The sequence below is a fragment of the Pongo abelii genome, chromosome 21 (genome assembly GCF_028885655.2).
Source record: "Pongo abelii isolate AG06213 chromosome 21, NHGRI_mPonAbe1-v2.0_pri, whole genome shotgun sequence".
In the NCBI taxonomy this organism is placed as follows: domain Eukaryota; kingdom Metazoa; phylum Chordata; class Mammalia; order Primates; family Hominidae; genus Pongo; species Pongo abelii.
In genome coordinates, this window is record NC_072006.2 from 54,440,494 (window position 1) to 54,510,765 (window position 70,272).

The 70,272-nt window shown below is 50.8% G+C and overlaps 1 protein-coding gene and 2 long non-coding RNA genes across 3 annotated transcripts; 1 reads left to right on the forward strand and 2 right to left on the reverse strand.

Moving 5' to 3' along the window:
• Nucleotides 1–5,279: 5,279 nt before the first annotated feature.
• Nucleotides 5,280–35,332, reverse strand: PEDS1 (plasmanylethanolamine desaturase 1). Its single transcript, XM_024239056.3, has 6 exons — nt 34,991–35,332; nt 24,998–25,117; nt 12,330–12,421; nt 11,019–11,163; nt 9,444–9,656; nt 5,280–6,698 (listed from the first exon to the last, which is right to left on the reverse strand). Exons 1-6 carry the CDS (start codon nt 35,109–35,111, stop codon nt 6,577–6,579), a joined length of 813 nt encoding a protein of 270 aa, XP_024094824.1. The 5' UTR covers nt 35,112–35,332; the 3' UTR covers nt 5,280–6,576.
• Nucleotides 35,333–43,943: 8,611 nt separating this feature from the next.
• LOC129052246 (uncharacterized) lies at nt 43,944–48,010 on the reverse strand. The gene is made up of 2 exons (XR_008517197.1): nt 47,509–48,010; nt 43,944–44,275 (listed from the first exon to the last, which is right to left on the reverse strand). It is a non-coding gene; the product is annotated as an uncharacterized LOC129052246 (long non-coding RNA).
• Nucleotides 48,011–53,049: 5,039 nt separating this feature from the next.
• On the forward strand, nt 53,050–58,599 carry LOC103888821 (uncharacterized). Its single transcript, XR_008517196.2, has 3 exons — nt 53,050–53,465; nt 54,162–54,256; nt 57,502–58,599. It is a non-coding gene; the product is annotated as an uncharacterized LOC103888821 (long non-coding RNA).
• Nucleotides 58,600–70,272: the final 11,673 nt, after the last annotated feature.

Below are 70,272 nucleotides of genomic sequence, written 5' to 3' on the forward strand. Positions count from 1 at the left end.
TGTATTTCAGTGATTCGAAGCTAGACATTTTTACTTTTTTTTTTTTTTTTGAGACAGAGTCTCGCTGTGTCGCCCAGGCTGGAGTTCAGTGGCGCGATCTCAGTTCACTGCAACCTCCGCCTCCTGGGTTCAAGCAATTCTCCTGCCTCAGCCTCCCAAGTAGCTGGGACTACAGGCGCCCGCCACCACACCCAGCTAATTTTTTTTTTTTGTATTTTTGGTAGAGATGGGGTTTCACTATGTTGGCCAGGCTGGGCTTGAATTCCTGACCTCGTGATCCACCCAAAGTGCTGGGATTACAGGCGTGAGCCACCGCACCCAGCCACATTTTTACATGTGAACATCTGAAATCAGGATGCATCTTAGAATCAGTGACATCTTAGAATCAATGAAATACAGTAAGAGAAATGCAAATTAAAACCACCTATCAGATTGGCAAAGAACAAAACATTTGATAACACGCTGTGTTGGCAAGGGTGTGAGGAAACAGGGACTCTGAAAACTTGTGAACTTAAACCAGCATGGCCTCTGGAAGACAATTTGGTATGCACTATCAAAATTTAAAACACACTCATGGTTCAAGCCTGTAATCCCAGCACTTTGGGAGGCTGAGGCAGGAGGATTGCTTGAGCACAGGAGTTTGAGACCAGTCTGGGCAACAAAGCAAGACCCCCGTCTCTAAAAATAATTAAAAAAAAATTAGCTCAGCATGGTGGCATGCACCTGTAGTCCCAACTACTTGGGATGGGAGACTGAGGGAGGATAGCTTGAGCTCAGGAGGCAGAGGCTGCAGTGAGCAGGGATTGCACCACTGCACTCTAGCCCAGGTAATAGAGCAAGACTTTGTCTCAAAAAAAAGAAAAAAAAAATTCAAGTCCATTCCATCCTGAAGGTGGAACATTATGCAGCTGTAAAAAATAATAACGTTTTGTGAACATTAATGATAACATTATCTCCAAAATATATTAAGTGAAAAAAGGCAAGGTTTAGAACTGTGTGCATAATATCCTACATATTGTGTGAAAAGGAGTGGGGCGGACACACCCCTCTGCCTACATAAGGCATTGCAAGTATCTTGTCAAAATGATGGCCTCTAAGGAGGGGAACTGAGTACCTGAGGGAACATGAATGGGGAGCAATTTGCCCTTCATTCTAGGCTAGGGAGAGGTTGGTAACTTTTTTCTGTGAAGGGCCAGATCGTAAATATTTTAGGCTGTGTGGACCATGTGGTCTCCAATGCAACTATTCAACTCTGCTGCTGCAGTGCAAAAGCAGCCTCGGACAATATGTAAATGAGGGGCATGGCTGTGTGCCAATTCAGCTTTAAAAACTGGAATTTGAATTTTCTGTGTTAGGAAATATTGTTCCCCCTCCCCCAGCCATTTAAAAAATGCTCGTGGCTGACGTGGCTCACACCTGTAATCCCAGTGCTTCAGGAGGTTGAGATGGGAGGATTACTTGAGGCCAGGAGTTTGAGACCACCCTGGGCAACATAGCGAGACCCCATCTCTAAAACAAAAAAAAATTAGCTGGATGTGGTGGTGTCCATCTGTAGTCCTAGCTACTCAGGAGGCTGAAGTGGTAGGATCACTTGAGCCCACGAGTTTGAGGTTACAGTGAGCTGTGATTGTGCCACTGCACTCCAGCCTGGACAACAGAGCAAGACCCTGTCTCTAAAAAACCAACCAACCAACCAACCAACCAACCAAACAACCCACAAAAGCTTCTGAGCTATAGAAAAGCAAGTGGCTGGATTTGGCCCACTGTCCATGGTCAGCTTATCCATACTCTAGCCCCGTTTATATTATTTGATATGAGCCACTGCGCTCGGCATGATTCTTATCCTTTACCTATGCAAGCATTATCTATTGCTTATATAGCAATATATATATTGCTATATATATGTGTGTGTGTGTATATATATATATCTACATATATACCCATATATATATACCCATATATATATATACCCCCAAATACATATATATATATACACATACCCATATATATATATATGGGTAGCTTGAAAAATATTTTTGGTTTATCAAAAGAGGGTTGGCTGGGCACGGTGGTTCATGCCTGTAATCCCAGCACTTAGGAAGGCTGAGGTGGGCCAATCGCTTGAGCTCAAGAGTTCGATACCAGCCTGGGCAACATGGTGAAACCCTGTCTCTACAAAAAATGCAAAAAGAAACTAGCTGGGGGGGGTGGCACATGTCTGTCATTCCCGCTATTCAAGAGGCTGAAATGGGAGGATTGCTTGAGCCTGGGAGGTTGAGGCTGCAGTGAGCACAGATCATGCCACTGTGCTCCAGCCTGGGTGACAGAGCAAGACCCCGTCTCAAGGAAAAAAAAAAGGCGGGGCGATGGAGTTGCAGTTGGGGGCAGGCGCCCTAAGGTGTGTGCCCAGGCCCCTTCTAAAGAACAGTGAGCACAGAGGGATATGCAAGTTCACTACAGCTTCCCCGGTGGAGCTGGAAACCCATGTTTGCCCTGCACACCACTACCCTGTGCCACCACCAGATAGCAGCACATGCCCACCTAAAAGCAAGCCATCCCACAGCCGCTGGGAGGGAGGCTGCAGGCAGTTGGCTTATGCACTCATTTTGTTTTGCCCACAGTACGTTTTAAACACGGAGCCAGCATTTTTAAAGTTTAGATTTCTGGCTCCTGTTTAACCAGCTGCTGTGAGTAGCAGCTGCCCTTTAGGCCTGACGTCTTCAGGTCATCCCAGTCCCCAGCGTCAGCGGCCCTTTCTCAGGCATGCTGCAGTTGCCTCATAGTGGACACATTTCTTGCCTGCCACCTGTCTCACCTCCCTCTCCACAATGGGAGTGTTAAAGCACAGGGGCTTTGGGTCAGACGCTCGCTCAAATCCTGATTCTGCCACCTACCAGCTGTGTGACCTTGGGCATATTACATGACCTCTGTGCCTCAGTTTCCCCATATGCAAAAGGTGCAGAGTACTCACTTCTCAGAGCTGCGGGGACTGCTTGACAGGACCCATGCCAGAGCTCTCTGTACAGTCTGGCGCAAAGTTAAGTGCTCAGTAATATTAAGTAGCATTTTTCCCTGTCTGGCCCTCATAGGCACTTGTTTGCAAGTCCCTGATCTCACAAGTGGCCCCAACACTCTCAGACCCAATGCAGCACACCTTCTGGTTTTGAGAAGGATTTTTTTCCAGCCCCCAGAATTCAGAAGTGAAATGGTCTGAGTCTGAGGCCTGCTCTACCCTTACTACCTGTGGGACCTTGGGGGAGTCACTTTACCTCTCTGGACTCAGGCTGAGGGATTTTTTTTGTCGGTTCCAGGGGAACTGACACAGATTGGTGGGGCCTGGAAATCAACACCACAGTCGTGAGGCTACTCCTATGGCCTCTGAAGAATTTAGCTGCCTGTCCCATCCACCACTGACTTCTTTTTGTAGTAATGCCTTAGGAAGAGGTGATCACAACCCTGCAAATTCAGATGGACATTTTTCAGCCCTGGGCAACCAGAGCATTTCACCCCACTGGCCAATGTGATTGGTTCAGGGGTGGGCACATGACCCAGTCCAGACCAATGAGAACCTGCCCTGGGACTTCCACTGCAACTACTGGGAATGCACTTTCCACTGAGATTGCTGAGCTGGTCTAGTAAGTCTCAACTCAGAGAGAAAAACAGAGCTTAGAGAGACCACGTTTTGATGAATCATGTGAGCCCCTGGGTCCTGCCAAACCTTAATTCAGAACACCTGTAGACTTTTCCGTTTTATGAGCTAATACAATTATTTTAGCTGTTTGCTTTAAATTTCTGTCATTTATGAGTTGTCGAATTCTAATACCCTTCCTTGTGTGGTCCCCTCAGGCATAGTCACAAATCAAAAGTCTAGTGGGCAAAGGAAAATGGCATTATGGGTTACATTTTAAAAAATAAATGTCATGGCTGGGCACAGTGGCTCATGCCTGTAATCCCAACACTTTGGGAGGCCAAGGCGTGTGGATCACCTGAGGTCAGGAGTTTGAGACCAGCCTGGCCAACATGCTGGAACCCCATCTCTACTAAAAATACAAAAATTAGCCGGGCATGGTGGTGGACGCCTATAATCCCAGCTACTCAGAAATGTCATTATCTGTGACTGCTCTGAAGTCCTTTAGGCATTTCCCTGTCCCCAACAGGCTTTCTTTTTTCTGGCTAATATTGCAGATACTATCTAGCCTAGACTAGCTATTGACTATGTCTGTAGCGTTCACTACAGAATCACAGTACCTAGTTCATAGGAGATGCCTTATAATTACTTATTCAACGAATAAACAAGTTACTAATTTGTCTATAATGTCCTGACCCGGTGCAGTGGCTCATACCTAAAATTCCAGCACTTTGGAAGGCCAAGGCGGATCACTTGAGGCCAGGAGTTCAAGAACAACCTGGACAACACAGTGAGACCCCATTTCTTTAAAAAAAAAAAAAAAAATAGCCAAGCCAGGTGTGGTGGCATGTGCTAGTCCCAGCCACTCAGGAGGACCGTTTGTGTCCAGGAGTTCAAGGTTGCTGTGAGCTATTACACCTCTGCACTTTAGCCTGGGTGACAGAGCATGACCCCCCGTCTCTAAAAAAATAGTAATAAATACAAATAAATAAAATGACCAGCAGCTTCCCACTAACCTCAGCCTATGAGTCTCTGTATACCAAGTCCATGTTTTCCCAACCTTGTCTTCCATTTCTCCTTAGCTCACTCTAGTCCAGCCACAGTGGCTGCCTCACCATCTCTTAAAATCCCAAGCTTGTTCTTTTTTTTTTTTTTTTTTTTTTCTGAGCGAAGTCTCACTCTTATCCCCCAGGTTTGAGTGCAATGGCTCAATCTCGGCTCACTGCAACCTCCTCCTCCTGGGTTCAAATGATTCTCCTGCCTCTGCCTCCCAAGTAGCTGGGATAAAGTCGTCTGCCACCACGCCCGGCTAATTTTTGTATATTTTAGTAGAGGCAGGGTTTCACCATGTTGGCCAGGCTGGTCTAGAACTCCTGACCTCAGGTGATCTGTCCGCCTCAGCCTCCCCAAGTGCTGGGATTACAGGCGTGAGCCACTGCGCGTGGCCCCAAGCTTGTTCTTGCCTCAGGGCCTGTGTACTTGCTGTCCCATCAAGAGGCCTCTTCCCTCACTTCTTTCGTGTCTGACCTCCTCTCCTCCTCCAGGTCTCAGCTCAGAGGCCCTTCATGACCACCCTGCCAAAGCAGCACCCATCCTGCTTTTCCGCTGTGGTTCTGTTCTGTTTGATTTTCTTCACAAATCACCACCTGAATTTCCATGTGCATTTATTTGTTTATTGACTCTTTCCCCAGGAAGTCAGCTCCACCAGGACAGGTCTTTGTTGGTTCTTCCACCGCTGTACCTGTGTACAGGACAGAGCCTGGCACACACCAGGTGCCAGTGAATATTTGCTGAAGGAAGTCACAAATAGGGATCAGCCATCATTACTTTATCATCATGATCAACAGGAAAGACCACTGTCCTCACCCAATCCCCTCCAAAAGGCTTTGGGGCAGATGTCAACATTAATTCACTGTCTCAGGTGACAGTTCTCATCCTGAGGCCAGGGTTGGGGGGAGCTGGGAATGGGGCGAGAGTGGGGCCTCACATCCCAGGCTCCTTGATACCCCCCACCCCACCCAGCCAGGAAATACCACGAGGCAGCCAAGGTTAAGTAGACTCTTGCTGCTTTGTTATAAATATATTATGTACATCCAAAACATGACATTAAAATATTACTCCGTGTTACAGAAAAGATATTAAGGCTTTCTATTATTTACATTAAACAAGCAAGCACCTTTAAAAAAAAAAAACAAAACAAAAAAGCCCTACTCTTCCTTCTGACATACTCTGGCCAGAGGGGATACTGTGTCCTCTTCCAAATGACCAAGACCCTCTGCAGGGGCTGTGCCCTGTGAAGACATCCTGGTATTTGAAACATCAGCTCTGGCAGGGTGGGGGCAGCAGAGAAGTAGGGGTCTAGACTTGAGCAGGAGGTTCCAGCCTCCTCTGGCCGGCTACCCTCAGACCTCTGCTAAGCTTCACCATCCTTGGGGGACAGGCTAGGCTGAAGGTGGTGGCTGGGGCTGTCCACCTGCCCAGCCTCCCGGGGTCAGTATGCAGGGCTGTGGCAGAACAATGCTCTGCGACGCTTAGGTGTGCCTGGGGGCTCCCCAGACCACTGGGGCCAGAGAAAGAGGGAAAGAGGCAACTCAGTGGCCCCAACGCCAGCCACACTGAAGGGCTGCCCAGTGGGGCAGGGACGGCAGGCGTGCAGGGACTAGGTAAACCTCCTCTCTACCAGGGGAGGCTGGCAGAGTCAGGCTTGCAGACAGAGCAGCTCAGGTGGCTGAGGAGGGGCCGAGGAAAAAAAAAAAACAAAAAAAGGAAATGAAAAATCAGTGGCTCAAGTATTCTGTGTCATGAGGGGTGGGCTGGGGGTACCTGGGCCCAGCCCAGGATATGTCCTCTCCATCTGGAGGGGCCAGCTCAAAGAGGCTGGAATTTGGCAGATGGCTTCGGTTTGGGGGCTAGGGAAGGTTGGCAACCAGGTAGCAGGCTTGGAGAAGTTATTTGATCTTCTGGGCCCATTTCATGTCATCTGCCCGAGGCTTCTCGCCCGTCAGGCCCTGGATGAGGTCCTCCAGGCGTCGCCAGAAGCCTATCTTCTCCAGAGGGTAGTTGAGCCAGCCTGCAGCAGAAATGGCAGCGGGAGGTTGAATGGGAGACAGTAGTCAAGGGGACATTGGGAGAGAGCTGACCTTCACTGGGCTGGAGGGGCCCAATGAGGAGTGAGTCAGTACAGGATAGGACACAGGGACCAGCCAAGAAACTGGAAGTGGGGGCCTCCCACCAATAGGCCTGGGGCCACTCAGGCCTCCAACCCCCATATTCATCTACTTTCTTACTATATACCAGGCACTTACTTATATTTCAGCACTTACTATATACCAGGCACTGTGGTGGCCTTATCACTCAGCTCAAATGCTACCTCTGCCAGGAAGCCTTCCCTGATCATCCACTTAAGCAGCACCCCAGGTTTTTCACATTACCCTTTATCTATCTATCTATCTATCTATCTATCTATCTATCTATCTATCTATCTATCTATTTTGAGACAGAGTCTCACTCTGTGGCCAGGCTGGAGTGCAGTGGGGCAATCTCGGCTCACTGCAACCTCCACCTCCCGGGTTCAAGCGACTCTCCTGCCTCAGCCTCCGAGTAGCTAAGACTACAGGCGCACACCACCATGCCCAGCTAATTTTTGTATTTTTAGTAGAGACTGGGTTTCACCATGTTGGCCAGGATGGTCTTGATCTCTTGACCTCGTGATCTACCTGCCTCGGCCTCCCAAAGTGCTGGGATTACAGGCATGAGCCACTGCGCCTGGCTCTATTTACAATTTTTTTAATGCAGATGGGGTCTTGTCTTATATAGGCTGGTCTTGAACTCCTGGGCTCAAGCAATCCTCTCGCCTTGGCTTCCTAAAGTGCTGGGATTACAGGTGTGAACCACCATGACAGGACACCCTCTTTCATTTCTTTATAGCCTTTATGATAACCTGTAACCATCTTCGTTAATTCTCTATTTTCCTGTTCTGTGTTTGTTTACCCCCAATCCCCAACTGGAACATCATCCCCAAAATGCAAAACACCATGTTCTTTCACTGCTGCTCCTCAGTGCTTAGAATACAGCCAGGCGCAGAGTAGGTGCTGAATAAATATTGCTCACAATCTTACAGCCTTCCAGCTCACCATGAGGTAAATACTAATATCAGTCCCATTTTCCACATGAGCACACTGAGGCTTAGAGAAGAGTTTCCCAATTAGCAGGTGGCTAAACCAGGATTGGAACTCAGCCCTGCCTAAGTAGTTAACCCATCTCCTAAATAGCCTGAATTCTAATCCCTCCACCTGCCCTCCAAGGAGCACAAGTTGAGGACATGAAAAAGAATATTTTTTTGTGGTTCTCAGTTCTGTTTCCAGAAAGACTTAAAAAAAAAAATAGTAGCTGTAATTTATCAAGTACCTACTATACGCCAAACACTGCATTTGCCATTCCCACTATGGCCCTAAGAAGGTGATATATGAAGGAGGGGGCTGCAGCCCTATTTTGCGAGGAGAAAAGCGGTCCCCAGGGAGGTTTGTGAGTTTCCTAAAGGCACATGTGGAGAAGCTGAGAGTTAGGCCTGAGGTGGCCCGGCTTGACAGCACCTGATACACTTAACCTTGAAAGCAGCCCAGCTGGCTCCAGAGAAACTCCCAGTTCACCTCACCTCTTTCGCACTGGCTGCTGAGCATGGCACGTGGGCCTCCTTTCCCTTCCTCCACTGCACCGGGCACATTCCTGCCTCTGGCCTGCTGCTTCCTGTTACCTTTGCTCTAATCTGTGCTCATCTATTGTCAGGGCCCTCCCACGCTTCTCTCCTCCCTCTTCCATTGCTTTGCCCCCTTCTCTCCTCCCTCTTCCATTGCTCTGCCTCAACTCCAGTCAGGAGCCTCTTTGCCATTCCGGAAACACACCAAGCAAGCAAAGGCCGGCCTCAGGGCCTTCGCACCTACTGTTCCTGCTGCCTAGAGTGCCTCCCACAGAGGGTCTGTACGGCTTTGTCCCTCAGCTCCTCGGGGTCTTTGTTCAAGTGTCACCTTTCCTGACCACCCCATTTAAGAGGCAAAGCCCCCCACTTCCTTCTCCCACCCCTGCTTTATTTTCCTCCATAGCAGTTAGCACCATTAGCCACACTACACATTTTATTCATTTGTTCCAGCTCCCTCACTAGATGGTGAGTGCCACAAGGGCAAGGATCCGTGTTTTTTTTTTTTTTTTTTGAGCCAGTCTCTGTCACCTAGGCTGGAGGGCAGTGGTGCGATTTCATCTTACTGCAACCTCTGCCTCCCAGGTTCAAATAATTCTCTTGCCTCAGCCTCCCGAGTAGCTGGGATTACAGAGGCCCGCCACCATGCCCGACTAATTTTTTTTTGCATTTTTAGTAGAGATGGGGTTTCACCGTGTTGGCCAGGCTGGTCTCCAACTCCTGACCTCAAGTGATCCACCCGCCTCAGCCTCCCAAAGTGCTGGGATTCCAGGCGTGAGCCACTGCGCCCAGCTGATTCATGCTATTTAGTTTGCTGCAGGAGCCTACGCCCAAAGCACTGTGGCATGTGGTAGGTGCTCAATAAATACGGGATGATGGGTGGCTGGAATCACAATGCCATGAAGTTGGGGGAGAGGGCTTTGTCTGTCTCATTTGCTGTGTCCTCAGCACCTAGAATAGTGCCTGGCACACAGTAGGTGCTCAATAAATGCATGATCTGAGAGACTGTTCCCAGAGGGAAAGGACTGTGTGACCTCCCGCTGTGATCTCTGCCCTCCTGACTCGAAGATGGTGCAGTGGCTGGGGTGGGGAAAGCCCATTCCACACCACTGGTGGCCGCACCTGTGGTGATGCAGAAGTAGGTCTCGTGGGGTGAGACGTGGTGGATGCGATGGTGTTTACGTGGCAGGATGACATGCCAGTCCTGCAGGAGGGTGACCCAGCGTGGCAGCCCAAAGTACGTGTGCGACCACTTGTGGATCTGGTTGGTGAAGGTGCCAAAGATGATCAGGCAGAAGACGAAGCACTCCCAGGGGTATAGTTGCTCCAGGGCGTCTGCAGGTTGGGGAGAGGGGGGACTGGCACAGCTGTCACTTGGGACGGGGAACCCACCCCAACTGGCCCTCACCACCTGCCCCTGGGCGGCTCCTGTGCTGGGCAAGCACCCAGGATTCTCTTCCACCCCCTGCAGGGCCGCAGGCAAGCTCAGGTGCTGCCCTGGGCTTCAGGCTTTCCTCCTGCTCAGGAAGCAGGTGTAATGGCGTAATAGGATAATGGCATAAGCATGGCAACAGCTGGGAATGTAGACCGGAGTCAACTGGAGCTGGGTTCCGATCTCTGCTGACATTTCTTGGCGGTATGAGCTGGGTGGGTGACTCTGCCTCTTAGAGGCTTAATTTCCCCATCAGGAAAATGGGAATGATGCCTTCACCCAGGTTCCCTAGAAGCGGAGCCTGAAACAGGTTCTCGTGTATGTGATTTATCAAGGGAGACTCTTCAGGAAAAAACCTCGAAGGGAGGGAGAGAGGGAAGCAAGACATGGCAGGGGAAGAGCAGAGCAAAGATGGGGTGGGTGGCGTCCTGTCTCAGTCTGCTCCTGCAAGGAGCTCTGAGGTGTTAACGGCTCTTTAGAATTAGACCTACTCAGAGGCAAAGGGACTAGCCTTGGAGGCATTTCAGTCACTGGCTCCAGCCTTATCCCAAGGGGAGAGGTGGGACCTCCCCTCCATCCCTGGAGAAGCTGGGAGCTGTCAGCAGCCACCACTCACAGAAGCAGGGAATGGGTGCACCCCCAGGGAAGGGGATGGGCAGGGTGCCATAGCACCCACTACACTACACATCCTCAGCACCTCTACCCACGGGAGGCTGCCTGAAGAACCAATGGGTGTTAAGGTGCTGGAACAGGACCGGGCCCCACCCTACCTCCACCTGACAGATAAGGCAACTGAGGCTCAGAGTGGTGAAATCACTTACTTTGGGACCAGTCCCTCTAAAAATAGGCAGGCCCTGTTTTCACAGCCTAGACGTTTTCCTCTAGGCCACGGTAGCAAAACCCCAGAAGCCCTGCCAGGCGGGTAACACAAATGAACAAGGTGGGTTGGGTGCAGGGAAGCAAGGAGTAGTGGGGACGGTGGTAAAGTGGAAAGATGCGTCCTGTCAAAGGCAGTGGCTGCAGCTCAGCTCCCACCCAGTGAGGCCAGGTGGGAACATGGACCCAGGGGGGCCAGAGCAGATTGTGCAAGAGAAGCTGGAAACCTCCATCTTTATGTCAGGTTTCCTGATTTTACATGAAGACAATGAATGAAAACTCTTTTAAAACACTATAAGGAGCCAAACACATAAGCCCCAGAAGGCTCCTGGGGGTCGGCCTCTGCCCCTAAGGCCCCCTCCCAGCCCACCACTAGCTGGGTGTCTCACCAGGGCTGTGGGTGCGGAACTTGTAGGCCATGTTTAGCAGCGGCAGCAGTGTCACCAGGCAGTTGTCCCCGTTGGTCTCGATGAAGTCGTGCCGTGTGATAGCTGTCGGGTCAATGTGGTGCTCCCGGAAGGGTCGGATGAAAGCCTGGAGTTGAGGGGGACACAACCCCAGCAGTCAGCCTAAGGTGGTCAGCTGCTCTCCACGGCCCCCAAACACATTCACCCTGGGCTCACCTCCCGCCTTTGCTCCTAAGTTCCCTCCACCTGGGATGCCTGAACATTCCCACCTGGCCCACTGCCAGACACAGACCCCATCCAGCCTTTGGGGAGATGAGCCGAAATGACCCTGGAGGGGCTTTGGGTTGGCACTGTCTGCCTCTGGGCCTCAGTCTCCCTACCTGTGCTGTGAGGGTGCTTGGAGACAACCTCTGCCCTTCCTCCCCACCCCAAGGCAGTTGACGAGGTCCCTCTAAGTAAAAGGTGGGACCCTCTGGACCCCCTGCACCTCCTGGGGTAACAGCCTCCCCTCCTTACTCCAGGCTCTTCTGACAAGGCTGACGTCGCCCCGGGCTGAGAAAGAACATGTGACCAGGCCTGGCCAATCATAGCATCTCCTCCTTCCAGCCAGTGACTGCCTGAGGGCCCAGCACGTGACCCAATCTGGGCCAATGGGAGTGAGCCGTGGGACTTCAGTTGGCGGAAACTACAGGGAAGGAGAAACGCTGTTCTCCTGGGAGGAGAAGGACAATTCTCTTTTCCTGGGAGCTGGAAGGATGTATCTCTGGGCAGTGAGAAAGCACACTGGCCACCTCATGAGGGGAGAGTAGAGATAGAGATGGAAGAAGACTGTGCCTGAAGAATGTGGTCTGTCGGTCCTACTGGATGCAGCCATACCTTAATTTGGCTCTAACCCTGAAATCTTCAGTTACATGAATCAGTACCCTTGTTTGCCTAAGCCAGTTTAGATTTTCTGTCAAAACCAAAAAAGTGTGACTAATACAGGATAAAATGCAGTTAAAACAGCAAGGAGCAGCAGGGGAGACAACGGAAAAGCTAGACACCCCCAAATTCAGGGGTTCTGATGAGGCAGGCACATATCTAAACTCTTGGACCATCCCAAGCCTGATGCTTTTGCTTCCAAATCCCAAGGGACTCCTGTTCTAGTCTTGCAGGACAGGGGTGAGGGACAGGCTGCAATGATGGTTCCCGTCTTTCAGATAGGGAAACAGTCTTAAGAGAAGAAAGGGGACTCACTCAAGGCCATACAGCCCAATCTCCTTCTTGAGGACATGGTTAGGTCAACATACTCACCTTCCCCACAATGGGCAGCTCCACAGAGCCCCATGTGTCAGCACCCCAGTGTACCAGGCCAGACAAGAAGTCAGCAATGAGAGCCCCTGCAACTGTGGACAAGAAGAGGGTGAGTGAAGGGACATCCCTGCACCCCCCCAATCAGAATCATTCATTCATTTACTCACTTGCCCGCTCATTCATTTGTTAGGAGGGGAAGGTGTCCCTTCTTCTCTAGATGGGATGTTTTCTTTCCTGAAGATGGAGCCTCAGGCTTAACACTCCTGCCTCTTACTTGCTGTGCCCGGGGAGATGCCAAGACTCATGTGCTTGGAGAGTCCGGAGAGCATAAACTGGGCATGCTCAGATCAGCTCAACCTTTCCCTATTAGGAGCAGGCTGTGCCCTTCTCTCTGCTCCACATAGGGAAAGCCTGCTCTGCACCGGTGCTGCCTGGAACTGGAGCAATGTCCTTCTGGGTTTGGTGTTAGAAAGAAAGTACCTTGGCCAGGTGCAGTGGCTCACGCTTTGTAATCCCAGCACTTTGGGAGGTTGAGGCAGGCGGATCACTTGAGGTCAGGAGTTTGAGAACAGCCTGACCAATATGGTGAAACCCCATCTCTACTAAAATCACAAAAATTAGCCAGGCGTGGTGGCATGCGCCTGTAGTCCCAACTACTCGGGAGGCTGAGGCAGGAGAATCACTTGAACCCGGGAGGCGGAGGTTGCAGTGAGCTGAGATCGCACCACTGCACTCCAGCCTGGGCGACAGAGTGAGACTCCGTCTCAAAAAAAAAAAAAAAAAAAAAGAAAGTACCTTACCTGCAGATAGAAGCCTCGCTGCTCCACCCCCACCCCTCCAGCTTTTATCAGCAATAAACATGATCATTTGGTCTCCAGCAGCCTTTTCCTTGTTTCTGTTCTCAATCTGTTCGGAACTTGAGTAGGGTTCCCTCAGAGACTCCAACACCATTCATTCACTTGAGGGTTCAGTAGATTTGGACTCAAATTCCAGTTCTGACACCCACTAGCTGTGATGTTGCACATGTTATTTAGCCTCTCTGTGCCCAGTTTCCTCTTGTAAAATGGGAATGATGCGACTGGGCGCCGTGGCTCACACCTGTAATCACAGCACTTTGGGAGGCTGAGGCGGGCAGATCACCTGAGGTCAGGAGTTCGAGACTAGCCTGGCCAACATGGTGAAACCCCATGTCTACTAAAAATACAAAAATTAGCCGGGTGTGGTGGCACACGCCTATAATCCCAGCTACTTGGGAGGCTGAAGCAGGAGAATTGCTTGAGCCCGCGAGATGGAGGTTGCAGTGAGTCGAAATCATGCACTGCACTCCTGCCTGGCCAACAGAGTGAGACTCTGTCTTGAAAAAATAAATAAATAAAAGGGAATGATGCTAACATTTATGAGCACTTTCTCAATGCCAAGCACAAGTGCTTTACAGGCTAGATCTTGATGAATTCTCACCATTTGTTGTAAGTTGGTAGCTTTTTTATTCCCACTTTATAGAGGTGGAAACTGAGGCTTCCACCCCTGCCGCCTCCTGTCACTCTCCTCTTTCGCTGCAGCCCAGGCCTACTTTATCCCCTTTCCCTTGCACACCTCTGGGTCTTTGCATTTGCTGTTCCCTCTGCCTGGAACATTCTTTCCTAAGATGCATCACAGCTCACTCCCTCGCCTCCTTCAGATGTTTACTCAAATGTCCTCCCTGGACACCTGATGGAAAATTGCAACCACCTCATCTTCCAGCATTTCCAATCTCCTATGTATATTGTTCTCCAAGCACTCGGCACCTCTGACTGCTCTTTTGCTGGCTTATTTTCTCCCCCAACAAGGAGGTCGGCTCCACCATGGCCAGGGCTTTAGTCTCTTGTTTGTGGCTGCATCCCAGCTCCTGGCACCTATTCAGAACTCAGTAGAGCACTACTAAGTGCAGTGCTTGGCACATAGTAAGCCCTCAGGTCATATTATTGTTGCTGTCATTTAGTCAATCAACTAAGCAACACTCCACAAAGGCCTCCTGTGTGATAAGCTCTACGGACAGAAACATATCAGACACTGAACTCATGTCTATGGGGGAACGCTGTAAAATCCAGCAGAGGATGAAGGCAGCTGTGAGTGATGACACGTGCAGCCCCCTGGCTCATGGGGCTTCAGACAAACCCCTTCCCAGACTCAGTTTGTCTGTGTCAACTGGTTGTCCAAGGTTCTGAGTTCTGCTGGTGCCCTCAGCCCCTTGGTGACAGGGGACCAGGGTCTTGGGGTACTGTGGAGACTGCAGAAAAGCCCCTGGATGCTTCCTGGGTGAGTGAGACTTGTGGTTGAAGGGACAAAAGTAAACATGCAAGTCACTGTGAATGTGCAATCCTGACGTCCAGGCCCGGGGTGATGGGCAGCCGCTGGATGCAGACTTTCCAGAGGCCCTGTGGTATCCATCACAGGTGCCAAGCACGGGAGGGGTGGTGGGGGTGGGGGCAGCACAGCTTCACGCAGGCACCTGCAAGTTCCTGGTGATAAGGGTGGGAGGGCAGGTGGGGACAGGTGGCAGCTACACCTCCTGGCACACAGATGCCTAAGGACAGGCTGAAGGGTGTCACTGCACAGTGGCTGGGCTGAGGTAAAGGGGCTGGGACTCAGCAAGGCCCCAGAGCCTGTGCACCCAGTGGCCCTGCTCTGGTCTGGGCAGTCTTGCTCCTTGGTGATGGGGAGGGTGGACCCAGGCCAGGGGAAGGGGAGGGGATGTAGAAGGCAAGGGAGGTGGAAGCCCAAGAAGGGCTTCTGGATTTTCTGTTCCTCTACCCAGCACCCCACCCCCACTCCAGATCCCCTGTGCTGGCTCGTCCTCAGCCTTCTTGCTCAGAGCGAAGGTCAGCCAACCCTTCTGGCTAAAGCTATCCTCCTGGGCAGTTGCTCTCGCTCACATTGCCCTGCTTCATTTCTTTCACGGCACTTGTCATCCCCTGAGATGGCCTCATTTGTCATCCCTTCTTGGATGAAGAAAGAGGCCTGGAGAAGTTGAACCACTGCCTCCCAGTCAAGTGGCCTGGAAATGGCAGCTGTAGGATGGGAAGGGGCCTGTCAATCTGCCTCCAAAACCAGCACCCTTTTGTGTCCTTAAACTGCACTGCAGCAGGTCCATGGCATTATTAGAGCTCCTACTGCATACTTTGGGATGCTGCGTATGCACTGCCTCTGTCTACCAGCAGGGACAAAAGGCCATGTGGCCAAGAGCTATGACAGAGCTAGATCAAGTGTTGGGGGCCTCAGCTCTTGCTACCATATTGCTGTGTGACACTGTGCCTACTCTAGGCCTTAGCATCTTTACTTGCTTAATGAGGTCAACTGAGGTATCTTGAGGTCCTGTCCCCATAGCTCGGACTAATGACATCTCTAAATGCTGCCTTCAGGCTGGGCTGGAGTGCAGTGCTGAGCTGCAGAGCTGACGCCATTGCACTTCTCCCAGCACTTTGGGATGCCAAGGTGGGCGGATCACCTGAGGTCGGGAGTTTAAGACTAGCCTGGCCAACATGGTAAAACCTTGTGTCTACAAAAAATGCAAAAAATTAGCCGGGGATGGTGGTGGGTGCCTGTAATCCCAGCTACTCGGGAGACTGAGGCAGGAGAATGGCTTGAACCTGGGAGGCAGAGGTTGCAGTGAGCCGAGATTGCGCCATTGCACTCCAGCCTGGGCAACAAGAGCAAAACTCTGTCTCAAGAATAAATGAATGAATGAATGCTGCCTTCATGAAAGAAATAGCTACAGAGGAGAAGTGACTGGATGTCATAAGGGTGGGGCCTTGCAAGGGATTCAGAGTCCAGGTTCCTTGTTCCCCGAGTTCTGGGCTCCTGAAGAGATGGGGATAAGCCCCTTCCCCTCTGTAAACCTTGGCTCATTTTATGTTATAATTGAATATAACCTACAAACAGTAAAGACCATAGGCCTTACACAGCTCACAGCCTTTTTACGCATAGACACACCTGTCTGACCACCCCCCAGGTTAAGATAGAGATTCTGTACCTACACAGAATATAAGAGGTTGGCAAACTTTTTTTAAAGGGTCAGGCAGGCCGGGCACGGTGGCTCACACCTGTAATCCCAACACTTTGGGAGGCTGAGGCAGGCGGATCACTGGAGGTCAGGAGTTTGATACCAGTCTGGCCAACATGGTGAAACCCCGTCTTTACTAAAAACACAAAAAAATCAGCTGGGTGTGGTGGTGTGGACCTGTAGTCCCAGCTACTCAGGAGGCCGAGGCAGGAGAATCGCTTGAACCTGGGAGGCAGAGGCTACAGTGAGCAGAGCTCGTGCCACTGCACTCCAGCTTGGGCGACAGATGGAGACTCCATCTCAGAAATAAATAAATAAACAAATAAATGGACAGTAAATATTTTGGGCTTCGCAGGCCAGGCAGTCTCCACTGCAGCTCCTCAACTCTGCAGCTGTAGTGTGAAGGCAGACATCAACAGCATTCCCAGAATACTTGTTTACAAGTGTTTTTGGTCCTCAGGTGATAGTGTGCTGACCCCTGATAGAAAGCATTTCCAGGCCGGGCACGTTGGCTCACACCTGTAATTCCAGCACTTTGGGAGGCCGAGGCAAGTGGATCACCTGAGGTCGGGAGTTCGAGACCAGCCTAACCAACATGGAGAAACCCCATCTCTACTAAAAATACAAAATTAGCCAGGCGTGGTGGCGCATGCCTGTAATCCCAGCTACTCGGGAGGCTGAGGCAAGAGAATTGCTCGAACCCAGGAGGTAGAGGTTGCGATGAGCTGAGATCACGCCATTGCACTCCAGCCTGGGCAACAAGAGCAAAACTCCATCTCAAAAAAAAAAAAAAAAAAAAAAAAAAAGCATTTCCAGCCCCACAGCTGGCTCCCCTATCCCACTAAGCTCCCTTCTGACCCTGTTCCATGCAACCATAGAGCTGCCTCCTATCAGCAGAGACTGATTTTGCCTATTCTAGAACTTTATGTAAACGGATTCAGATGGTAGGTGCTCTTTTTTTTTGGCCATGCTGGTCTTGAACTTCTGACCTCAAGTGATCCTGGCTTCTTTTACTAGTGTAATGTTTCTAGCGTGGGCCATGCAGTCGTGCGGATCAGCAGCGGTTCACCGTTTTTAGGGCTGAGTGTCCCACCATCTGGATGTACAATGATGCATTTATCCACCTGGCTATGGTTGGCCATTTGGGCTGTTTCCATTTTGGGGCTGTTTTGAATCTGCTGTAGTGAATATTGGTGTACAAGTCTATGTGTAGACATCCACCCTCATTTACTTTGGGTTAAGATGTCAACTACTTTTTTAAAAAAAAACAAACCTGATATTTATTGAGCACAAACCTGATATTTATTGGCCCCGTGCCAATGCCTTAAATGTTTTATCTCCTTTAATCCCTGAATGGCACCAAGGCCTCGCTTAGGCCACATCTTATCTCCTTAATCATTCTAAACACTTAATCCTCACAGATAATGAGAAAGATGAGAATAATAAAAATTATACAGATGAGAAAACAGTAGTTGGGTTAACACTGTGTACTGGGGCTTTGTGAAGTGTTAAAAAGTGCATCACTGGGAGCATAACTTCCCATTCCTTAAGTGTGGGCTGTGTACAGAGACCTCCTTCCAAACAGAGCACAGTATGAATGAGGAGGGAGGCTGGGTGCAGGGCTCACACCTGGAATCCCAGCACTTTGGGAGGCCGAGGCAGATGGATCACTTGAGGTCAGGAGTTCGAGACCAGCATGGCCAACATGGTGAAACCCCATATCTACTAAAAATTCAAAAATTAGCCGACCATGGTGGTGTAGGCCTATAATCTCAACTACTTGGGAGGCTGAGGCAGGAGAATCACTTGAACCTGGGAGGAAGAGGTAGCAGTAAGCCAAGATCGTGCCACTACACTGCAGCCTGGGTGACAGAGTGAGACTCTGTCTCAAAAAAAAAAAAAAAGAAAAGAAAGGGGAGGAAGGCTGGGTGCATTGGCTCATGCCTATAATCCCAGCACTTTGGGAGGCGAAGGTGGGAGGATTGCTTGAGTCCCGGAGTTCAGTACCAGCCTGAGCAACATGGCGAAACCCTGTCTGTATATAAAAGAACAAAATTAGCCAGGTGTGGTGGCACGTGCCTGTGGTACTAGCTGGAGGCTGAAGTGGGAGGACTGCTTGAGCCTGGGAGGTTGAGGCTGCAGTGAGTCGTGATTGAGTCACTGCACTCCAGCCTGGGTGACAGAGGAAGACTTCATCTCAAAAAAAAAAGGCGGGGTGGGAGGAGCAGAGTAACTTTTGTTTGTTGTTTTTTGAGACAGACTCTCCCACTGTGGCCCAGACTGGAGTGGGGCGGTGCCATTCACAGCTCACTACAGCCTTGAGCTCCCATGCTCAAGCGATCCTCCCACCTCAGACTCGCGAGGAGCTGGGACTACAGCTGTAGAGACAAGGGTCTCACTATGTTGTCCAGGCTGACCAGTGAACTCCTGAGCTCAAGCAACCCACTCACAAATCCTAAAATGCCTCCCAAAGTGCTGGGATGACAGGCGTGAGCCACCGCACCCAGCCGAGAGTAACTTAACCGTGGAGAACTCTGACATCTGCTACCTTAGCCATGGGATCAGTCATCACAGTGATAAGTCATGTTGACAGTCTGTACGTTTGCTATGATGTGATGAAAATGGCACTTCACCTCTGAACTCTTCCTCCTCATAACCCGTAACCCCGGTCTAATCATGAGAAAAACATCAGACAGATACCAACAGAGGGGCAGCCTATAACACACCTGACTAGCACTCCTCAAAACCGTCAAGGTCAGCCAGGCGCGGTGGCTCACTCCTATAATCCCAGGACTTTAGGAGGCTGAGGAGGGTGGATCACGAGGTCTGGAGATTGAGACCATCCTGGCCAACATGGTGAAATTCCATCTCTACTAAAAACGCAAAAATTAGCCGGGCATGCTGGCGCACGCCTATAGTCCCAGCTACTCGGGAGGCTGAGGCAGGAGAATCGCTTGAACCCGGTAGGCGGAGGTTGCAGTGGGCTGAGATTGCGCCACTGCACTCCAGCCTGGCAACAGAGTGAGACTCCGTCTCAAAAAACAAACAAAAAAAACTGGACAAGAGGAGCCTAAAGGGACATGACAACTAAAGGCCATGTGATACCCTGGATGGGATCCAGGAACAGAAGAAGGACATTAGGGAAGAACTAAGGCAATCTGAATAAGCCATGGACTCCAGCTCATGATAATGTATCAACACTGGCACACACTGTAACAACTGTGCCCCATTAATGTAAGATTTAAGATGTGAATAATGGAGGAAACTGCGTGCCCCAGGCATATGGTGCTCTCTGTGCTATCTGCCCCATCCTTCTGCAAGTTGAAAACTTGTTCTAAAAAATAAAGTCTGTTTTTCAAAAAGTGCACAATCTCACTTCATGTCCACGGTAACAGGCCCCACCCCATCCTGACCTTCCAGAGGAGGGTAAGGACTCCCCAAGGTCACACGGTGGCAGGGGCAAGGCAGGGCTGCTGGTGAGTAGCCAGAGACTCACTAGAGTCATTCAGGATGGTGCAACCTTAGGGTTAGGGTTAGGGAGCCTTGGCACCCAGGTATGGAGAATGGGGACATTTACCTCCCTTAACTATGAGAAGTTAATAAAATGGGCCGCTGGGTAAAGGGCCCGGTGGGTCCCGCGACACAGCAAGCATCCCCCCAATGTGGCTCCTGTGAGCTCTCTGCTGAGCCTCAGTCTTGCCATCTGTCCAATGGCCAAGGCCTGGCGCCTGCAGGCTGCCCAGCAGGGAGGGATGTATGCTTTGGACAGAAGTCAGGAATCATTTTAGGAGAGGAGCCCTCCCACTGGCTCCGTGATCTTGCGGCCTCTGCCGGTGGCAGTGACTCCAGGCTGCTGTCTGAGGCTGCTTTAATGGGGGCAGGGGTGGCAGACAGGCACACAGAAGCCTCTTTGTCCCAGCTTTGGGGTGGTGGCGGCTGGCAGCCGGCTCCCCCTGGGGGCAGCTTCGGCTTGGTTACCACCCTTCCCTGCAGAACACTGGGACAAGGAGAGGGATGGGAGACGGCTCACCCCAGGCTACCCTGACTCACGGGGGACCTTGAGGTAGTCTCTGGGCCCGTGGGGGCTTCCATTTCCCCAGAGGTCACCCAGCTGGGACTTCCTCACCCCTCCCTGCCTACCTCAAGGGCCTGGCGTGGAGATGGAAGGCGTGGCTGAGGGGCCAAGTGAACGCACTGAGGGCAAATCCATGGGCTTTGGTCCTGGGTCCCAGTCCTGTCTTTACCGCCTTCCAGCTCAGTCAGATCCAGACTCCACTTCCACCCACAGGACGGGCCACGACCCGAGCCTGGGATTTCTCTGACCTCATCCCCGACCTCTGGACTCACTGTGCCCTCTGCCCGGAAGGCCTCTCCCAAGGTCCACGGAGGACTCTGCTCCTTTAAGGGCCAACTCACAACCCAAACACTTCCTCCCCCTTCTCCACGTGGAACAAAAGCTCAGGGCTCCTACGGCCTTCACTTGTTCACCCACTCACTCATGACAACGATGTGCTTGTCAAAGTGGCTGATGACCTCCACGTGGCTAAATCCGAAGGTCCCTTTACTGCCCACCTTGCTGGTCCACTCGGTGGCTGTTCCCAGTCGACCCCCAAGACTCCTGGAAACACATTCTCCTCTTGGCCCCTGCAAGCCCTCCCTGGTTCTCCCCCCACCTCCCTGGCAGCACCATCCCAGCCTCCCTTGCTGACTCTTCTTCCTCCCCAGCCTGGAAACGCAGGAGACTCAGCCCCTGGGGGTGCTCACCCAGCCTAGGAGATAAGGAGCTTCATCTTGAAACAGATGACCCCCGGATTTCTTTCTTTCTTTTTTTTTTTTCCAGAGGAAGTCTCACTCTGTCGCCCAGGCTGGAGTGCAATGGGGTGATCTTGGCTCACTGCAACCTCCGCCTCCCGGGTTCAAGCAATTCTCCTGTCTCAGCCTCCCCAGTAGCTGGGATTATAGGCGCCTACCACCACACCCAGCTGATTTCTGTATTTTTAGTGGAGACAGGGTTTCACCGTCCCAAAGTGCTGGGATTACAGGTGTGAACCACCATGCCCGGCCCGACCCCCAGATTGCTATTTCCAGCCGCCTCTCCCTGCCTCCAGACCTGGATTTCCAGTTTCCTGCTCAACAACTCTCCTTAGCTCACCAGCGGCCATCTCAAGAATCTCTCTCAGGCCTGCTCTGCCAACCTCTCTCCATCTCTGTGAATGACAGCTTCATCCCTTCCACCTCTCAAGAGAGAAACCTTGGAGTCAAGCTAATTCTTCCCTCTCTCACCTCCACAGCCAACCTGGAAGCACATTCTGGCAGCTCACCTTTCACAGCTCCTCCAGAATTTGACAACTCTTCACCACCTCCACTGCTCCACCCAGGTCTGGGCCGCCCTTAGGTCTGGGCTGCCATCTTCACGTGGCTGGACCATGGCAGGTGCCTCCTCCCTGGCTGTCCCCACCCCCAGCCATCTTCCCTGCAGCATCAGATGATGTCAGTTCCCTGTGGGAAACTCACCAATGGCTTCTCATGACCCCATATCCAGACCACGGCCCTCACGGCCCCACAACATCTGCTTCCAGTGCCTCGCTGGGCTGCCACAGTTTTCCTTCGATCAATTTCCTCCAGCCACAATGGCTTTGCTCTGTTCCCCAAACACACGAGGCATGTGCCAACCTTGGGGCTTTTGCATTTGCTCTTCCCTGTGCCTTGGATGCCCCTCCCCAAGATCTCTGCACGGTCCCTCCCTCACCTCCTTCAGGTCTCTGTGCAAACGTCACCTTTTCAGAGAGGCCTTTCCCGCCTACCCCCTTAGCTTGATTTTGCTTCCCAGTGCTGCGTCATGTGTGTCTGTGTTTATTAACTCGACACCTTTTCATGCTTCTGCCTTCTTTGATTTCTGGGGCCTGCCTGGGACAATGGAAGCTCTGGGGAGATAGTGAGGGGTAGTGGGCAGGCTCTGCAGCCTGGCACGGTGCCCTTACTGCCTGCATGTTAACACACAAATCAGCGTGGCTATTTAAATCGATTAGGGACTGTGCAAACACCACTATCAGGGGATTGTCTGCTCTTATCAGCCCAGAGGGAAAGGTGTGGGATGGGGAAGCTGGTACTGTGCAGCCTCGAAAGCCAGAGATTTCCTGGGCTGTGGCTGGAAGATCAGGTCCCAACCAGGGAAGGGAGACAGTGACCTGCCTGCGACATCCACCCTCCCAGCCTGCACAGCACCCACCTGGGCTCTGATCCAGCCCATCCTTTACCCCCGTAGAGGCCTGAAACAGCCTGGCCTCCCAATGTTAACTGGAGGCTATACAGGCCCTGGTGGGGAAGTCCTCAATTGAAAGCCAGGCAGGTCTGGATTTGCAATCTCAGACTCTGCTGCTGCCTGGGTGAGGACCAATATACAACTTACTTAGCCTCTCAGATGGTGATGGGAACCTCCTCACTAGGGTAGCACAAAGAGTAAAAAGTGCCCAGCATGGGGCTTGGCACATAGTAGGTGCTCACAAAACATCCGTCATTAAACTGACCAGCGAGGCTGAAGTGAAAGCCTTGATCCGTGGTCTGGCAGGTGCTGTCCCCTCCCTGCCCCTGCTTAGTCACTGGTTTTCTCAGCACTTAGGCACACCTGCATTTTGCCTTCACAACAGCCCTAGGAGGCAGGTACTGCCAGCAGCCTCATTTACACTGTGGTAAATGAGGCTCAGAGATGCAATGACAGTTGCCCAAGGCCACAGAGCCAGGAGGTGGTGGAGGTGGGACTTGAACCCAGGTTTGTAGAGGCCTGCTTGTAACCATCCCCAGATGAGGCTGCAAAGCTCAGACTGTCTGTATTCCTGCCCTTGAATATGGGGCTTGAGGCAGAGAGGCTGGGGGTGCAGGTCTCTCCCATCCCTGGGAGCAGGGGACATGCCTGGCTCCTGCCTGGGCTTCCCAGCAATGGATGGGTTCATCTCTCTCCCCTCCAGCTGGTCCGGCTCCCGTCCCCAGCATATACCAACCCCATGCCAGACCCAGATGGCTCAATTAGCTGGCCTGAGCACTATTGGCTTAGGTGGCTAGAATGCTTTTAATGAGATTGTGGGAGTTGAACCCTTAGGAAGGGCCAGGCAGGACCAAGGGCAGAGCCGCCCCCTTCAGTCTTGGAGCCGGGGACTGGGGGGGAAGGGTGGTGCATGGAGAGGAAGGAAACTGAGTCATCCAGGGCCTGGGAGTGGAGATAGTGTATTAACAACTATGTTGTGCTCTGCCTTGAAGTGTGACTTTGGACTGGTCCCTTCTCTGAGCCTCAGTTCCCTCATCTGGAAAATGATGACAACCTTAGCATAAGAAGTGACCGACGGAAAACACCCAGGAGGTACTAATAAACAACAGCTCTCTCATTCATTCATTCATCAATTCAAAAAATACTGAGCACCGGCTGTGTGCCAGGCCTGAGGCTTGAGCTAGGGACACAGCGGTGAATGAAACAGACAAAAATCTCTGCTCTCAGGGAGCTGGCATTTGAGTTGGGAGAGATAGATGATAAACAAATAAAGACACTGTGGACACAATGTAACAACAGAAAACGGGGACAGTGTGTGACAGGGCTGCTATTTTGAGACGGAGTCTCGCTCTGCTGCCTGGGCTGAAGTGCTGTGGCGTGATCTTGGCTCACTGCAGCCTCTGCCTCCTGGATTCAAGTGATTCTCCTGCCCCAGCCTCCCAAGTAGCTGGGACCTACAGGCACCTGCCACCACGGCCAGCTAATTTTTGTATTTTTAGTAGAGACAGGGTTTCACCATATTGGCCAGGCTGGTCTCGAACTCCTGACCTCAAGTCATCCACCCCCCTCGGCCTCCCACAGTGCTGGGATTACAGGCATGAGCCACCACACCTGGCCGGGGCTGCTATGTTTTGTGGGGCAATCACACCTTCTCTGCTGAAAGGAGGTGACCTCTCAGCAGAGACCTGGAGTGAGCCATGTAGGTGAGAGTTCTAGGCATAGAGAATGGCGCATGCAAAAGCCCTGAAGTAGGAATGTATCTGAGAGCAGGTGACAGAGGCACAGTCAGGGGGCCAGCGTGGCAGGTGCAGGGTGACCTAGCATGAGGGTGGCGAGAGGAAGCTGGGGCAGGTACACTGAGGAGCAGGTGTTCTATACAGCTGCAGGTGTACGCAGATGAGAGTGGGGGAGTGGCATGATCTGCCTGGGGCTCTAGCAGGATCCAGCTAGCCGTGTGGAGACTGGATGGTGCAGGGCAAAGGTGAAGGCAGGGAGACCAGGAAGGAGGCTCCTGAAACAGCCCAGGCGAGAGAGGATGGTGGCTGGACCAGCGTGGGGACCATGAAGGTACAGAGCCATGGCTGTACTCCTCATGCAGTTTGAAAGTAGAGTTAACAGTGTCTGCTGATGGTTTGGATGTGCAATGCAAGAGGAAGAGAGGAACTGAGGATCATGTTTAGGTTTTGGGCCCAAGTGACAGGCTGCAGGGAGGTGCTGCTGACTGCAATAGAGAGGTGGGGTACTCAAGGCACATACTGGACTCGAGCACACACATCCATGCATGTGGACACACACACGCACCAGTTACCCACTGGGTCCCTGGCCCCTAGGGAAGTTGAGGCAGGCAGCAGTGCCTCGGGCACTCACCAACTCCGAGTATGACGAGGGGCGTGTGCTCCCAGCGGGCCAGCAGCAGGAGGTGGACCAGGTTGTGGGCGATGAGGCTGAAGCACAGGATCACAGAGCACCACTCCTGGAGGCGCTTGCCTGCAGGGAGCAGAGGCGAGAGGTAAAGGCTGGAGGGTCAAGGCCAGGCAGAGTGTGGCCCCATGGGAACTTTTCTTTTCTTTTTTTTTTTTTCTGAGACAGAGTCTCGCTCTTATCACCCAGGCTGGAGTGCAGTGGTGCCATCTCGGCTCACTGCAACCTCCACCTCCCGGGTTCAAGCGATTCTCCTGCCTCAGCCTCCTGAGTAGCTGGGATTATAGGCGCCCGCCACCATGCCTGGCTAATTTTTGTATTTTTAGTAGAGATGGGGTTTCACCATATTGGCCAGGCTGGTCTTGAACTCCTGACCTTGTGATCCGCCCGCCTCGGCCTCCCAAAGTGCTGGGATTACAGGTGTGAGCCACCGCACCCGACCAGGAGCTTTTCAACTTTGTTTAATGCGTCTATATTGCCAACCACAAGCTGAGCTTACAGACTCCCACAAAGGAGTCTGTACCCATTTCACAGATGACGTCACAGAGGCCCTCGCCAAGGTCAAACAGTCAGGGCTGGATGCATTAAACCAAGGATGGGGCCCTTCAAAGAGTGGCCCAATTCTCTGACAGAGACCAATTCTTTGACAGACAGGACCAGAACTCTGGTCTCCTGGGCCCCTCTGGGCTCTCTCTGGAGACACCTAAGGGAACTTGAATGAGCTTCTTTTTCTTGTTTTAAACTAGAATCTTTGTGGCTTCACTTGTCCCCTTTTGCAGGTAACTATTTGGAGGCAGAGGCTACAAACAACCTTTAATCCTGGCTCACACCCTGCCCAGCCTCCCTCAAGCAGGCTCCAGACAATGAGTCAGGAATTCATGGACAAATAGGGCTCTGGGGACAGTGGGGCTTCTAAAAGTATGGCGTGTGGGCCAGGCAGGCAGAGCTTCTGATTCCCAAGAGGAGCCAGAAGTCAGGCTTTGGGTGTGCAATCTGTTTCAGTGTTGCCACATAGTTTTCATAGACACACGAGCCCAGACAAGCTGATTCACTCACTGCAGCTTTGTTTGTGGTGCCAAAACTTGGGAAATAACCTAAGTGGCCATTGCCTGGGGATTGGCCAAATGAATTCAGTCCACATCATCTCTGCAGCCAGGAAAACGCCTGAGCAGTTGTCTATAAGTGGACGTGGAGAGATGTCCAGGACATCTAGGTAAGTGCAAAAAACAAAGCGCCAAATAGCCATTTATGTTAAAAAAAAAAAATCTACATAGTTAAGACCGGCTTTTCCCTTATTCCCTTTTAAAGTACTAGCATATTACATTGTTTTCTTTTAATTGTAAATTCAAATAAAAAAATAAAAGGGGGCCATGCGCGGTGGCTCACACCTGTAATCCCAGCACTTTGGGAGGCCGAGGCAGAAGGATCATTTGAGACTAGGAGTTCGAGACCAGCCTGGCCAACATGGTGAAACCCCATCTCTACTAAAAATACAAAAATTAGCCGGGAATGGTGGCGGGTGCCTGTAATCCCAGCTATTCGGGAAGCTGAGATAGGAGAATCACTTGAATCTGGAAGGCGGAGACTGCAGGGAGCTGAGATGGTACCACTGCACTCCAGCCTGGGCTGCAGAGTGAGACTCCATCTCAAAAAATAAAAACTAAAATAAAAATAAAAATAAAATAAATAAAAGGGGTTAGGCCCAGTGACTTACTCCTGTAATCCAAGCACTCTGGGAAGCTGAGGCGAGAGGATTGCTTGAGCCCAGGAGTTCAAGACCGGCTTGGGCAACATAGCAAGACCCTGTCTCTATTAATAAACAAAACAAAACAAAAAAATTTAAAAATTAAAGGAAATAAGGCCAGGTGCAGTGTTTCACGCCTGTAATCCCAGCACCTTGGGAGGCCGAGGCAGGCAGATCACCTGAGGTCAGGAGTTTGAGACCAGCCAGGCCAACGTGGCGAAACCCCGTCTCTACTAAAAATACAAAAACTAGCCAGATGTGGTGGCAGGCGCCTGTAGTCCCAGCTACTCGGGAGGCTGAGGCAGGAGAATCGCTTGAACCCAGGAGGCGGAGGTTACAGTGAGCTGAGATCACGCCATTGCACTCCAGCCTGGGTGACAAGAGTGAAACTCCATCTCAAGAAAAAAAAAAAAAATTAAAGGAAATAAAAACACCATGTGGGTGACACAGAACATGTGACTAGGGGATGCCCCAGGCAGCTGCTCCATAAGGCACAGAAGACCTTTAATGACAACAATTTTATCATGGGTGTTTAAAATATACTGAGCAGTTACTCCATATCAGGCGCCTGCTGAAGTGATGTCCTTTTGCAGATGAGAAAACTGACCATCAGAGTGATCAAGAAAGTAGCCCAAAGCCACCCAACTAGTCAGCAGAGACCAGAATTCCATGGCCAGAGGTCTGGCTCCTAAGATCCTGCTCTCGCCCCGCTCCATCCTGTTCCTGCTGCCCCTGGTCCCTCCCTCTATTCCCCATCACCCTATCACCTTGACGACATTCTGGGTCAGGAGCCCAGGCCCCCCCTTAAGCAGCGGGGCCAGGCAGGTCCCTGTGAAGGGGTCAGGGCCAGAGCAGGTGAGAAGGGCTCCTCCTGCGTCCACCCTCTCTTCTTTTTAGGACTCTGTGCATGCTGTTCCCTTCACTCCCTGTGCACCCGACACTGCTCCTGCAGATCTCACCCTGGAAACCTCCATCTCCAGGAAGCCATCCATGATGCCTCCTCTGACCCCACACTCCCCCAACACGAGGCCCATTGCTCATGCCTGTGGCCTTGTCTACGTTTGTCTTCCCCTGCCTAAATGTGAAGTCGGGAGGCCCAGAACCATGTCTGGCTCACTCACCAGGGCCCTGACACTCAGTAAATGCTTGCAGAATGAGCAAATTCCCAACCACAATCCTAACGGACAACTCCACGGCTTTGTCTCTGGGTGCCGCTCACCGACATACCTTGGGAAGGAAGTACTGGGTTCCCCATTTGTCATGATAGGGAAACTGAGGCTCAGGGAGAGAGAAGGCCTTCTCCAGGTCACACAACAGCAAGCTGCTCCTGACCTACCCTGAACCAGAACCAGGACAGCTGCCCTCCCCTGCCCCATGAAAAGACCAAGGCTCAGAAGGGGGAGGGAACACATCAGGGTTACATCCCCTTGGCCCCTTTTGTACAGAAGAGGACCCTGAAGCCCAAGAAGGCGTAGGACCTCAACAGAGGTCACATAGCAGAGGTCACAGGGGCCTAGATCTCCTGGTTCCCCAATTCTCAGGCAGGGGCTGTTTCTCTTGAGCCACGCAGCAACCCCACTGCCCCGGCAGCCACCCCAGCCTGGGGATCACCATGATCAGGCCCAGCAAGGCCTTCCCCTTTCTGGTTCTTGTTTGTAGCCAAGGCCCAGGGCTCAGAAGCAGAAAGCCCCGAGCGGGTGGGGTGGGAGGACACGGAGAGGCGGTGAGAAGGAAAGAACAAGTGAACCTTCCCGATCGACCTGCCTGCCTGCCCCACAGCACGCAGGGACAGGAAGTGGGCAGAGCCAACTGCAACATGATCAAATAACAGTTACCCTAACAATGGCTGACACACACTGAAGCCTGTCATGCGCTGGGGTGTGGCCCATATCGGACAGGTTGCAAACTGACTCCCTCTGACATGTTTTGCCCTGAGTTTTAAAAAGTGAGCTAAATTTGAAAATCACATAAAATTCCTAGTTTCCTGCTTCCCTCAACAACACAGGGCTCTGGCCACCCTAGGCCTGAACAGTAAGTAATAGCTGCCCCCATCCGATGGGATACGAGCTCCAGGTTCACCCTGGTCCTCTCCCTTCCCTGGGGTCTCACACTGGGTGGCCAGATTTGGTGGCGGCCCTGGCTGGGCCCCTGCAGTCATCTGAGTTTTTGAGTCTGAGGCACAGTCTCTCACTCAAGTATCAGCCCCTCAAGGAAGGAACTGAGTGATCTCATTTCCTAGACAAGGAAACTGAGGTTCAGAGCTGGGTTTGGATCCCAGACACATCAATGAGACATGTTAGCCTGGACGTTCGGGGCAGTCCTGAAACCAAAGATGATCCAGCTCTCTCCCCACGCCATGGAGAACGTCCTCCAAATCTGAATATTTTTCCATCTAAACTCCATCTCTCTTTGGCCTCTGGAAGCTGGATCCTTCTGCAGACCAAATACCTTAATTCTGATCCATAAAAAATACATACACAATGGCCGGGTGTGGTGGCTCATGCCTGTAATCCCACCACTTTGGGAGGCCGAGGCGGGCAGATCACGAGGTCAGGAGTTCGAGATCAGCCTGGCTAACATGAACGTGGTGAAACCCCGTATCTACTAAGAATACAAAAATTAGCCAGGTGTGGTGGTGTGCACCTGTAATCTCCTAGCTACTCGGGAGGGTGCACCTGTAATCTCCTAGCTACTCGGGGAGGCTGAGGCAGGAGAATCGTGTGAACCCAGGAGGCAGAGGTTTCAGTGAGCCGAGATCGTGCCACTGTACTCCAGCCTGGGCAACAGAGCAAGACTCCGTCTCCGGGGGGAATAAACATACACAACTTAAGTAGCTTTCATTGAGCAACTAGAACATGCCAGATACAGGGCTAAGATGATCTCAGCACCCCTCACAACCTCCTGAAGCTAGGGACCCTCTGTCCCATCCTTGAGAGAGAGAAGCTGGGCCTGGAGAGGTGAAGGCACTTGTCCAAAGTCACTTGAGGGCCACCAAAGTCACAGCATGGATCATCAGCCTGGCAGGGCCTGTGGGGTCAACTGGCCTAAACTGTATCACTTAACAGATGGGCAGACTGAGGTGGGGATGGGGAGGGTGGCTGCTCAGGACACAGGAGGCCCGGGCTGTCTTCTGGCTGTAGTGCTGAGGTCCTGCTTTCAGAGCCAGCCCCTGGCTTGGCAGGGGTTGAAGATCTGAGCCAAAAGCAGCAGCTACTTATTGGCCTGAGGAAGGGGCTGGCCTCGTGTGGTAGGTATGGAGAGCTAGGAAGAGCAGGGGAGGCCCGGGGTCATGCCTTTGTCATCTGGCTTTCCAGGGGACAGGCTGCAGTCAAAGGCTTGGTGGGCCCAACTCCTCTGGTTCCAGGTAGAGACAAGCCCCAAATAAGCTGGACTTCTGAGGGCCCCTGGCCTCCAGCAGACCCTCAGCCTCAGGGAGATGGGGGACAAGAGGTAGAGAGAAGGCGGGGATGAGAGATGGACAGAGGGACAAATAAGAGATGAGAGACAAATAAGGAATCAGATCCATGGGAAGATGAGAAACAGGCTGAGTGCCATGGCTCATGCCTGTAATCCCAGCACTTTAGGAGGCAAAGGTAGGAGGATCACTTGAGGTCAGGAGTTGGAGACCAGCCTGGGCAACATAACCAGATCCTGTCTCTACAAAAATAAAAATAAAAATTAGCTGGGCGTGGTGGCTCACACCTGCAATCTCAGCACTTTGGAGGCTGAGGCGGGAGGATCATTTGAGCTTAGAGTGAGCTACAATCACTCCACCACACTCCAGCCTAGGTAACAGAGCAAAACCTTGTCTCAGAAACAAACAAACAAAAAAACCGAAAGAAACAAAGACGAGAAACAGAGACAAAAGGAGCAAAAAACAGAAGGCCTATCTGGGGGACTGAACCCCCGGGTTCAGCTTCGGGAGCACAGGCCAGGACTCTCACGCAGTACTCCTGACACCCTCCACCTTTCCCTTCCCCCCGTGCCAAGAGCCTCTGTAATCCCCAGGGCAGGGGGCACCCACAGTTGGCCCGGGTGGGGTACAGGTGGATCCAGGACCCGTCAGGCTGCACCCTTGAAGCCTGGGGCACCTGAGAAGTAGCACACACATGGCCAGATTTCAGCTGGGACTTCCTGGGAAGCTGGACACCCGCCTCACCCTCTGGCCTGCCAAGCTGGCCAGGCCCTTCACAAACCCTGACATCTGGCATGAGGTGGGCTGCTGCTGGGAAACTCAGCCCCGAACAGGACCAAATGGCTCCCAGGTCCCGCAGGACCAGGGCTCAACCTCTGGGCCAGACACTTGGGGCCTGCGAAATCAGGCTGCGGCCACCTCCCCGCTGCACCTGTCACCATTCCCTCGGCCCCATGCTGCTCTGGTCCAACTACTCACAGCTCCCTACACACAGAGGCCCATTCTCTGCCACCTGCCCTGCACACATGCTGTTCTGATGATCCGGAATACTCGCCCCCGCCTCCCACACACTCACCCCTGGCTGGCTGACTTCCATAGCGAAGAGTAAGAACACAGAACCTAGCGCGTCCCCACCCGGCCCAGTCCCGGGTTCCAGGCCTAGCCCTACTGCTGCCCGACGCCCCGCCATATGACCTCAGGCAGCCTCTCCCATTTTCTAAGCCTCAGGAAATGTTCCAACAAAAGTGGACTGGGTGCTCATGAGGGGCCAAGCACTTCAATCAAACCAAATAGGTTCAGTCCCTGTCCCGCTGGCCTTCCCATCAGGTGAGGGCAGATGCGGGCCTAACCCCAATCAGGGTGAGCTTTAGGAAGAGCATGCCTGGGGTGGGGGTTGGGAGGGGTTGCAGCCTCCTCCTCTGTGAATGGGGTTAATATCAAGGTACAACTCACACGGTTGTAGTGGGGATGCACGGAGAGCAGGTGAGGAAAATGCCAGCACAGTGAGGGCTCAATCACTCGGCTATGTTGATTGCCATGATTATGGCTGTCAACTGTCACAGTGCCAAACCACCTCCAGCCCCAGTAATCTCAAACATTCCGCTCCTAGAACCCAGGAACTTCTCCTACTCTTCCCTCCAGCCTACATGTGTCCTCCATGTTCCCTAAACATGTCTGGCAAGCTCCCACCTCAGGGTCTTTGCATTTGTTGCTTCCCTGGTCTGGACCAACCCTTCTTCAAATATCCTCAGGGATCCCTCCCTCCGGCCCTTCCTCCCTTCAGGCCTCCCTTCAAATGTCACCTGCTCAGGGAAGCCTTCACTGCCCCCTCCCTAAAATGTCATCCCATCCCCAACATTGCAGATCCCCCTCTCCTGCTATGTATTTGCTCCACAGCGCTTGCCACCACTGGGCACGTGAGATAGTTACTTGTCAAGTTTATGGCCTGGCTATCTACTAAAATGCCAGCTCCGTTTTTTTCTTTTTCTTTTTCTTTTTTTTGAGACAGAGTCTGGCTCTGTCATCCAGGCTGGAATGCAGTGGTGTGGTATTGGCTCACTGCAACCTCCGCCTCCCGGGTTCAAGAGATTATCCTGCCTCAGCCTCCTGAGTAGGTGGGACTACAGGGGCCTGCCACCATGCCCAGCTAATTTCTGTATTTTTAGTAGAGTCAGGGTTTCGCCATGTTGGCCAGGCTGGTCTCGAACTCCTGACCTCAAATGATCCACCCACCTCGGCCTCCCAAAGTGCTAGGATTACAGGTGTGAGCCGCCGCGCCCGGTCAGCTCCATTTTTTTCCGTCTTGTTCACCACTCTGCCCCCAGAGCCTAGAACATGGACCAGAACATAAGTGTTCAACATGCATTGAGCCTGGTCTCTCACTCTATCAGGCCCAGAGGGGTCAAATACTTCCCCAAGATCACACAGTGAGCAGACAGAAGCAGAGAGGCCAGTGGAAAGGAAGTTGGAGAAACCAGTTTGGCAAGTCTCCTCCCCTACCTCCAGGTCTGGAGGAGATAAGGGGCCTTGATTGCAGATTTGGGGTACCAGGCTGTCTGCAGACTCTGATTCAGGCATGGCTGTTCTTCAGAGAGTGAAGGGCACTTGGGGAAACCAGAAATGGACAAATATTCAATTGATCATGGTGGCGTGGGGAGACAGCAATCCCTGGGGAGGCTCAGAATGCCTGGGAATGATTTGGGCTGTCTGAAAGTAGGTAGGGTTCACAGGAGTAGGCAGAGCTGGACACTAAAGAGGGAGGCCCTTGAATCCTTATCTCCAATTCCCAGGTGGGGAGTTTGATAACCAGAGAGGTGAGGTGGATCCCCCACAGCAAAGGTCAGACTACTGTTAACAACAGGGAGGGCCAGGCGCAGTGGCTCACGCCTGTAATCCCAGAACTGTGGGAGGCCGAGGCGGGCGGATCACAAGGTCAGGAGATCGAGACCATCCTGGCTAACACAGTGAAACCCCATCTCTATTGAAAATACAGAAAATTAGCCGGGCGTGGTGGCGGGCGCCTGTAGTCCCAGCTACTCAGGAGGCTGAGGCAGGAGAATGGCGTGAACCCGGGAGGCGGATCACGTCACTGCACTCCAGCCTGGGCAATAGAGTGAGACTCTGTCTCAAAACAAACAAAACAAAACAAAACAAAAAACAACAACAAAAAAAACACACAACAGGGAGTGCCTACTGAACGCCAGTGGACGATCTCATTTCCACTTCCTAACACGAAGGGGCAGATAAACTTTAACTTGCAAGGAAACCAAGGGGAAACAGAGACGGAAAATGGCTTGGACCAGGTCATACAGCTGAATAACAGAGTCAGGATGTTAACCCTGGCCTACCCCCAGGAGAGCAGGAGGTTTTAAGTCCATAGGCTGGGTGTCTTGAGTATAGGCCTGAAGAAACCATAGTGGCATGGACCAGGTGCCCAAGTCAGGTGTGAAAAATCACATACAGAGAATGGAGTGGTCTAGGACCCAATGAGGAAACGCAAATGGCCTGTGCCCATGCCACCTTCTAAGGAAGAGACGGCATGGAACCCAGGCCAGTGAGGGCAGAAAGCTAAGGTGCTAGTGACCCCAGGCCCACTCCAGGCAAGGGTTGCATGTGGTGCTTGGTGGCTGCCCCACAGAAAAAGGAAGGATGTCAGGATGTTTGACAAACAAAGCTTGATTCCATGGTGACACCCAGGCAGAGGTGCCTCCCAGTCACCTGAATCGGGAGTTCTCAAAGGCACTTCCTTAACTCTTGCGGATATAGGGCCCTCCTGAGGCCAAACAATAAAACTCCTAGGGCTCACATAGCAGTCACAAAAGTGGGGGTAGGGGGTGCTTGCTGGAGCATATACAGTGAGCAAAGCAGGAAGAAGCTAGGGAGAAACCGTGGCCCGAGGGAAAGGGACAGAGAGGGAGAGGTGAACTCCAACCTGTGATCTGGTCTGGGGAATATGGGGGTTCCAGTCCCAAGTCCTAAGGAAGGGGCCAATACATGGATGTGAGGGAGGGGCAAGAGCTAGAGTTGGGGCTTATGTACAGGGGAGCTTACACTGGCGTACGTTCAGTCCCCTCACTGCCTGGGATCCAGGAATATGGGGTAAGGACTGATGCTCACCACTGGAGGGTTGGGGAGAGAATATCGGTCTGTAGCCACTGAAGCTATCACTAGGATGGGGTTTTGGGGAAGGGTGTGGGGAGTACCGTGCAGCTGGAAGCCCCCGAGTTAGGGTTCTCTGGGCAGAGGGGCTGACATTCCCAGGTTAGGGAGGTGAGGTCATTGTTTGCAGCCCAGGGCCTGGGCTAGGGCACAGGGGAGGTACTAGGATGTAGATTCCAGATCTGGGGAACCCGGGATGAGGTGTGACTTTTAGGGGCCTGAGGGCAGTGCCTACAGCTGAAGGGCAGCTTTGGGCTTGGACGGGGTCCTCGGGGGATGAGGGGGTGGGGCTCTAAGTCTAGGAGCACTCTTCACAACCGAGAATGCCCCGGGGTAGGATTCCGTATCTGCGGGTCCGATGGGAGCTCCTTTTGTCGCCCAGGAAGCTCATGGTAATTTCTTGATCTGGGGAGTGTCTTTGCAGCCAGGAAACCCCGGGGCCAAGGTTCTGGCTTGGGTTCGGAAGGGACACTGGGGTGGGGTCCCCGAACTTGCTATCTGCAAGTTAGACACCCGGGCTGGAGTTCCGCATCTGGGCCCGAGGTTGGGGCTCCAATCTGGGGTCGCTGTCCGCAGCCGGGGCTGGTGACCGCAGGCCTGGAGGGGGGCCCGGAGGTCTTACCTGGCGAGTAGAGCGCAGCCAGCTCGCGGGCCCCGGCGTGCTGCGCGCCCCAGCGGCAACAAGACGCCTCGTCCTCGTCCAGCTCCAGCTGCTGGCCCGGCCAGTCCTCGGCGCCCGCCATGGCCACTCGCCCGATCGGCCCGGTGCGCTCTGCTGGCAGCGGCGGCGGCGGCAGGGCCGCGGAACCGCGGCGAGATCACGCCGCCCAATGACCGCCCAGCGCCGGGCGCGGCGGCGGTGAGGGCGGGGTCCTCGCCCGGCCGCGCGTCACAGCCAATCGGGGCTCGCGCCGGAGCCGCGCAGGCCAATCGGACGTCGCTGAGCCGCAGCCAACCGCCGCGAGCCGGGGGCTGGGCCGCAGCTGGACGCAGCTGGGCGCGGAAGCTTGGGGCGGAGGCGCGTGCCCGCCTCCCCAGCTCAGCCCCGGCCGGGCTCCTGGCTCCAGCCCACCGGGAGCTCGCGGCGCGTCGCCGCCCACCTAGACTTCGGTTCACGGGCCCATGCAATGGGCCGAGGCTGGGCCCAGAAATGGGCATTTCTTGAGCCGGCAGCGTTAAGCGCCCACTGTGTGCAAGGAACGCGAGGGCAGGGCGCCGGGCAGGGGCCGAGGCCAGGAAGCATTTGGCGGGTGCTCTGTACGATGCTCCCTAGCGAGGCCGATGGACAGAGGTCTGGTTTATCAAGCCCTACTGTGTGCAGAGGTTTCGGGGGCCATGTGTTCATCAGCTGTGTGCCAGCTCTGTGCTGCGCGCCCAAAGAGGAGAAACCTCGAGCCTGCCCCGCATCCTCCCCAGCTCATGTTCTCCTGGTGCAGAGGACAGTAAACTAATGAAAATGACAACTAGGGTCACTATGAGATTTGCTGAGCGCTTAATATCTGTCAGGTGTTGGACCAAGAGCTAGACGAGCAACATTTATTTGACTCTTAAACACCAATGGTATTGCCTCCTCAGAGAGCCCCACCACCACCACCCTGCTCAAAGGTGCCCCCTCCTCCAGTCACTGTGACATCACCCTGTTTTGTCTTCACAGCGCTTCTGGTGGGGATTGAGCTTGCAGTCCCTGTCTCTCCTATCAGAGAGCAAACTCCTGAGGGCAGAGAACAGCTTTGTTTACAGCAGGGCCCCCGTGCCAGGATCGGGGCTGGAACACGGTAGAAGCTCAATAAATGCTTGATGAATGAATTAAGGCTCAGCCAGATGCGTCTAATACTTCGGCAGATAAATGACAGCAGCAGGGATTTACCCCAGGTCTAACCGACAACAAAGTATGCAATAATTTCTCATAGAAATTCCATACAGGCGGCCTGGCGCGGTGGCTCACGCCTGTAATCCCAGCACTTTGGGAGGCCGAGTCGGGCGGATCATGAGGTCAGGAGATCGAGACCATCCTGGCTAACACGGTGAAACCCCGCCTCTACTAAAAATACAAAAAATTAGCTGGGCACGGTGGCGGGCGCTTGTAGTCCCAGCTACTCGGGAGGCTGAGACAGGAGAATGGCGTGAACCCGGGAGGCGGAGCTTGCAGTGAGCCGAGATCACGCTACTGCACTCCAGCCTGGGCGACAGAGAGACAGACTCAGTCTCAAAAAAAAAAAAAAAAAAAAAATTCCATACAGGCTGGACGCGGTGGCTCACGCCTATATCCCAGCACTTTGGGAGGCCGAGGCCGGTGGATCACCTGAGTCCAGGAGTTTGAGACCAGCCTGGACAACATGGTGAAACCTTGTCTCTACTAAAAATACAAAAATTAGGCAGGCTACTTATCCCAGCTACTTGGGAGGCTGAGGCAGGAGAATCACTTGAACCTGGGAGGTGGAGGTTACAGTGAGCCGAGATGGTGCCATTGCACTCCAACCTGGGTGACAAGAGTGAGACTTGGTCTCAAAAAAAAAAAAAAAAAAAATTCCATACAGTGAGATCACATAGGAGCCTCCCTAGAGGCTGTGGAAGGTCCTGAAAGGTGCTGGGGGAGCAGAGAGGGGAGGTAAGATCCCCTTCCAGACAGGTTCTCTGAGGGTTTAAGTCCTGGATTCCTGCACTACCAGTCACCCCAGGGCTGTTTCCTGAGTCTTCCTACCATAGACAGCCACTGTCCACACCCAGGCCTACGCTCCCTCCGTTTCTTTCCCACACCTTCTCCCAGGAAGGAAAAGCCACCTTCCAGTGGCAGGGATGGGTTGCATCCCAAGTCCTGGTGAATTCCGGTGAAGCTGGCTGGTTTTGCATCATGTATTAACAGCACAGTTAATCCAACAGTTGGATTTTTTAACCCAGGAGCTTAAGGCTTGGGCGGGGGGTGGGGGCTGGTGGCTTTGGTGGGGGCTGGATGTCAGATTTCAGGTAAACACCTTCTAAATCTCTCTGCTCATATCCCACAGACTCCAAACAGGGTAGGGTGGCTGGTTACTGCTGGTGTCCAGAGACCCTCACAGTGGCCAGCACCAGAGGGTTGATGGACAGACTGCCTGAGATAACTCATTGCTTCATTCATTCACTGAACACGTTTATTAAGCACCAACCTGTCCCAGGGAAACAGCAGGGAACATGACAGAATCCCTGCTTTCTTGGGAGGTGGGGGTGAAGATTAGGGAAGTCCTGTTTAAGAAGGTGACATTGGATCCAAGACCTAAAGGACATGGGGGAGACAGTTACTTAAAATGAGCTGGGAAGTCCCTTCCCTGTGGGGTTTTGAGTAGAGGAATGACATGATCTGACTTTTTTTTTTTTTTTTGAGACGGAGTCTCACTCTGTCGCCAGGCTGGAGTGCAGTGGCACTATCTCGTCTCACTGCAACTTCTGCCTCCCGGGTTCAAGCGATCCTCCTGCCTTAGCATCCTGAGTAGCTGGGACTACAGGCACGCGCCACCACACTCAGCTAATTTTTGTATTTTTAGTAGAGACCGGGTTTCACCACGTTGGCCAGGATGGTCTCGATCTCTTGACCTCATGATCCGCCCACCTCGGCCTTCCAAAGTGCTCGGATTACAGGCGTGAGCCACCCCACCCGCCTTTTTTTTTTTTTTTTTTTTTTTTTTTGAGACAGGGTCTCACTCTGTCACCCGGGCTGGAGTGCAGTGGCACAATATTGGCTCGCTGCAGCCTTGACTTCCCAGGCTTAAGGGATTCTCCCACCTCAGTCTCCCAAGTAGCTGGGACTACAGGTGCTTGCCAGCATGCCTGGCTAACTTTTGTATTGTTTGTAGAGATGGGGTTTTGCCATGTTGCCCAGGCTGGTCTCAAACTCCTGGGCTAAAGCGATCCTCCCGCCTCAGCTTCCCAAAGTGCTGGGATTATAGGCATGAGCCACTGTGCCCAGCCTATATCCTTTGTTTCATGAGATATAAATTTTTTTTTTTTTTTGAGACAGTCTTGCTCTGTCACCCAGGCTGGAATGCAGTGGCGCGATCTTGGCTCACTGCAAACTTTGCCTTCCAGCTTCAAGCAATTCTCCTGCCTCAGCCTCCTGAGTAGCTGAAATTACAGGCGCCTGCAATGCCTGGCTAATTTTGGTATTTTTAGTAGAGATGGGGTTTCACCATGTTGGCCAGGCTGGTCTCGAATCCTGACCTCGTGATCCATCCGCATTGGCCTCCCAAAGTGCTGAGATTACAGGCATGAGCCACCATGCCCCATCAAGAGATATAAATTTCATACTTTTTAAAGTATAAAGCGAACCCTATTAAAGTAAATTCCGTGGTTTTTAGTATATTCACACAGTTGTGTAATCATCACGACTATCTAGTTCCAGAACATTTTAAGTACACCCAAAAGAAACCCCATATCCATTAGCAGTTATTCCCTCACTTCCCTCTTTCCCCAGCCCTTGGTAACCATTAATCTACTTTCTGCTTCTAAGGACTTGCTTCTACTGGACATTTCAATATAATGGAATCATATCATCTATAATTATATGAAGCCTTTTGTGTCTGGCTTCTTTCACTTAGCATAATGTTTTCAAGGTTCATCCATGTTGTAGCACATGTCAGAACTGCACTTTTTTTTTTTTCCAGTAGCTCGGATTACAGGCATGCGCCATCACGCCCAGCTAATTTTTTTGTATTTAGTAGAGATGGGGTTTCACCATGTTAGTCAGGCTGGTTGTGAACTCCTGACCTCAGGTGATACACCTGCCTCGGCCTCCCAAAGTGCTGGGATTACAGACATGTGCCACCGCGCCCGGCCATGTATATCTTTTTTGGAGATATATCTATTAAAATCCTTTGCCTTGGCCAGATGCGGTGGCTCATGCCTGTAATCCCAGCTACTTGGGAGGCTGAGGCAGGAGAATCATTTGATCCTGGGAGGCGAGTGATCTGAGTGAGCCGAGACCACGCCATTGCACTGCAGCCTGGGCAGCAAGAGCGAAACTCCGTATCAAAAACAAACAAACAAAAAATCAAATCCTTTGCCTTTTTTCAAATTCAATTATTGGTATTTTTCTTGAATTGTAAGAGTGCTTGATATAGTATGGCTATTAATCCCTTATCAGATATAGGATTTACGACAATTTTCTCTCATTCTGTTGGTTGTCTTTTAACTTTCTTGATGATGTTCTTTGACACACACATTTTTTTTTTTAATTAGGGTCTCATTCTTTTGTCCAGGCTGGAGTGCAGTGGTGTGATCGTGGCTCACTGCAGCCTTGAACTCTCGGGTTCAGGTGATTCTCCCTCCTCAGTCATCCAAGTAGCTGGGATTACAGGCAGATTACAGGCATGGGCCACCACACTCAGTTAATTTTTTGTACTTTTTTTTTTTTTTTGAGTGGAGTCTTACTCTGTTGCCCTGGCTGGAGTGCAGTGGTGTGATCTCAGCTCACTACAACTTCCGCCTCTTGGGTTCAAGCGATTCTCCTGCCTCAGCCTCTCAAATAGCTGGGATTACAGATGTGCGCCACCACACCAGCTAATTTTTTGTATTTTTAGTAGAGATGAGGTTTCACCATGTTGGTCAGGCTAGTCTCCAACTCCTGACCTCAGGTGATCCAACCACCTTGGCCTCCCAAAGTGGTGGGATTACAGGCGTGAGCCACAGCACCCAGCCCAGACTTCCTTTTTTTACAAAAATTTTTATTCATGACAGGGTCTCTCTATTTGTCTCCCTGGCCGGAATGCAGTGGCACCATCATGGCTCACTGTAGCCTCAACCTCTTAGGCTCAAACAATCCTCCTACCTCAGCCTCCCAAGTAGCTTGGATTACAGGCACACACCACCATGCCTGGCTAATTTATTTTTTGTAGAGATGGGATCTCACTATGTTGCCCAGGCTAGTCTTGAACTCCTGGGCTCAAGCAAACTTCCTACTTCAGCCTCCCAAAGTGCTGGGATTACAGGTGTGAGCCACTGTGCTTGGCCTCCGAGTGGTACATTTGTTAATTGATAAACTTATATTGACACTCCATTAGCACCCGAAGTCAATAGTTTGCATTACGGTTCACTCTTGGTGTACATTCTGTGGGCTTGGGCAAATGTGTAATGACATGGATCCACCATCGTAGTTATCAGACAGAGAAGTTTCACTGCCCTAAAAATCCTCCATTGCAGATGTATTTTAATGATTTGGCTGAATATGTGGGCTGCTAAGAAGTGGGCTTTGAGCTCACAGGAATTTTAAAAAACCCAGGCCATAGCCTGGCAGAAGGACCAGGAGGCCTCAGAGAGTGTACCAGGCTGCGAGAAGAGCCTCAGAGGCAAGCAGGGATGGCCATGTGGTCAGGATGTCGGGGGCTCCTGAGAGGCTGTGTGTGCCCAGCAGAGCCACCTGCCTCCTGATCCAGTCACTGAGCACATCTCCTCACCCCCAGCAGGGCTTTCTACCCAGCAGAAAGTGCCCCAGGCAATGCTCTGGCCCTGTTGCAGGCTTTAGGCCAACACCCTCAGTGTGTCCACCTCCTGACAAGGGACAAGAGTGTGGACAGGAAGGCTTCCTTCCCTGGGGGTGGGGGGTGTCCTGGAGGGACTGACCAGAACCAGATGTTGCCTGTCTGGACTGTGGCACAGCTGTCCCCAAACTTCCTCTTTTCCCCAAAAGGTTATTTTCGAAACATGTGAGACATGGGCATGTGGATATCTGTTTCTGGCTGCCCACATCCATTCCTGCTCCTTCATAGAAATAATACCCTGAATTGGCTGGGTACGGTGGCTCATGCCTGTAATCCCAGCACTTTGGGAGGCCAAGGCAGGCGGATCATGAGGTCAGGAGATTGAGACCATACTGGCTAACATGGTGAAACCCCGTCTCTACTAAAAACACAAAAAAAGTAGCCGGGTGTGGTGGCACGTGCCTGTAGTCCCAGCTACTCGGGAGGCTGAGGCAGGAGAATTGCTTGAACCCGGGAGGTGGAGGTCGCAGTGAACCAAGATCGCACTCCAGCCTGGGTGACAGAGTGAGACTCCATCTCAAAAAAGTAAAAAAAAGAAAAAAAGCCCTGAATTTTTGGAGGAATCTCTCTTGCTGCCCCTGTTGTCAGCCCCTGAATTTAGCACAAGCCAAGCAACATTGTCCAGTCCCCTGGGATGCAATGATTGGTTCAGGGATGAGCATGTGACTTCAGATGGTCTATCACAGTGGACTTCAGGATCCTGGTATGGAATTGGGATGTGAATAATAAAGCAAGTCTCATCAGAATCTGCTGGCAGCCATGAGGGCATCATCCTCAGGGTAAGTCCAACATTAGAGGAAGCAAAAAGGAGAGACCAAGAGAAACCAGGTCCTTGCTGAGACCTTTAAGTGCCTGGATCAAGCTTCACCTGAAAGCAGCCCTACCTTTCCAGTCAGACAGACTTAGGTTAAGTCTCACCTCCACCACTTGTGTGCTGTGTGACCATGGGCAAATTATTTACTCTCTCAGGATGTCAGTTTCCTCCTGTAAAAATGGGGATCCTAGCAGAGTGCCTGCTTCATAGGGTTGTTATGAAGATAAGTTAATACATACATAGTTGTTAGAAGAGTGCCTGGTATATTGTAAACCCTCAATAAATTTTATTTTATTTTATTTTTTTGAGACAGAGTCTTGCTCTGTCACCCGAGCTGGAGTGCAATGGCTCGATCTCGGCTCACTGCAACCTCCGCCTCTGGGGTACAAGTGATTCTCCTGCCTCAGCCTCCCAAGTAGCTGGGATTACAGGTGCCCGTCACCACACCCGGCTAATTTTTGTATTTTTAGTAGAGATGGGGTTTTGCCATGTTGGCCAGGCTGGTCTCAAACTCCTGACCTCAAGTGATCCACCTGCCTCGGCCTCCCAAAGTGCTGGGATTACAGGTGTGAGCCACTACACCCGCCTTCAATAAATTTTAGCTATTACTGTTAGCACTGAGCCACTGGAACAAACCTTACCTGAACTGAAACTTTCCTTTGAACTTCACTGTTATAGGAATCCAATGGATTCTGTTTTTTGTTTGTTTTGTTTGTTTTTTGAGATGGAGTTTTGCTCCTGTTGCTCAGGCTGGAGTGCAATGGTGTGATCTCGGCTCACCGCAACCTCCGCCTCCTGGGTTCAAGCGATTCTCCTGCCTCAGCCTCCCGACTAGCTGGGATTACAGGCCTGCACCACCATGCCCAGCTAATTTTGTATTTTTTAGTAGAGGTGGGGTTTCTCCATGTTGTTCAGGCTGGTCTTGAACTCCTGACCTCAGGTGATCCACCTGCCTTGGACTCCCAAAGTGCTGAGATTACAGGCGTGAGCCACCGCGCCTGGCCTGGATCTCTGTTTTTATTTTGCTGTATTTTTTCTTGCTTGCAAAGTGTGGGGCCTGAGATCAGGGAAGGATCAGGGAGAAAGGTGTGGGGAACGGTGTTTGAAGGTGGCTATTACTCTGTGTCAGGCACTTTGCATACAACTTGCGATTTGGCCCCATTTTCCAGAAGAGGAAACTGAGGCTCAGAGAAGTTAACTTGTCCAATGTTTTGTTTTTTTGTTTGTTTTTTGTTTTTTTGTTTGTTTTTTAAGACGGAGTCTCGCTCTGCCACCCAGGCTGGAATGCAGTGGCACGATCTTGGCTCACTGCAACCTCTGCCTCTGGGGTTCATGCCATTCTCCTGCCTCAGTCTCCTGAGTAGCTGGGACGATAGGGGCCCACCACCACACCCGGCTAATTTTTTTGTATGTTTAATAGAGACGGGGTTTCACCGTGTTAGCCAAGATGGTCTCAATCTCTTGACCTCGTGATCCGCCCACCTCAGCCTCCCAAAGTGCTGGGAATTACAGGCGTGAGCCACTGCGCCTGGCCAACTTCTCCAATGCTTTTACCAAGGAGAAAAGGTAAGGTAAGATGCCGGGTGTGGTGGCTCACGCCTGTAATCCCAGCACTTTGGGAGGCTGAGGCAGGCGGATTACTTGAGGCCAGGAGTTGGAGACCAGCCTGGCTAACATGGGGAAACCCCATCTCTACTAAAAACACAAAAATTAGCTGGGCGTGGTGGCACGTGCCTGTGCCTGTAATCTCAGCTACTGGGGAGGCTGAGGCAGGAGAATGGCTTGAACCTGGGAGGCGGAGGTTGCAGTGAGCCGAGATCACACCACTGCACTCCAGCCTGGGCGACAGAGCAAGACTCTGTCTCAAAAAACAAAACAAAAAAAAGATAAGGGAGGGAAGCTGGACAGTGGGTATGGCAAGAGAGTAAAGGCCAGGAGGTGTGACTGTACCTGGTGTACATGCAGGGAATGGGAGTCATTAGGAATCCAGAGGAATTAGCGGGGAATAAAAGGCCAGGAGGCCAGGAAGGGCAGAGCCCAGCTCAATCCATGTTGGTGGTGGTCGAAGCTATCTTTGTGTTATGGCCACAACAGGGGTTCCCTTGCATCAGTCTTCTTATCGGTGAGGGAGACATAGAGGTGCATTTGTTTGGATTAGATTTGACTATAAGCCACAGATATCCCAAAGTTATAGTGGCTTAAACATGGCAGACACACACACACACAGACACACACTACACAGACACACACACACAAACATGGCAGACATTTGTTTTCCTTTCACATAGATATAGGGGACCAGAGGTGGTGTGGCAGAATCCACAATCACCAGGCCGCTTCTATCTGGTCACTCCACCATCTTGGTCAGTCAACCAACAGGTGGCTTCCACCTCAGGGCCCAAGAAGGTTGCTCATGCTCCAGCCGTTTTGTCATATTCCAGCCAGCACGAAGGGGCAAAGAAGGCAACACTTCCCTGCTTTGATCCCACTGGTTAGAACTTGATCTTAGTCACATGGCACTCTCTGCTGTACAGGAGGCTGGAGAATGTCGTTGTCCTCTGCGGAGACCAACTTAAAAGCTGGGGTTCTATTAATAATAAGAAAGGAAAATGATATTATTAATAGTTGATACTGGGAAGCTTCTGCCACACACATGGCAGGCACGAGTCCTTCTTTTTGGCCTCCGGTGTCGGAACTGGTTTCCTAGGCTCTCTAGCCATCCTGGTGTTCCTGAGAGTTCCCCAATTATTTCCCTAGTAAATTACTTGTTTCTTGCCTGTCATCGTGAGCCCTCATAGTGAATGGCATAGCGGACGAGATCAGAAATGCATGAGCAACAGTAATGGTGAGCGTTTATTGAGCACGTACTGCATGCCAGGCCATGTTATAACCTTACCTCAGCCTCCCGAGTAGCTGGGATTACAGGCATGCACCACCACGCCTGGCTAACTTCATATTTTTAGTAGAGACGGGGTTTCTCCATGTTGGTCAGGCTGGTCTCGAACTCCCAACCTCAGGTGATCCGCTCGCTTCGGCCTCCCAAAGTGCTGGGATTACAGGCATGAGCCACCGCGCCCGGCCAGGCCTGGTTCATTTTAAAATTGTTGTCTTAGTTACTTAAGAACACTGAGTTATTACTGCTTACAATTCTGTGTGCTGGCTGGTGGTTCCTCTGTGGGCTTCCCCTGGGCTCATGCATGCGGCTGCTTCTGGCTTTCCACTGTGCTGGCTGCGCTAAGGTGGCCTCATTCATGGTGACATGGGATTCAGATGGGATCCAGATGGGATTCAGATAGCAGCTGATTGTTGGCTGGGGCATCTCCGCGCTGCATCTGGGCTCTTATCATCCAGAAGGTTAGACTGGCTTCTGTACGTGGTGTTTTCAGCACAGCATCCAGGAGCCCTAGGCCCAGATGTCCCATAAAGTCTCTTTCTCCCATTTATTCTATCTCAAAGCAAGTCAAACACCAGCTCAGGGCTTCCAGGAAACTGCTTCTCACTCCTTGTTGGCCCACAGGCTTCATTTGTACTCACTAGCAGAGGGATAAGATTACCCTTTGACGCCCTCCAAGACAGGGCAGGGAATGGGGTTACTTCCCTAAGGCACCTGGGCTGCCTGGGGAAGGGGTGGATGTTTGAACAAAACTGGGGAGGGGCAGGTGCAGGGAGAGGGTGGTTACAGAGGGACACAATAGACAACAGGACCATCACCACCCACTGTTAATGTTCGGTGGAATTTCTTTCCAGGCATTTGACAAATATACGCAGGAGATCTTCCTGCCTGCCACACTTATATTGAGAACCCTTTTCTGGAAGCCTCTTGGGACTGTGCCCTAATTGTGCCTAGATCCTGGGCACAATCATACAATGATGTTTTTCCTTTTCCTGGGAGCAGGTGGGAATGACAGATTAAAACTTGCTTTAAAAACTAGAACAAAACATAGGTGAGTTTCTAAAAAAAGTCTTAAAAAATAATAATCCAATTGTTTTCAAATTTACAGAAAGTTGCAAGAATAGTACAATAAACTCTCAATACCCTAATTATCAACATTTTGCTACACGTGATTTATCCTTCTTTCTCTCCGTGTGTACCATTTTTTCTGAACCATTTGAGAGTCAGTTACAGACATAATGCCTTTTTTTTTTTGAGACGGAGTTTAGTTCTGTCACCAAGCTGGAGTGCAGTGGCGATCTTGGCTCACTGCAAGCTCCGACTCTCAGGTTCAAGCAATTCTCCTGCCTCAGCCTCCCGAGTAGCTGGAATTACAGGCTTCCGCCACCACACCCAGTTAATTTTTGTATTTTTAGTAGAGACAGGGTTTCACCGTGTTGGCCAGGATGGTCTTGATCTCCTGACCTCGTGATCTGCCAGCCTCGGCCTCCCAAAGTGCTGGGATTACAGGCGTGAGCGACCGTGCCCGGCCCATAATGCGTTTTTACCCTAAATTCTTCAGTGTGTATTTCTTAAGAACAAAGACATTCTCTTACAGGAACTCTGTATAGTTTTTAAAATCAGAAAATGTCACATTGGTGCAATGCTATAATTTAACTTCTTTTCTTTTTTTTTTTTTTTTGAGACGGAGTTTCGCTCTTGTTGCCCAGGCTGGAGTGCAGTGGCGTGATCTTGGCTCACTGCTACCTTCGCCTCCTAGGTTAAAGCAATTCTCCTGCCTCAGCCTCCCGAGTAGCTGGGACTACAGGCACACGCCACCACACCCAGCTAATTTTTGTATTTTTTTTTTTTAGTAGAGATGGGGTTCACCATGTTGGCCAGGGTGGTCTCGATCTCCTGACCTCGTCATCTGCCTGCCTTGGCCTCCCAAAGCGGTGAGATTACAGGTGTGAGCCACTGCGCCTGGCCTATAATTTAATTTCTATTGTTCAGATTCAAATCTCGTTATTTATCCCAATTAGGAACTGAGACCCTTTTTTTTTCTCTGAGTCTGCTTGCAAGGGACATCTCTTATTCTTAAACTAGTGACTATCAATGTCATTGCACCCCTTCTAAGGAGGTAAAATGTCCTTCTGCCCAAAGAGAAGAAAGTCAATAACACATAAAACCTGTTTAAAGAATCTGTGCTTAGAAATCCTCCTCATAGGCCAGGCACAGTGGCTCACGCCTGTAATCCCAGTACTTTGGGAGGCCGAGGCAGGTGGATCACCTGAGGTCAGGAGTTAGAGACTAGCCTGGGCAACATGGTGAAACCCCGTCTCTACTAAAAATACAAAAATTGGCTGGGCGCGGTGGTGCATGCCTGTAATCCCGGCTACTCGGGAGGCTGAGGCAGGAGAATCACTTGAGCCCAGGAGGCAGAGGTTGCAGAGAGCTGAGACTGTGCCACTGTACTCCAGCTTGTGCGACAGAGCGAGACTCTGTCTTAAAAAACAACAACAAAAAAGAAATCCTCCTCACAGGCTCTGTACAGTTACAGCAATGGTTCTCAGTTGGGGGTGATTTTGACTCCCAGGTTTGGCAATGTCTGGAGAAATTTTTGGTTGTCACAACTGGGGGTGGTGATTTACTGGCATCTAGTGGGTAGAAGCCACTTATGCTGCTAAACATCCTACAGAGGACAGTTCCCCTGCTGCCCGACAACAAAGAATGACCCAGTCCAGGATGTCAAACGGGGCCAAGGTTAGAAATCCTGACCTGTAAGTAAACTGAAGAGGCATGCCTTTTTCTGTCGCAATGGAGCTCCCGTGGATCTACAATTCACCCTAGCAATTCCATTTCCCCCACCTATGTTGCAAAATCCCACCACTGTAGGCACAGGGAGGTCCAGCCAAGTGTGTTTAGGATCGCTGGAAACTGGAACCAACCTGCATGCCCATTAGGAGGAGACAGATCGAGCACGTAGTCACGCTGCGCTGTGTTGCTTCCCTCCGCTTCTTTTGCTCCTGGGTAAATAGTGCGGGGGAGGTGAGATTGGAAGGATGCCAGGAATCTTGGGCCCAGCTGCTGCTTCATGACTTAGGGATATAACTGCTTCTGACTCATGCGTGATTGGCTCTTTGTGATTATGTGCTGAGACACGTCAGCAGGAGGCTGCCCCGGAATGTCTCCCCATGCAAATCGAGGGTGGGGCCTCTGCTGAGTCACCTCTGGCTCCTAGAAGCCTGGCTCCGGGTCAGCTCATTTTAAAAGCGGCTGCCTTTTCTTCTTTTCTCTTCTCTTCTCTTTTTTTCTCTCTCTCTCTTTCATTCACATTATAACTTGAGTCAGAACTTCCTTCCTTTTTAAGGCTGAAGGACCACATTTTGCTTGTTTGTTCACGCGATCAATGATGATGGACACTTAGGTTGTTTCCACTTTTTAGCTATCGTAAATACTGTTGCTAATGAATATGGGTGTACAAATATTTCTTCAAGATCTTGCTTTCAATTCTTTTGGGTATATACCCAGAAGTGGAACTGCTGGCTCATATGGTAATTTCTGTGTTTAATTTGTTGAAGAACTGCCATACTGTTTTCCACGTTGGCTGTTCCATTTTTAAATTTTATTTATTTATTTATTGTTTGTTTGTTTGTTTATTTTTTTGAGACGGAGTTTTGCTCTTGTTGCCCAGGCTGGAGTGCAGTAGCGTGATCTTGGCTTACTGCAACCTCCGCCTCCCAGGTTCAAGCCATTCTCCTGCCTCAGCTACCCAAGTAGCTGGGATTACAGGTGTGCGCCACCATGCCCAGCTAATTTTTGTATTTTAGTAGAGATGAGGTTTCACCATGTTGGCCAGGCTGGTCTTGAACTCCTGACCTCAAGTGATCCACCTGCCTCAGCCTCCTAAAGTGCTAGGAGTATAGGCGTGAGCCACCACATCCGGCCTGGCTGTTCCATTTTATATTCCAACAGTGCACAAGGGTTCCAATTTCTCTACATAATCACTAACACTTATTATTATTATTATTTTGGAGATGGAGTTTTGCTTTGTCACCCAGGCTGGAGTGCGGTGGCACTATCTCAGTTCACTGCAACCTCCGCCTCCCAGGTTCAAGCGAATCTCCTGCCTCAGCCTCCCGAGTAGCTGGGACTACAGGCGAGTGCCACCACGCCCGGCTGATTTTTTGTATTTTTAGCAGAGGTGGGGTTTCACCTTGTTGGCCAGGCTGGTCTTGAACTCCTGACCTCAGGTGATCCGCCTACCTTGGCCTCTCAAAGTGCTGGGATTACAGGCAGGAGCCACCAAGCCTGGCCTGTTTTGTAGTTTTCATTGTACAAGTTTTTCACTTTTTGGATGAATTCCTAAGGATTTTCTTCTTTTTGATACTATTGTAAATGAAATTGTTTTTATAATTTTTGTTTCAGATCACTCACTGTCAGTGTAGAGAAAAGTAACTGATTTTTGTGTGCTGACTTTGTATCTTGCTACTTTGCTGCATTCATTTATTAATTCTAACAGTTTTTTCTTAGTTTGTGAAATCTTTAGGGTTTCTACGTATAAGATCATATCATTGGAGAGCAGAGATTATTTTACTTCTTCCTTTCAGTTTGGATGCCTTTGATTTCTTTTTCATTCCTAATTGCTCTGGCTAGAACTACCAGTACTATGTTGACTGGCTATAACTACCAGTACTATGTTGACTAGAAGTCAACATAGGGTTTTTTTTTTTTGAGACAGCATCTCACTCTGTCACCCAGGCTGGAGTGCAGTGGTGCGATCTCAGCTCACTGCAACCTCCGCCTCCCGAGTTCAAGCGATCCACTCAGCCTCTCAAGTAGCTAGGACAACAGGCACCTGCCACCACGCTTGGTTAATTTTTTTTTGTAGAGATGAGGTTTCGCCATGTTGCCCAGGCTGGTCTCGAACTCTTGAGCTCAAGCGGTCTGCCCACCTTGGCCTCCCAAAGTGCTGGGATTACAGGCATGTGCCACCGTGTCCAGCCTTGGGCAGCCATTTTGGACCATGAGATGAAAACTACCAGTTGTCTTCAACAAGAAAAAGAGCACGAGATAGCAAAAGACTGGGTTCCTGACACCGTAAAGCAACCATGCAGCTCTGGATCACTTTCATTCAGATTAATATGAGAGAGGAAAACAAACTACTTTTTGACTAGGAGGCAGTTGTTATTTGAACCTTTCTTACAGCATGGAGCCTGTATCCCACCATTGTAGTTTGTCTAATGAATAAATGGATGATTGAATAACCAAAGAAGCAGTCAGATCCAGACTCCCATATAGTTTCATGCACAAAGACTCTGCCTTAGCCTAGGTAGGAGCAACGTCCAAGTGCAGTAGAAATATTCATGGCTGGAGGCTAGTTCTTTCTGATACAGGGTCTCACTCTGTTGCCCAGGCTGGAGTGCAGTGGTGTGATCACGGCTCACTGCAGCCTTGACCTCTTGGGCTCCAGCAGTCCTCTCACCTCAGCCTCCTGAGTAGCTAGAACTACAGATGTGTGCCACCATACCTGGAGAGATATATATGTATTTTTTATAGAGACATGGTCTCACTATGTTGCCCAGGCTGATCTCAAACTCCAGGACTCAAGTGATCTGCCCACCTTGGTCTCCAAAAGTGCTAGGATTGCAGGTGTGTACCACCGTGCCTGGCTGATTTTTTTTTCTGTGCCTTTTTTAGAGACAAGTTCTCACTCTACCAGGCTGGTCTCGAACTCTTAGGCTCAAGTGATTTGCCCACCTTGGCCTTCCAAAGTGCTGGGATTACAGGTGTAAGCCACCATGCCTGGCCCAGAGGAGCTAGTGCTACTAGTTCTAAGTCTGGCCTTTCCACTAGCTAGCTGTGTGCCCCTGAGTCACCCAGGTGCCCTCTCTGGGTCTCACATTTCTCAGTTGTAAACCAGGCTTAGTAAATCTTTAAATCTATGCAATTTAAAGACTTTTTTTGCTCTTTTGCAATTGCATTTCTAGGAATCCATTCCCAGGGAAATTCTCACCACATAGCACATGAACACAGGTGCCAGGATGCAGCTGCGCCTTCCTTTGTGAAGCAAAAACTTGGAAATATCCTTAAAAGTGATTAAGTAAATGAGAGTATCATCATCTGTGCTCTGGAGTGCAAGACCACGGACTATGGCTTTCTGGATTCTCTGGTGACACCTGCTGACACAAAGGGATACTGCAGCCCAGGCTGACACAAAGGGATACTGCAGCCCAGTATCTACAAATACTCTCTTATTTCTAGAATAAGAGAGGTTCGGGGCAATTGTGTGAGGGTGGTTTGGGAAGGCACAGAGCAGGGAGAGATTTGGAAGGAAGGTCAAGGCAAGGAGGTGGCCTGGGTGTGGAGGTTGCAAGCATAGACTTGGGTTCAAATTCCAGCTTCACTACTTACTAGCTGGGTGAGCCTGGGTGGATTTGGGACTTTCTCTGAGCCTCACTTTCTTCTTCTGTAAAATAAGGATTCTGGGCCAGGTGTGGTGGCTCATGCCTTTAATCCCAGAACTTTGGGAGGCTGAGGCGGGCAGATCATGAGGTCAAGAGTTTGAGACCAGCCTGGCCAACATGGTGAAACCCAGTCTCTACTAAGAATACAAAAATTAGCTGGGTGTGGTGGCGTGTGCCTGTAATCCCAGCTACTCGGGAGGCTGAGGCAAGAGAATTGCTTGAACCTGGGAGGCAGAGGTTGCAGTGAGCTGAGATCATGCCACTGCATTCCAGCCTGGGAGACAGAGCAAGACTCCGTCTCAAAAAAATAAAATAAAATAAGGATCCTAAGGCCCGTGTTACAGATTATTGGTGAGGGCTGGGTGAAAGAATTAATTTATTTAATAATTTATTGAAACAACATTTCAATAAAGATGTCAGTGACTGACAATCTCATCTAGGTGCCAGGGATACAGCAGGGGATGAGGCCTGGGTCCTGCCCTCCTGGAGCTTACAGTCTAGTGCAGAGAACACAACAAACCAATAAGCATGCATGTGATATAATTTCAGGTATTATTTTTATTTATTTATTTATTTTTGAGACAGAGTCTCAGTCTGTCACCCAGGTTGGAGTGCAGTGGTGCCATCTCAGTCACTGCAGCCTCCACCTCCTGGGTTCCAGTGATTCTCATGCCTCGGCCTGCCAAGTAGCTGGGACTACAGGTACACACCACCATGTCGGCTAACTTTTGTATTTTAGTAGTCGGCTAATTTTTGTATTTTAGTAGAGATGGGGTTTTGCCATGTTGCCCAGGCTAGTCTCGAACTCCTGGCCTCAAGTAATTTACCCACCTTAGCCTCCCAAAGTGGCGGGATTGCAGGCGTGAACCACCGTATCCAGCCTAATTTCAGGTATTGATGACACTACAAAGGAAAATAAAGCAGGAGGCGTGTTGGTGTGGGTGGAGGCATTGTTACAAGTGGGGTGTGTGAGGAGGGCATCTCTGAGGAGGCTTGAGCAGAGCCAGAGGAGCCGTGTCTTGTGTGTATGGAATGCATGAGAAATGCTAGTGGAAGAGCCTCACACATAGGAAAGGGCCAATAAATGGTGGATCATCATCTTATTACACACAGCAGAGGGAGCGAAAGGAAGGGGAGGGATTGGAATCAGTTTCCCAGGGTCTGCAGCAGTCTCAGAGAGTAAAAGAAGATACCCTGGGCTGGCAGGTGGAGCAGCAGCCCTGCTCATGGTGTGGGGGGTGGGAAGCCCTGGACCTGAGGAGACCCAGCTCTGGGTGGCCTTGGGTGAGCCACTGTCTGGGCCTCAGTTTCCTCATTTGGAGAACAGGGCTGATAATGCCCACCTTGTGAAACTGAGGGGTGTCACGGGCTGAATGATGACCTCCTCCACATAATTATGTTGAGATTCTAACCCCCAGTACCTCAGAATGTTACTGTATTTGGAAAAAGGCCTTTAAAGGGGTAATTAAGTGGCCAGGCACAGTGGCTCACGCCTGTAATCCCAGCACTTTGAGAGGTCGAGGTGGGCAGATTACTTGAGGTCAGGAATTCGAGACCAGCCTGGCCAACATGGTGAAACCCTATCTCTACGAAAAATACAAAAATTAGCTGGGCATGGTGGTGGACATCTGTAATCCTAGCTACCCGGGGGGCTGAGGCAGGAGAACTGCTGGAACCCGGGAGGCGGGAGTTGCGGTGAGCTGAGATCGCGACACTGCACTCCAGCCTGGGCCACAGAGTGAAGCTCCCTCTTGAAAAAAAAAAAAAAGGTAATTAAGTAAAAATGAGGTCATTAGGGTGGACCCTAATCCAATATAATCGTTGTCTTCATAGGAAGAGGAAATTTGGACACAGACACAAACAGAGGGAGGGCCGTGGGAGCCCAGAGCAAGAAGGTGGCCATCTACAAGCCCCTGAGCGAGGCTGCGGGAGAAGCCAGCCCCGCTCACACCTTGACAACAATCTCTGTTGTTTAAACCACACGGTCTACAGTCCTTTGTTACGGTGAGCCCTGCAAACTGAGATGGGGTTGACGTGGGAATACAGCTAGGCACACAGGGGGCCCTCAGTGGAGGCTGGTTTCCTTGGCCCACTGCCACATGGAGCCCGTCCACTGGCTGAGCTGGGGGCCTGATTGTGGCCACTCAACGTCTCTGTAAAGCTCAGGGTCTGCCTTGAGATCCTGCACTTACCATGGAGTGGCCCTGCCTCGGGGACCCATCTCACCTCACTTCTGCCCTCCTTTCTGGTTCATGACTCAGCCATCCACTAACCTCCCGTGGTAGCACTGTGGCCACTCTGTAAACGACAGCACCACTGGTGTCTCACTGGGGGCCAGTCTGGAAGAGGGAGACCACCCTAGGCATTTCAGACAGAAGGGATGGAATACAGGCATTGCTTACACAGAGGACGGATAAGCCGAGATGCAGAAAGGCCAGGTGAGGTACTGGCCACAGCTGGAGGCGCTCCACCCTAGGCCAGCGGGACAGAAGGAAGCTGGGTCCGAGAAGCTAGGGCTGGAGCCACAGTTGGGGGCTGCCTGGTAGGAGCTGACCAGGGAGGGAGGGTCTGTCGGGCGGGGGCGGGGGCTCTTTGCCTTCCGATCCAAGCCCCGCCCTCTGCAGCTCTGCTCTGTGTATCCCAGAGCTGACCCTGCGGCGCCTTTCCCAGGCTCGCGTCCGGTGAGTTCCTATTGGCCAACGGGAGGCCCCGGTCGGAGAGCGCCCCGGGACAGGCCCCTGTGCCTCCAGCTTTGCGGAGTGACGCAGGCCCTGGGCTACAGCAACCTTACCAGCCCCTCCACCTTAGAGGTGGCAGTGGCTCTCTGTGGCTGCGATTTCTTTCTCGGAGCGTCCTCCCCATCCCATTCGGCCTCTGCCTCCACCGTCGTCTCTGTAACCCGTTCCCTGTGGGAGACTCCCTGTTGCAGCGTTTATGGGTTTCGGTTTTCTGGCTGAACAGTGATTAACGCGAGGGAAGGCGCTGACGGCAAGGTGGCAGGTGACCAGCCCAGCAGGCTGCCCAGCCCTTCCCTTCCTACAGACAGAAGCACTGAGGCCTGTGGAGGGGACAGGCAGGTGAGTGTGGGGGATCAGGGGCAGCCCTGGAGTCAGACAGGCCTTGTTTTGTCCCAGGAAGAAAATTCCAACACGGACCACAACACCTATGGACCTGGAAAACATTGTGCTCAGTGAAAGAAGCCAGACACAGAAGGACAATGTTGTATGAGGTACCTGGGATGGGCAGATTCTGAGAGATGGAAAATAGAATAGAGGTTACCTGGAGAGAGGGGGGAATTGTTGAATGAGGACAGAGTTTGTGTTGGGGATGATGGAAAAGTTTTGGATACAGAGTGATGACGAGTATACAGCATTGTGAATTTTTTTTCTTTTCTTTTTTTTGTGACAAGGTCTTACTCTGTTGCCCAGGCTAGACTGCAGTGGTGCAATCCTAGCTCACTGCAGCTTCGACCTCCCGTGCTCAAGTGATTCTCCCACCTCAACCTCCCGAGTAGCTGGGACTACAGGTGTGCGCCACCACGCCTGGCTGATTTTTCTTGTATTTTTTGTAGAGATGGGGGTATCGCTATGTTGCCCAGGCTGGTCTTGAACACTTGGGCTCAAGTAATTCTCCCGCCTTGGCCTCCCAAAGTGCTGGGATTACAGGTGTGAGCCACTGTGCCTGGTGTGAATGCATTTAATGCCACTGAATTGTACACTTAATAATGGTGAAAAATATAAATATTCTGTTAAATATTTTACCACAATAAAAAAAGTGACAGTTGTCAGAATCAAAATGGTGTCACTAATTTTTTTTTTTTTTTTGGAGAGGGAGTCTCGCTCTGTTGCCCAGGCTGGAGTGCAGTGGTGCGATCTCGGCTCACTGCAAGTTCCGCCTCCCAGCTTCACACCATTCTCCTGCCTCAGCCTCTCTGAGTAGCTGGGACTACAGGCACCCGCCACCACGCCCAGCTAATTTTTTGTATTTTTTGTATTTTTAGTAGAGACGGGGTTTCACCGTGGTCTCGATCTCCTGACCTTGTAATCCACCCGCCTCGGCCTCCCAAAGTGTGAGCCACCGAGCATGGCCTGGTGTCATTAATGTTAAGAAAACCTTCACAAATAGAGGAAGACCATGAAGAGAGGAGTCTCATGCTTATATGCCTGATAAAGACTTTAAGAACTACCACCCTTGGCAGGGTGCAGTGGCTCGTGTTTGTAATCCCAGCACTTTGGGAAGCCGAGGCAGGTGGAATACCTGGGGTCATGAGCTCGAGACCAGCCTGGCCAACATGGTGTAACACTGTCTCTATTAAAAATACAAAAAAAAAAAAAAAAAAAATTAGCCAGGCGCGGTGGCGGGCGCCTGTAATCCCAGCTACTCAGGAGACTGAGTCAGGAGAATCGCTTGAACCTGGGAGGTGAAGGTTGCAGTGAGCAGAGATAGCACCACTGCATTCCAGCCTGGGTGACAGAGTGAGACTCTGTCTCAAAAAATTAAAAAAAAAAAAAGAAAAAAGAAAAAAAGAAAAAGCCAGGTGCAGTGGCTCACGCCTGTAATCCCAGCACTTTGGGAGGCCAAGGTAGATGGATCACCTGAGGTCGGGAGTTTGAGACCAGCCTGACCAACATAGAGAAACCCTGCCTCTACTAAAAATACAAAATTAGCCAGGTGTGGTGGTGCATGCCAGTAATCCCAGCTACTCGGGAGGCTGAGACAGGAGAATCTCTTGAACCTGGGAGACAGAGGTTGCGATGAGCTGAGATAGTGTCATTGCACTCCAGCCCGGGCAACAAGAGCAAAACTCTGTCTCAAAAAATATATATATTTATTTTTAGAGACAAGGTCTTGCTCTGTCGCCCGGGCTGGAGTGCAGTCATAGCTCACTGGAGCCTTGAACTCCTGGGCTCAAGCAGTCCTCCTGCCTCACCTCCCAAGTATCTGAGACTACAGGCAGGCACCACTATGTCCAGTTAATTTTTAAATTTTTTCGTAGAGATGGGGTCTCATTATGTTGCACAGGCTGGTCAGTCTAGAAAATTTTAAATTAAATATGTAACTCACATTAACAGTTCACATTATTTATTTATTTATTGACACAGGGTCTCGCTCTGTTGCCCGAGTTGGAGTGCAGTGGCACAATTTCAGCTCACGGCAACCCCTGCCTCCCAGGTTCAAGCGATTCCCCTGTCTCCGCCTCCCGAGTAGCTGGGATTACAGGCGCCCACCACCACATCTGGCTAATTTTTGTATTTTTAGTAGAGACAGGGTTTCACCATGTTGGCCAGGCTGGTCTCGAACTCCTGGCCTCATGATCCACCCGCCTTGGCCTCTCAAAGTGCTGGGATTACAGGCATGAGCCACCATGCCCAACCGCGGACATCTTTTTGTTTTGTTTTGTTTTCTTTTTTTTTTTCTTTGGAGATGGCGTCTCGCTCTGTCGCCCAGGAGGGAGTGCAGTGGCATGATACCTGCTCACTACAGCCTCGAACTCCTGGATTCAAGCGATCCTCCCACCTCAGCCTCCTGAGTAGCTGGGACTACAGATGTGCAACACCATGCCTGGCTAATTAAAAAGGTGACAGAGAGACCCTGTCTCAAAAAGCAAACAAACAAAAAACGACGCGTGTGTGTGTGTGTGTGTGCGTGTGTCTGTGGGGAGAGAGAGAGAGAGAAGGAGAATATGATACATCAAATGTAGTAAAATGAAAACATTTGGGAAATATTTGAAGTATTTGTAACTTTTCTCTAAGTCTGAAAGTATTTCAAAATTAAAAAAAAAATCATTTAAAAGGTGAATAGTGCCAGGTGTGGTGGTGCATGCCTGAAATCCCAGCACTTTGGGAGGCCAAGGCACGTAGATCACCTGAGGTCAGGAGTTCGAGACCAGCCTGGCCAACATGGAGAAACTCCGTGTCTACTAAAAATACAAAAATTAGCCAGGCATGGTGGTGGGCACTTGTAGTCCCAGCTACTCAGGAGGCTGAGGCACAAGAATTGCTTGAATCTAGGAGGTGGAGGTTGCAGTCAGCTGAGATTGCACCACTACACTCCAGCCTGGGCGACAGAGCAAGACTCTGTCTCAAAAAAAAAAAAAAAAAAAAAAGGTGAGTAGTACCAAGCGGTAGTGGAAGATATGGGATATAAAACCCTTGGGCACAGCTGGTGTGAGTGGAGATGGGACAGCCATTCTGTAGAGCACCTGGTACTTAGTAAAATTAGTCCCCCCATCCCCTACAACCTACTCCCAAGCCAAAGTCCCAAAGACATCCTCGCGCCAGCCCTAGAGGGTGCAAGGAGGCGGCAGCTCACCTTATCTGTGGTGGGGCAAGTTCGGGGTCACTTGGGTGTCTACCCCAGGGACTGGGTGGCTGAGATTGGGGACTAATCATAGAAAGGACCGTGGATAAGCCACAGTCACAAAACCCTTCACACAAGTGTTCATGCCACAAAGTAGCCACATGTGTTTTGCAGGGACACATTCCAGCAAAAAGACACAAAGTGACAGAATGGCTGCCTTTGAGTGAGGGTGAGAAGAGGTGGATGGCAGGTACCAGAAGAGAAGGGAATAAATATATGAAGAAATACGACCCTCTCAGGCAGTGCCTGGCACAGCATAAATGCCCAGGAAACAGAGGCCCAGTTGCTCACGTTCCCGGCGACAGGGCTGGGACCAGCGCCGGCTTCCTGGTGAAGGAGGCCACTCTTTCCTCTTGAGGGGTCTGAGTACGCATGTCAGCACCCGGTGGGCACCCAGCACCCAGCTGACCACGGGCCTTCACCTCTGTGGGGGTCACTGGCCTGGCCCTGAGAACTGGATGAAAGCTGGAATAATTCTTCCTGTAATAAAGCAAACGTGACCACGTTCAACCTTTCCCTTCATTTCAGAGGCTTCCCGCACCCGATGCCTCCCACAGCTTCAGGCTGAGTCCCCAGGTGCTCCAGTGGGGGTGGCAATGCTGAGCACTGAGTTGGTTTCCATAGTTTTCATCATTAAAATGTTTAAATGACTAGGCCGGGCACAGTGGCTTCCCAGCACTTTGGGAAGCCGAGGTAGGCGGATCGCTTGAGCCCAGGAGTTTGAGACCAGCCTGGGAAACATGGCAAAATCCTGTCTCTACAAAATGCAAAACAATTAACTGGGTGTGGTGGCGTGTGCCTGTAGTCCCAGCTACTTGGGAGGCTGAAATGTGAGGATTACTTGAGCCTGGGGAGGCTGAGACTGCCGTGAGCCGTGATTGTGCCACTGCACTCTGGCCTGGGTGACAGAGTGACAGACCTTGTCTCCAAAAAAAAAAAAAAAAAAAAAAAAAAAATTAGCCTGGCATGGTGGTGCGTGCCTGTGGTCCCAGCTTCTTGGGAGGCAGAGGAGGGAAGGGCACCTGAGTCTAGGGGTGTTGAGGCTGCAGTGAGCTGTGATGGTGCCAATGTACTTGAGCCTGGGCGACAGAGATCTTATCTGAAGAAAAGCCTAAATGAAAGTGTGGTGAGGAGCAGGCTTGAGTTATTTTCATGATGAGCTCCTCAGGACAGAGTCTTAAAAGTGGCATTGGTGGGGCTCTACCTCTGTTTATTCATTAATCTGTTTTATTTTTTATATTTATTTATTTATTTATTGAGATGGAGTTTCACTCTGTCACCCAGGCTGGAGTGCAGTGGCACGATCTCGGTTCACTGCAACATCCCTCTCCCAGGTTCAAGCAATTCTCCTACCTCAGCCTCACAGGTAACTGGGATTACAGGCATGTGCCACCACATTCAGCTAATTTTTAGTAGAGACGGAGTTTCACCATGTTGGCCAGGCTGGTCTTGAACTCCTGACCTCAAGTGATCCACCTGCCTTGGCCTCCCAAAGTGCTGGGATTACAGGTGAGAGTCACCATGCCTGGCTTGTTTTATTTTTAACATTTAATTGGGTAAGCTGCAGATACCCCTCAAGATGTCAGTGTACATGTCAAGATGTCAGTGTGCAGGTCATTAACTAGAGTCCAATATTTGTTTCTCTGTCCGTAAAGCTTATATTTGGTGAACTGCACAACCCTTAGGTGTACTTTTGATTATTATTAGTATTTTTTTGAGATGGAGTTTTGCTCTCTCACCAAGGCTGAGTGAAGTGTTGCGATCTCTGCTCACTGCAACCTCTGCCTCCAGGGTTCAAGCGATTCTTCTGCCTCCTCCTGAGCAGTTGGGATTACAGGTGCCCACCACTGCGCCAGGCTAATTTTTGTATTTTTAGTAGAGATGGGGTTTCACCGTGTTGGCCAGGCTGGTCTTGAGCTCCTGACCTCAAGTGATTCACCCGCCTCGGCCTCCCAAAATGCTGGGATTACAGGGGTGAGCCACCGCGCCCAGCCACTTTTGATTACTTTTGACAAATGCATCCACCTGCACTGCCCAAACTCCCTCCAAGATGTTAAACATGCAGTAGGTTGAATTGTGTCCCCCAAGAAGATATGTTCAAGTCCTAACCCCTGGGACCTGTGAATGTGTCCTTATTTGGAAATAGGGGCTGCAGATGTAACCCAACTTAAGATGAAATCATTCTGGATTAGGGGGGGCTCTAAATCCAATGACTGGTGTTTATATAAGAGAAAGGAGAGGGAGATTTGGAGGTGAACACACACAGAGGGAAGAAGGCACTGGAAGAAGGCTGTTGGAAGATGAAGGCAGAGATTGGGGTGAGGCAGCTAGAGCCAAGGAACATGGTGGATGGCAGGCAAGCACCATGGAAGAGGTAAGGAGGGATTCTTCCCCAGAGCCTCCAGAGGGAGCAGGACCCTGGTTTCAGGGGAGAATAAATTTCTGTTGTTTTGGGTTTGTGGTATCTTATCATGGCGGCCTTAGGAAACTCACACGAAACACACACCATCACCCCAGCGAGCACCCTTGTCCCCTCCCCAGTTGTGCTCTCCCCCAACTAGCAACCACCGTTCTGATATTTTCCTCATGGGTGAGTTCTGCCTGTTCTAGAGCTCTAAACAGATGGGATCACACACGAGGTTCTTGGCGTCTGGCATCTTTCACTCACACAAGATTTCAGAGATTGTTGCAGGTATCAGTGCTGGCATGCCTATAATTAAAGTCCATTTACTTGAAGAGGAAGTAAATTTTGAATTTGAGGAGGGGAGTAGGCAGTAAGCTTTCTCTCTTTTTTTTTTTGATACCGAGTTTCACTCTTTTTGCCCAGGCTGGAGTGCAATGGTGCGATCTTGGCTCACCGCAACTTCTGCCTCCCAGGTTCAAGCGATTCTCATGCCTCAGCCTCCCAAGTAGCTGGGATTACAGGCATGCACCACCACACCGGGCTAATTTTTGTATTTTTAGTAGAGACGGGGTTTCACCATATTGGTCAGGGTGGTCTCGAACCCCTGACCTCAGGTGATCTGCCCGCCTGGGCCTCCCAAAATGCTGGGATTACAGGTGTGAGCCACCGTGCCCCGCCTGTAAACTTTCTCTTTAAAGCTGGGCTTGAGGCCCCCTCTCCCGGGTGTCTCTGGCCCTCAGGCACCCCAACCTGAAGCTGTTTCCCAGTTCAGACAGAGGTTGCAGAGATCGGAGGCGGGGGCTCCCGCGCCACCTTGTGGCCATTCTAGGCAGCGCAACCCGTGATGCCTGTGGCGGGGCGTGGGGGTGGGGTGGGGTGGGTTGGGGAAGGTGGGTTGGGCAAATGTGTATTTTCCTGGTTTGGGCCCTCAAGTCACTGAGCAACTACTCAGCACCTGCATGATTCCACTGTATGTGTGTGTGGACAGAGACGACCAAGATTGGGCAGACCCTAGAGGGGTTCCCAGGAGAGGGAGACTACACAACACTAACTCCAGTAGGGTGGATGGAGTGAGGCCCAGAGGCCTGAAGTCCAGTTGGAGCCTGGAGGAGGGGAGAGTAACAGACTTGGGCATTCAGGGAACGTTTCCCTGGGCGTCTCGACAGCTGGGGATGGAAAGGAAGAGTGTTAGAGGCAGGGGAACAGCACAACCAAGGTGTGGAAGCAGGACCGGGCAACATTCTGGACCCAACCAATCATAAGGTAATACGTGGCCATGGCGAACATTTTTTTTTTTCTTTTTAGAGACAGGGTCTTGCTCCGTCACCCAGGCTGGAGTGCAGTGACACAATCATGGCTCACTGCAGCCTTGACCTCTCCGGCCCAAGAGATCCTCCTGCCTCAATCTCCTGAGTGTCTAGGACTGCAGATGCGCACCACCATACCTGGCTAATTTTGGATTTTTTTGTATAGACAGGGGTCTCACTATGTTGACCGGCTTGTCTTGAACTCCTGGCCTCAAGTGATCCTCCTGCTTTGGCCTCTCAAAGTGCTGGGATTATAGGCGTGAGCCACCACGCTAGGCCCCATGGTGAATTGAGTTTTTTTTTTTTTTGAGACAGGGTCTTGTTCTGTTGCCCAGGCTGGAGTGCAGTGGTGCAATCTTGGCTCACTGCAGCCTCCGCTCCCCTTCCTGGGCTCAAGTGATTCTCCTGCCTCAGCCTCCCGAGTAGCTGGGATTACAGGGTCGTGCCACTGCACCTGGCTAATTTTTGTATTTTTAGTAGAGATGGGGTTTCACCATGTTGGCCAGGCTGGTCTTGAACTCCTGACCTTAAGTGATCCACCCGCCTTGGCCTCCCAAAGTGCTGGGACTACAGGCGTGAACCACCAAGCCTGGCTGGCTTAAGTCTTAAGCAGCAGCTTCCACTTTTGTGTTTTGGGGGAGGCCAGCAGCTATGTAAGAAGTCTGTGCTGGCTGCAAAAAGTGCAAGGTTTAAAAAAAAAAAAAAAAAAAAAAGACTGTGCTGAGGAGACCATATGGAAAGGCTGCGAGGCAAGAGAGGCCAGGAGGAGAGGCTACTTGAAGGGACAACTTGCAGCATGTGCAGAGGACACATGGGGAGAAAGAAACTGCCAGAGGGAGCACTGAGGAACGAAGAACTAAGGCAGCAGACACATGGTCCAGCCAGCCATCCGCCACTCGGGCCAGCCGTGAGGTGCCACACGTGGAGCACAGAAACCACCGTGGACGCTTGGAGCAGAGACAAGCCATCCCCTCATGCTCTGTCCTAATTCCTCACCTACAGGATCATGAGCAAATATATTGGTGGTTATTTTAAGCCCTTAAAAAACAGAATTACTGGCCGGGCATGGTAGTTCACGCCTGTAATCCCAACACTTCGGGAGGCCGAGGTGGGTGGATCACTTGAGGTCAGGAGTTTGAGACTAGCCTGGCCTACATGGCAAAACCCTGTCTCTACTACAAATACAAAAATTTGTTATTTTGTATTTTTAGGGCGTGGTGGCACACACCTGTAATCCAGCTATTTGGGCGGCTAAGGCATGAGAGCTGCTTGAACCTGGGAAGTGGAATTTGCAGTGAGCTGAGATCTGAGATCATGCCACTGCACTCCAGCCTGGGCAACAAAGTGAGACTCTGTTTCAAAAAAAAAAAAAATTACTATATAATCCAGTAACCCCACCACTGGGTATATATCCCATGGAAATGAATCTAGTATGTTGAAGAAATATCTGTGCTTGCACGTTTATTGCAGCATTATTCACTAAGAAAGAATTACTATATAATCCAGTAACCCCACTACTGGGTATATATCCCATGGAAATGAATCTAGTATGTTGAAGAAATATCTGCGCTTGCACGTTTATTGCAGCATTATTCACTAAGTTTTGATGTGCAGCGTTACATGGCGGCAGCCAGAACCCCCGGCCCTGGGCTACTACTGTTGCTGGTTTCTTATGACCCTTCCAGCATGAGCCTCTGCATCCTTAAATACATGAAGCTGGGCGCGGTGGCACACATCTGCAGTCTCAGCTACTCAGGAGGCTGAGGTGGGAGGATCGCCAGACCCAGGAGTTTGTGTGCTATGATCTCCCTGTGAACAGCCACTGCAGTCCAGCCTGGGCGATACAGTGAGACCCTGTTTCTAAACAGATAAACAAACCAAAAAGAATACGTGAGTACATTTCCACTCCTCCCCTCATTTATGTGGGGTTCGCACACCACACATCCGGCCTGCTCTTGGCTTTTATTTTTTTTTCCAATTAATGATAGATCTTGGAGATCGTTCTAGATGTGTACTGTTCAATATAGTAGTCACTAGTCCAGGAGGTGATTTAAATTTATTTTTAAAAAATTAAATTTTTATGTATTTTTTAAAAATAGAGCACTCCTCCTGCTTCAGCCTCCCGAGTAGCTGGGACTACAGGCACACACCGCCATGCCCGGCTAATTTTTTTTTTAAGATAGAGTGTCACTCTGTTGCCCAGGCTGGAGTGCAGTGGCGCAGTCTCAGCTTACTGCAACCTCTGTTGCCCGGGTTCAAGTGATTCTCCTGCCTCAGCCTCCCGAGTAGCTGGGATTACAGGCACCTGCCACTGTGCCCGGCTAATTTTTGTGGGTTTTTTTTTAGTAGAGACGGGGTTTCACCATCTTGGCCAGGCTGGTCTTGAACTCCTGACCTCATGATCCACCCGCCTTGGCCTCCCAAAGTGCTGGGATTACAGGCGTGAGCCACTGCACCTGGCCTTAATTTAAATTTAAATACAATTCAATAAAATTAAAAATTCAGTTCCTCAAGTACACTAGCCACATTTCAGGAATTCAATAGACACACATGGCTGATAGCTGCCGTATGATACAACCCAGATAGAGAACATGTCCATCATTCTAGAAGGTTCTCTTGGACAGTGCTGGTCTAAGTCCTCTCCCATGGAGCTGCCTCATTCTTCTTAGTGTTCTTTGGTAATGACAGCCACTGACGTTACCTCACAAGCTTTTGCTATTGCAAAGCATTTGCCGTTGTCCATTTGTCTTTAAGCAAGTGTGAGCGTCTTGGTGGCATAAATGCCTTGCATTTCTGGGTCCAGTGACATTTCCCACTTTGTTTTTTTCTTTTTTCTTTTTTTAAATATTTTTATTTATTATTTTTTAAATTATACTTTAAGTTTTAGGGTACATGTGCACAACGTGCAGGTTAGTTACATATGTATACATGTGCCATGTTGGTGTGCTGCACCCAGTAACTCATCATTTAACATTAGGCATATCACCAAATGCTATCCCTCCCCCCTCCCCCCACCCCACAACAGGCCCCGGTGTGTGATGTTCCCCTTCCTGTGTCCATGTGTTCTCATTGTTCAATTCCCACCTATGAGTGAGAACATGCGGTGTTTGGTTTTTTGTCCTTGCGATAGTTTGCTGAGAATGATGGTTTCCAGCTTCATCCGTGTCCCTACAAAGGACATGAACTCATCATTTTTTATGGCTGCGACATTTCCCATTTTGATGGGCGTGGCCAGATTAGAACTGGAGGTTATACCACTTTGCACAGCGACTGAAACTGTAAGAGTGCCTGTTTTTCCACACCTTCATCAATACTGCATGTCATTCACATTTTAAAAACGTTTTAGCTAATGGCAAAGGTTTTCAAGACAAACGTGACTTTACCAGGCCCCTGCCCTGCCTGTTGCCTCTCAAGTCACAATGCCAGTGGACATCTTTCTCTGTCCACAGGTGAAGATCCATCTTTTGTTTGTTAGAAATGAGAGGCCGGGCGCGGTGGCTTACACCTGTAATCCCAGCACTTTGGGAGGCCAAGGTGGGCGGATCACGAGGTCAGGAGATCGAGATCACGGTGAAACTCCGTCTCTACTAAAAATACAAAAAATTAGCTGGGCGCAGTGGCGGGCGCCTGTAGTCCCAGCTACTCGGGAGGCTGAGGCAGAAGAATAGCGTGAACCCGGAAGGCAGAGCTTGCAGTGAGCCGAGATCGCGCCACTGCACTCCAGCCTGGGCGACAGAGCGAGACTCCATCTCAAAAAAAAAAAAAAAAAAAAAGAGATCTTACTGTATTGCCCAGGCTGGTCTTGAACTCCTGGGCTCAAGGGATCCTCCTGCCTCGGCCTCCCAAAGTGCTGGGATTACAGGTGTGAACCACTGCGCCTGGCCCACGTTGGCCTTTTTTTTCAAATTGTGGTAAAATATGCAGAACATAAAACTTACCATATTAACCATTTTAAGTGCACAGTTCGGTGCCATTAAGGACATTCATGCTGTTGGGTATTCGTCAACACCATCCATCTCCAGAACTCTTTCCATCTTCCCAAACAGTAACTCTATATCCATTAAACAAGAACTTCCTCCTACCTCAGCTCCTGGCAACCACTGTTCTATTTTCTGTCTTTATGAATCTGACTACTCGAGGGACTTCATGTAAGTGGTACATGCAGTATTTGTCCTTTTGTGGCTGGCTTATTTCACTTAGCACAATATCCTTAAGGTTCGTCCGTGTTGTAGCCTGTGTCAGAATCTCCTTCCTTTTTAAGGCTAAATAACATTCTGTTGTACAGACACAACACGTTTTGTCCATTTGTCCATTGATGGACACGGGTTTCTTCCACCTCGTTTTTTTTTTTTTTTTTAAGACGGCTTCTTGCTCTGTCACTTAGGCTGGAGTGCAGTGGTGCGATCTTGGCTCACTGCAACCTCTGCCTCCCGGGTTCAAGCGATTCTCCTGTCTCAGCCTCCCAAGTAGCAGGGATTACAGGCGCCCGCCACCACACCCGGCTAATTGCTTCCACCTTTTGGCTATTGTGAAGAAGGCTGCTATGAACGTGAGTGTACAAATATCTCTTCGAGATCTTGCTTTCAATTCATTTGGGTACACACCCAGAAATAAAATTGCTGGGTCATTTGGTAATTCTATTTTTAATTTTTTGAGGAACAACCATACCATTTCCCACAGTAGCTACACAAGTGTTCCAATTTCTACACATCCTTCCCAACGCAGCAGCCATCCTAATGGGCGTAAGGTGGTATCTCATTGTGTTTTATTCCTTTTATTTTTAGTTGACACATAATTGTACATGTTCGTGGGTTACAGAATGATATTTCAATACATGTATACAATGTGTAATGACCAAATCTGGGTAATTAGGATATCCATTACCTCAAGCGTTTATCATTTCTTTGTGTCGGGAACATTCAAAATCCTCTCTTCTCATTGTGTTTTTTTTGTTTGTTTTGTTTTTTGTTTTTTTTTAGATGGAGTCTCACTCTGTTGCCCAGGCTGGGGTGCAGTGGCGTGATCTTGGCTTGCTGCAACCTCCGCCTCTCAGGTTCAAGCGATTCTCCTGCCTCAGCCTCCCAAGTAGCTGGGACTACACGCATGTACCACCACGCCCAGCTAATTTTTGTATTTTTAGTAGAGACGGGGTTTCACCATGTCGGCCAGGCTGGTCTCCAACTCTTGACCTCAGGTGATCCACCAAAGTGTTGGGATTATAGGCATGAGCCACCGCACCTGGCCTCATTGCAGTTTTGGTTTGTATTTCCTTAATGGTTAGTGATGTTGAGTATCTTATCATGTGATTATTAGCCATTCACAGTTTTCTTTGGAGAAATGTTTATTCAAGTCCTTTGCCCATTTTTAATTGAGTTGTTTTTATTGCTGTTGAGTTGTAAAAGTTCTTTATGTATTCTGGATATGAACCCCTTATCAGATATATGATTTGCAAATATTTTCTCCCATTCCATGTTTCCATGTTCCATTTTTTTTTTTTTTTTTTTTGGAGGCAGAGTCTCGCTCTGTCACCCAGGTTGGAGTGCAGAGGCACAATTTCGGCTCACTGCAACCTCCGCCTCCCGGGTTCAAGTGATTCTCATGTCTCAGCCTCCTGAGTAGCTGGGATTACAGATGCACGCCACCATGCCTGGCCATAATTTTTTTTTTTAATTTTTAGTAGAGATGGGGTTTCACCATGTTGGCCAGGCTGGTCTCAAACTCCTGACCTCAAGTAATCCACCCACCTCGGCCTCCCAAAGTGCTAGGATTGCAGGCATGAGCCGCTGTGCCTGGCCGGCCCCCACTATTTCTATGACACAAATTCCTGCTACTCTCCATCATCACCACAACTACATGCTCCTACCTCAGGGCCTTTGCACTTGCTGTTCCCTTTGTGTGGTCCAAGGTCCCCCAGATACCTGCTTCGCCACATTCAGGTTTTTGCTTAAATGTCACCTCAGTGAGGTGTTCCCTGACTACTCTAACATAAAGTTAAAATCAACTCCCCCAGCTTGGGCAATATAATGAGACCTGATCTCTACAAAACATTAAAAAATCAGCTGGGTGTGGTGGCATGCCCCTGTGGTCCCAGCTACTTGGGAGGTTGAGGTGGGAGGATCACTTGAGCCCAAGAAGCAGAGGCTGCAGTGAGCAGAGATCGTGCCATTGCACTCCAGCAGTGAGACCCTGTCTCAAAAAACAAACAAACAAAAAACCCCAGAAAACAAAAAATCAAATCTCCCAGAACTCCTGCTCTGCTCCCCTGCTGTATTTTCCTCCATAGTGCTGACCAGAATCTAACACAATCTATACTTTAATCATTGATCTTGTTTAGTGCTTGTCTCCCCCAGGAGAATTTCAGCTCCACAAGAACAGGAATTGCTCGTCTTGTCCGGAATTAGGGCATGTGCCAAGGAACATTCGATAAATGTGAAGGTTGAGCACTGTTTTCTGTTCGTTGGACACTCTGGTTCCTCTCAGCGGCCTGCTGATGCCCTGTGTGCATCTATCACATCCATGGCACTGGCCTTCCCTGATCCCAGAGCAAGGGCGCCCAGCGGATCTTCACGTATGTGAATGGATCCTGCAGTCCCAGAACCTGCCACCTGGGGACAGTATATACTCAGGCAAGTTTCACGACCAGTCCTGAGCACCTCCCGTCTTCAAAATCCTGGATCTCAGAACCTCGGAGCCTGGCAGCCCTTGGGGATCTATCTCTGCCAGCCCCATTTGGCAGATGGGAAACTGAGGGCTAGGAGGGGAGGCATGATGGGGAAAATCTCAAACATTGGAATCAGGGAATCTGGCTTTTAAGTCTGGCTCTTGTACTCATTTAGGAGGGTACAAGGGGGATTTGGAGGGGGAAGTAGGAAGTCCTAATCCTCTTCGGGCCTCAGTTTCCCCATCTGCCTGCTTTGTGGGGTGGAAGGGACATCTGATTCACTCTGATGTGTCGGGGAAGGCCAGCAGTGAGGGGTAACAGCAGGCCCAGAATCCCAGATAGAATACTATCACCCCATTTTATATACCAGGGACTGAGGCCCAGAGGGGACACCAGACACGGCCGGAGAGCCCCAGCATGGAAGGCACAGGGCAGCACGCAAGGCCATCCCCCTGCCCCACGCCCACTAGAGACACCCCCCATTCATGTTCTGATGGTTCACGTTTCCGCCATATTTTCCCACCTGCGCTGATTTCTAAGCCCTTTTGCAGAACACTCTCTGTCAAAGCAGCCACGTGGATCTCCCCTTGGCAAGTTGCCTCAGTTTTCTCCTCTTGAAAATGGGATAGGGAAAAGCTGCAGAGATGGGGAGGAGGAATTGTGAAAAGCAGCTTGGGGGCAGAGGAGGACGTGTGTCCCAGGTAGGAAAGTGCCTGTTCCCTCCCCGCCCCCGCCTGGCTCCTGCCCACCACCATGCGGCCACGTGGGCCCAGCCCACAGCTTCAGGTTTTAAAAGAGGAGCTGGAAATTTGAATTTTGATGTGAAATCTCCTGATTTTTAAATGTTGGCAATAAATTCACTAAAACACACACACATCAAGCAAAACGCTATGGGGTCAAACTGAACACATCTGTGGTCTCGCTTTGGCCACTGGCTGCCAGTTTGAGATCCTTTCCGGCTCTAGGTTCTGAGGGCAGGTGACTGGGAGAGGTGGCGGCAGGGGGATCCTGGTTTTCTGCGCCCACACAGCCACTCGCGTACTCTGGGCCTCTGGGCCGTGGTGGTTCAAGTTCCCACCATCCCCCCTTCTTGGGGAAAGGCTGAACAGTACTGGGGTGGGGGTGGGGGAGCAGCAGGCGGGGCCTGTTGAGCAAGAGCCTTGTAAAAACAAGGGCTTACGTCATCCTAGCTTGCAGCTTCCCTGCAGGACACCTGGGTTGGCACCGGGGTGGGACCTGCTCTGAGAAGGGATGGGTCATCCCCAGCAGGGGGTGGAGGGTGGGGAAGGGTGGCAAGCATGTTCCACCCCAGAGGCCAGAGGGCCTAGACCCCTGCTGGGGCTGAGTCTGGTCTTTGGGGGCTGGCCTGCAAGGTCCAAGTAACACCTTAATGCACTGTGTGACCCCAGGTCTACCCTTCTCTGGGCCTCAGTTCTTCTATCCAGAAGATGGGACTCACATTGCCAGGACTGTTATGACAAACCCAAGAGGGAAAGTCGGACTGGAAAGATTTTATTCCTTCTTATCCTTTCATGTGACCTGGAGCAGACATACTTAGCTCTTCTGGGCCTCAGTTTCCTCATCTATAAAGTGGAGATAATGATAAGACTTTGGCCTGGTGCAGTGGCTCACACCTGTAATCTCAGTACTTTGTGGGGCTGAGGCAAGAGGGCTGCTTGAGGCCAGGCGTTCAAGAAAAGCCTGAGCAACAGAGTGAGACATATCCATCTCTACAAAACACTGAAAAATATGAAAAAAGAAGAAAAAATACCTGTCTCCTACAAATTATTAGTAGGATTAAATGAGTTAATACATGCAAAGAGCTTGGAATGTGGTTCAGAGAGGGTGGAAGGTTGGCCTAAGAACACACAGCAAATCCTCCAATTAGCTTCAGTCCCCCAAATCTCCCTGCATCTCTTCAGAATCCAGAAGGGGGACGTGGGTGAGTGCTGTGGTTCAGAGAGGGGAGCCATTTTGCCTAAGGTCACACAGCACAGCTAACAAGGAATGTCTCCTTCTTCTCAGCCTCTTCCATTTATTCACTCACCATTCATTGAGCACCTTCTGTGTACCAGGCTCTGTTCTAGGCACCAGGGACACAGTAGTGAAGGCTGTGGGGATAGACAGCAAGACGGGCAGGCAAGAGAATTCTAATTATAATGAGAACGGTGACGGAAATGAAGCAGGGGTGTAAGAGGAGTGACTGAGGGCCTAGACTTCCCATGGGAGGGTCAGGGAGGGTTTCCCGGAGGAGGCAGCTTTTGGGCTGAGACCTGAGGAGCTGCCTTGGGCAGAGGAAGGGTGACAGTGTTCTTGGTGCACAGGGAACAGCAAATGCATTCCTTCACTGGTAAATGTTGAGCATGCTGTGCTCAGGAGTCCCCTCGTGGGCCAGCCCTCCCCAAGTGGCAGCCTGCAGGGAGACTAAGGTAGACAGCTAGGATAATGGTGGCTAGCGATAGGGAAGGAAATTCACTAGCAGGTGGGACAGGGAGGGCCTCTCAGAAGCCGTG

What these genes read in the sequence shown, in the direction of transcription:
- PEDS1 (XM_024239056.3), bottom strand. Translation starts at nt 35,111, where the DNA reads ATGGCGGGCGCCGAGGACTGGCCGGGCCAGCAGCTGGAGCTGGACGAG. An exon ending in GGCTGCGCTCTACTCGCCAG is followed by an intron (nt 25,118 to 34,990) that starts GTAAGACCTCCG and finishes TGCTCCCTGCAG; the next exon opens with GCAAGCGCCTCCAGGAGTGG. An exon ending in CTACTTCTGCATCACCACAG is followed by an intron (nt 6,699 to 9,443) that starts GTGCGGCCACCA and finishes TTTCTGCTGCAG; the next exon opens with GCTGGCTCAACTACCCTCTG.